At 38.0% G+C, this 72,089-nt stretch overlaps 1 protein-coding gene and 1 long non-coding RNA gene across 3 annotated transcripts; one reads left to right on the forward strand and one right to left on the reverse strand.

Annotated features, from left to right (window-relative positions):
• Positions 1-2,996: 2,996 nt before the first annotated feature.
• On the forward strand, positions 2,997-5,576 carry LOC149828898 (uncharacterized). Of its 2 annotated transcripts, none has more exons than XR_016434087.1 (3): positions 2,997-3,101; positions 3,810-4,108; positions 5,253-5,576. It is a non-coding gene; the product is annotated as an uncharacterized LOC149828898 (long non-coding RNA). The 2 variants fall into 2 exon arrangements; XR_016434086.1 differs by having other exon boundaries at positions 3,870-4,108.
• Positions 5,577-22,811: 17,235 nt separating this feature from the next.
• On the reverse strand, positions 22,812-37,019 carry LOC149828899 (uncharacterized). Its single transcript, XM_090016996.1, has 13 exons — positions 36,912-37,019; positions 35,736-35,963; positions 35,522-35,648; positions 30,242-30,369; positions 30,082-30,151; positions 29,849-29,951; positions 29,623-29,740; positions 29,282-29,363; positions 28,013-28,074; positions 27,370-27,442; positions 27,212-27,295; positions 23,950-24,030; positions 22,812-23,228 (listed from the first exon to the last, which is right to left on the reverse strand). The coding sequence occupies exons 2-13, from the start codon at positions 35,939-35,941 to the stop codon at positions 23,061-23,063; spliced, it is 1,302 nt and encodes a 433-aa protein (XP_089873122.1). The 5' UTR covers positions 35,942-35,963; positions 36,912-37,019; the 3' UTR covers positions 22,812-23,060.
• Positions 37,020-72,089: the final 35,070 nt, after the last annotated feature.

Here is a 72,089-nt window from a genome sequence, read left to right on the forward strand (position 1 = left end):
AGATTTCACCATACCCGACTTTATATCGGGTTTGAATAATAGGTGCAACACTGAACTTGATATGATACAAATTTGGTGTCAGACTCAGTTATGAGTTCACTGTTTGCTTTAGATCTAAGTCAGGTATCAAAATCTGTATCGTATCGTCTCAGGTACATTTTTCGCCAAGCATTGTGGGCCAAGTTCAGTATAAACTTTTGTCATGTATTATATTTTAATTTGGCATCTCTTAGTTTTTCACTAAAGTATGCAAACATGTTTTCCTTCCATATTCATGATAGCTCCTATGGCTACTCAAATAAGTAATCAATGCAAAACTCAATTAGAATTATAATAATTCAAAAGACTTGTTTGCTTTAGGTGTCCACTGAAAAGTTTTACCCTCGATCCAATCAGTAAGTGGTACACTACTAAAATGATGAATGAACCAACAGTAAAAAGTTGCTAGCCCATGAAAACTATGATAGAGGTGGAAGTAGGCCAATCTCTAATAGATTCGATAAGTAGGATCTACAAAAATACTCTTATTGAAACTATATATCCTAAAAAACTTTATCTACAAGGAACATACACTTGTCAAGAGCATCATAAAAATTTTCTTTTCTAAGGATGGTAAATACTGCTTGCAAATGTGATAAATGTTTCTGCTCATTCTTGCTATAGATAAGGATGTCATCGAAATAAAGTACAAGAAATTTTTCTATGTATGGCATCGGAACCTGATTCATGATGCACATAAAAACAGATGATAGGTTTGACAATCCAAATGGCATGACCAACCATTTATAGAAACCATCTCTAATCTTAAATACAGTTTTTCCATCTCTTGGCCTAATTCTGACTTGATGGTAATCACTTTGGAGATCTAACTTTGAAAATATCTGGGCTCCAACTTGCTGGTTGACAGATTATCCAACCTAAGAATAAGAAACTTATATTTAATGTAATCTTATTGATGGCTCAACTATCTATACACATATGCCAAGTTTCATTTTCTAGAGAATAATGCTGAAACGATATATGGATTCAAACTTTCTCTCACATACCCTTTCTGTCATAAATCATTAACATGGGTATGCAATTCCTCATACTCAGTGAGACTTATGCGATAGTAGAGAAGATGAGGTAGGGATGCCCCTGGTTGCAAGTCTATCTAATGTTGGAAATCATGTTGAGGAGGTAATCCTGAGGGTAACTCCTCAAAAAAGATGTCACTGAATTAATTTAGAAGAGGTTGGACCCGAGGATCTATGACACACTACTCTAGTGTAGGATCAAATGCTAAAAGGAGGTAATAAATGGTGATCCTAGCAAAAGAAAATCTCCTAGCTAGCAGAGCAGTGGGTGGTTTAGATGGACTAAGCTTGGGTGATAATGATATTGGTAGATCTTTAGAGGGAGCTAATGTGATATTCTTTCTCTCAAACAAGAACAAATATATATTAGTTCAGTGATTGTGAGTAACTGACCTATCATATTGTAACGATCTACCTAAGATGAGATGACTATCATCCATCGGTAGCCCATCACACCATACATGTTCAAAATATGTATTGCCCATAGAGAACTTGACCAAGCACTATTTATCAATCTTCACATCTATGCTCATTTTCAACCAAGACATTTGATAAGGCTTGGGGTGCTTGCGTGTTTCTAATTTGAGCTTGGTCACCGCTTGAATAGAAATCATGTTCTCGCAATACTCGAAATCGATAATAAATCTACATACTTTGCCTTTGATAGTGCAAGTGGATTGGAATATGTTGGTTTGCGGACACTGAAATCTTGCTTAGGAGCTAAACATATCTAACAGGTGATCAAAGCCTCTCCTTGATCAGCATAGAGTGTTTCTTCCTCACACTCGCCTTCGATCTCAACATCATATATGGGTTCACCCTCATACTCAACTTGGTTCCTCCACACTCAAATGCCTTATGTCCCGTACCTCCACAAATGTAGCACTTGAAGGTGTTGCTCATTCTTAAAATGAACGAAGAATCACAACTTATACTTGCATACAAGTGTGTAGACAAAAAATAGCATGCATTAACTGTAGTGAGAGAGAGAGAGAGAGTAAGAAGGAAACTATTAGTTGTACTATCTTAAAAAAATAATAAAAATGACAGGCATTAAATGCAGAGAGAGAGAGAGAGCATGGCATAAATAAAGGATAAAAGGTTAATACAAAAATGAATAATATATTAAGAAAAATGTAAATAAATATGAATTCTTAAATATATAATAAGATTTGGTAATATGTTAAAAAATAAATTTAAATATTATTTTTAGATAATCAAAATATATCAAAATTTTTGTAATCAATTTTGCCTTTTTTGTTCAAGTGAACTTTGCATAAAGGTCTAACTAAAGGTAGATACTAAGTTTGTTCTAAAAGATTTTTTTGATGTAAAATATAATTATTTGATTAATTATAATTTAATATATAGTATTTTAATCAAAATGAAAATAGAGGGTTGGCCGATTACTTACTATTAATCATGATTTTTTTATTTTACAAATTAATCACGATTTGTCGAGAAATTCAAACGGCCAGTTTGACAATTTTTTTGCCTATTAATCATGATTTGCCGATTAAAGCACTTCCCAAATAATTTCTGAGGACGAGTAGGATGAGTTCGGCTACAATACAACCCACGACTTGCTTTTCACTCTGCAATTCCCATTTCAGTGGAAACAAACAGGGATGGGGGTGGTCGGACTTTGTTTCCTCTGTAACACTCTTTGTGCTTTTTATGCACGAAGAGCATTGCCCAGATACACAAATGCCCTTTTAGATTTCATACACTGGCTCGGTGAAAGGGGTCTAAAGCAGTGGCAGAGCCAGGGGTGGGCATGGGTGGGTGGTCGCCCACCCTAGAATTAGAAACTGAGTCGGCTCGGGACTCAGCTGAGTCAACTCGACTCGGTGCCCACCGAGTCAGTAGTCGGGACCTTTCAAAAAATTAGGGATTGTTCACTGTTTCATTTGTGTTGCTGCTTCACCAATGCCCACCCCTGGCTCCACCACTGGTGCCGACGTGAAGCACTGTCGTCCGCCATCATGCCGAAACGCCGGACCGCCAGTTGAAGGCTTAAAGTAGGTCAGTATCTCTCTCTTCCCCTTCTTCTTCTTCTTCTTCTTCTTTTTCTTTCTTCAGTTCTCTTTCATGTGTTATCTTGCTATTTCATATGAACATCTTGCAAACACCCAAATATGGTAACGGGAGGGGAGGAGGAGGTCTTGGTGATGGATCCTTTGCAGTTTTTCCCAATACCCATTTCCTAAAATCTTCCTAGGGTTTGAATGGGGGAATTGAATTTTTGGAGTGTGGGTGTATTGCTCTTCCTCGTGGGTGATTTCTTGGTGTTTTGGTTTTCTAGGGTTTTGATGGGTGGTGGTGAAACGGGAAAAACAGAGGAGGCCTACGGGTGGATTCAGGTAAATTGGGGAGGAGGGGGACAGAATGGATGGAATATTATAAAAATGAGAGAGGAATGATTTTCCTTTTTTTAGAGAGAGAGAAAGAATTTAAACAGAGAGAGATAAAAGGTAGGTGTAAGTGTTTATAGAGGAGTTGAGATCAAAGGAGGGGTCAGACTCTCTCTCTTTAAACGGATTAGTGCTATAACTAAACCTAGATGAGCAAAGCTACATATTAACCAAATTGATTGCTTAATTGGTAGGATCTTGCTTTCAGCTTTATGGTTTCTGTTCTGATATTCCTCTACTTTGGAAGATGGTCCTTTTTCTTTCTGTTTTCTTTATTGCTTGATTTTTTAGTTTCACGCTTATATTCTTTAGTTTTTAGGGTAAGCATAAGAATTGGAGCATGTCTTTCTTTGAAAAGGAGGATTTGGACCACCTGCAGGTAATTCGTGGTAAGGGGATGGATATGAGAGAGAGAGAGTGGAGTCATAATAATGTGAAGAAAAATCAACTTTTTTATATCTGTGTGTGTGTCTCAATTTAGTATGACATATCCACGATGGTTGATTGTTAGCTGACACCGTCTAGTCAGGACTCGGGAATTGAGGCATGATGATGATCCACCACAATCAACAGTTTCGCGGATTTGTTGCCGTTGAGTTCGATTGGATCTCTATTAAGGTATTTTCAACCTCTAAAAAAGATGATCAGATTAGAAATATGACCTCTCTCTTTCTCTGCAGTGCTATTTTAATTGTAACAATAGTGTTTATAATGGCCATCTTAAATTAATGAGCTAAGCATGTAGGTATTATACGTGTGCTCTATGGTGTTCCCTAAATGTCATAATATTTTACCAAAAGTTTGAAATATCATGATATTTTCAAAATTTCATGATATTATCATTTTAGTAGCAATATAATCGTTTTGACCATAGTTGCCTCAACTCTATTGTATTTGAGTTGGGTTCCCACACATCTGACTACAAATCTGAGAGTTTGAGGTCTAAATTTTTTCACATTGAGATTTTAAAAACTTTGTTATTTTCAATCTAAGGTAATCAAACACCACCAGTTTCCAAATACCCTTTGACTTTCCTATTACTTTCAATATCTTTCATGTTTGTTCTTTTCTGAAAACTAACAGATTTTACTTGGACATTATTTGAAAAAGGGGATATACTGAGTTTTCTATAAGGTATAGGATGAAATTTAATTGATTCAGTAATCAATTTCACTAAGATAATTCATCAGATGTATTTTTTTGTCATGCACATGCTTCTGGTGTGGTTTAAGAACTGCTAACATGATCTGGTTTGTAGGTCTGAGATGTATGATGTGCACTTTGTGTTGTCTTGGATATATGATGTGATTTATGGTAGGACCTAATTGAGCTCCTTGTTTGAACCACTTTTCTATAGGTTTAATCATCTTTTTAATTCATCTCAAGTTACACCTTTCTACCACTAATATCCAACAGTCAAGCAAAAAATTTACAAAGTTTTGGGCATGATTTAATTTTAATTTGACAAATAAATATCTATGCTTTGTTTTCATTCAACACACATGTCACTCATATCAGGTTTTCAAAATTACTAAATGAAAATTATCATATATAGTACTCACTTTAAGAATCTTGCTAAAAATTTGATTCTTGAGGCCTTGTGAGTCATATTTCCCATAAGCCTCCATAAAATTTGGAGATCATATATGGTTTTCAAGTTTAAAATCTTTAGCAGAGTTAGCAGAGATGATGGTAGCAACTCAAAAACACATTGTATTTTCTCATGTGTATCTATTGATTAAGTTGACATTAACTTTGCCAGTTGCAACAACAAGTGTTGAAAGAGCATTTTCAGCTATGAACAATATCAAAAGTCGACTATGTAATAGAATGGGAGATGAGTGGATCAATGATGCTTTGGTTACTTACATAGAAAAGAAGACATTTGATAATTGTTTTCAAAATATGAAAAATAGAAGATGTCAATTGTAAAATTTTCATGAATTTAGTTGTTTGTATTTCTTACGTGAACAATCTTTATTTTAGTTTAAAAGTACAATTTAAGGTTTTATCTTATTATGTTCATAAATTTAGTTGTTTGTGTTTATAACAATTGTTATTTTAATTCAAAGGCTTATTTAAGTTTTATCTCTCCACGAACATTGTTCCTCTAGCAAAAAAATTTTTTGGCTCTGCCACTGATCATAATAAATGGATCGTCCTTCAAGACCATAGCATTGTCCTCGAGACCCGAAGTCTGCCCACCCAATGAAAAACTTCTGGCTCCGCCACTGACCTGGACCCGTCCCATATCGAACTCTATAGGATCAGGGTTTGATGATAAATAAGAACGTTCAATTAGAATCCGGGTTGGATTTTTAAGGGACCGATTAATATAAGGAACCAGGTACAGTTTATGAAATTTCATATTTGACCTGGGCCTGACCCAAGTTCTGACCAAGATCCACAAATTTTCAATATAAAATTGATAAAATATATTATTTTACCAATTATGGTCCCGGTCTGATTGATGTACTCTTTATGATCTGGGTATGGTTTTTCTTATAGTGGATTTGATTGGACCTGAGTCCGGTACCAGCATCTCAAATCAGGTCCAAATCGTGTTTCACCTTGGTCCTAGCCAAACCCGACCCGTTGACACCTTTAATTAGCAGTGACAGGCTCGTTCCAGAAAATGTGTTAAAAAGGTCAAGACAGAGGTGCTGAATCTGTAATGTGTCAAGTAGCAAGGGTTGTTAGGCAACCAATGACAAGTTTGGCAATACCGGGATCCATATTGCATTCAATTCATTACCCCCCCCCCCCCCCACACACACACACACACACCTTACACATTCAGAATGCAGAATTCGAAGAGAAGATCGGATCAGGGGCGGAGCTACATACGGGCTAGGATGAGCAACTACCCACCCTTAGGGATGCACATGAGCTAAGTTTGAGCCGAGTCTAGGCTGTTCAAACTTGGTCGGTTAAAAATCACTTTATCCAAGCTTGACTCAAGCTCAGAGCCAAGCTTGTAAGGCGTTGTCCAAACTCGCCTCGGTTCCGAGCTCGGGCCAATCCAAGCTTAAACAAGATTTATTAAAATTTATTTTGCAGAGAAGGGATTCAAAGAGAAGATCGGATCAGAGGCGGAGCTACATACGGGCTAGGATGAGCAACTACCCACCCTTAGGGATGCACATGAGCAAAGTTTGAGCCGAGCCTAGGCTGTTTGAACTTGGCCGGTTCAAAATCACTTTGTCCAAGCTTGACTCAAGCTCAGAGCCAAGCTTGTAAGGCATTGTCCAAACTCGCCTCGGTTCTGAGCTCGAGCCAAGCCGAGCTTAAGCAAGATTTATTAAAATTTATTTTGCAGAGAAGGGATTTGACCCCACAACCTCCTTAATGATAACCAAGGGACCTACCGTTAAGCAAAAGCATGTCTTTTTATTATTATTACTATAAAACTTCTATACATACTAAAAAGTTCTCAGTGAAAAAAACCACAAAGGGAGAGATTTGAACCTAATACGTTCTTAATAAAGGCTATAGCCCTACCCATTATAGTAACAATGCAGTTCTCAATTTTTTTTAGCAAAAGTATTATTTATATGGGGTTTGCAATGAACGACAGATCGTTCAAGCTTGGCTTGATAGCTCGTCCGAGTTTCATACACTGGTTCAAGCTCGGCTCATTTACAAAGTGAATGAGCTCGAGCCGAGCTTTAACTGAGCCAAAACCAAGCCAGCTCGGTTCGGGGTGCATCCCTACCCACCCTGATGTGGAAACCCCCAATAAGGAGGTTTATGTTAGGGTGTAGTGCCAACCCGAACCTGAATGCTATATATATATATATATATATATATATATATATATATATATATATATATATATATATATATATATATATATATATATATATATATATATATATATATATATATATATATATATATATATATATATGGAATGAAAACCCTCCCAAACCTCTCCAATGATTTTTTTATTCAAAATTATGACCTTACAAATGTGTTCAGCATGATTGATTTAATATAAATCGACACTTGGGTCATGAATTTTCAATAGAAAAATAGTATTTGGAAACTCACTAATGGAAAACCTTTCTAATCGAAGTTTTATTGGATCTTTGGCGTTTTTTATCAAAATTTCAACCATATAGATGTGATCTGTATGCTTATTTTTATAGGAATCAGTTCTTCGAGCATTTGATTCTGATGCATGGATAGGTTTTTATAAGTTTCAAAATCAACGACATACAATTTTTATAAATTTTTGAGGGTCCAAATACTATTTTTTAATCCAAAATTCATGATCCAAGTATCAATTTATAGTAAATTAATTATGATAAACACATCTGTATGGTAAAAAATTTAACAAAACAACAGAAAATTTCATTGAGAGCTTTGTGAGGGTTTTCATTCTCCATATATATATATATATATATATATATATATATATATATATATATATATATATATATATATGTGTGTGTGTGTGTGTGTATGTGTGTGTGTGTGTATGTGTGTGTGTGTGTGTGTGAAAACCTTCTAATGGAAACCCTCCCAAACCTCCCCAATAGACGTTTTATTAGATTTTTGATGTTTTTTTTCAAAACTTCAATTGTACAGATGTGATTTGTATGCTTATTTTTCTAGGAATCAGTTCTTGGAGCATTTGATTACGTTGCATGGATAGGTTTTTATAAGTTTCAAAATCACATCGATACAATTTTTATAAATTTTTGAGGCTCCAAATACCATTTTTTTATGTGTTCATTTATAGTATCATAATTTTGAAAAAAAATACCAAAAAAATTCCATTGAGGAGGTTTGGGAGGGTTTCTATTATATATAGGTGGTAGCTGTTTACTCCATTTTGTGCTTAATGCCAGTCTATTAGACTATGAAAGGATTTTTTCTTAGTCATAAAAAAATAGATGCATGGTTATTGCTTGTTTATCAAAGAGAAAAAGTATTATCTAGACTTTAGCCTCTCCATTCAGGAAAAATCGATGTCAAGAAACAAAAAGAAAACTTGAATATCAAACAAACATACTTGCGGATTAACACATCCATATAAATAGGGATATGAAGTCAGATGTAGCCTACAATTTCGACCTTTGAGGGACACTCCATGGCTATTGAACTCGTGAATCGTGCCTTTTCACCTCGAGGATACTAGCCAACCCATAGATGGAGGTGCAAAGCCCTCATGGTCATGTAGCCAGGAATTTTAGCATGATGCAGTCCATATCGAATCTGTTTGTGCCCATACATCTGACCCATGAATATATTCTTATGGTTATTATATTAGGGATCACGTTCTTGAAAATGGATACGGGTCTTTAGGTGATCAATCCATATCCATGATCATGTGAGAGATGCAGTATCATTTTGAGGACTATGACCAAGCATTTCTTAAGATGTCATATGACATTCATTCAGGGTATATTTGAGAAAATGGTCAATCCAGTAGTCCCAAGGTATTTGCTGGTGCAGACCAACCACTCATCTGCCTATGACCAGTGTGACAGAGACGAGTTCATCAAGAACTTAGCCCCAAGTTTGCTTTGTAAATCAGTTGTGGATGCCATTAACTTGCCAATAAACATGCTGATAACCAAATAACATGTTTGAACACAGTAAATCAATTGACAATTAGCAAAAAGATTTATCAAATTGCACAAATCAAAGCAAGTGGGCCAACTGAATCTGCATTTATTATTGATAGAAACTAATGAGCGATATCAATATTGAGGTCAAGTGATTTTATTTTCGCTAAAAGCACAATCAAAATTCACCAACCCAAGCCCAAGCATGGCGACTCTCTAGAGGCAAGGGGTAAGCCCACCGAGTTTTACACTGTCAGGATAGTAACCATAAGTACGGCATGTTGGACATTATGGATTATGGATCCAACCCACAATGTAACCCGGTTTGACACCCATTAGTGAGTTACGTAATGGGGTTAGTGGGTGGGAGTTACGTGAATGTGGAGAGACTACATTCACGTAACTGCCTGATTCTCCCATTATATAAGGGGTTAGGGGCTATGAAGATGATGAGACGTTCATAGCATTTATCCTGCCAAGACAGTTCCACATTCTGATATAGTGGAACAGGGTCCTGCTCACCATCGACCTAAGGGATGGGCTCATTGTGGGCGTCGACCGGCTGAGGAGAACGCCGAATTCCCTACACGCGTCCATGGCGAATTCAGGTGCGCTTCTTGCATTTTGTTTTACAGGATTCGCCAACATTGGGTTATGGGCCCACAACCACGCATTTTCGCTGCACGTGGTCGTGTAGGCCCTTTCAGCATTCACCCCGGTGTTGTCTGAATTCTGGTTTCTGCGACAGCATGTCGCCGTGGGGTGACATTCCGGCAGACTGTTGCAAACAGTGATGTTTGCGACAGAGGATGGCGATCATTGTTTTTCAGCAGTCTGTCGTCGTGGGGCAACAACCTTCACAGGTGACTGCCAGTCGCTATGGGGCGACGTTTGTTCGTCGGAGGACAGCAACTATCGTCGTGGGGCGATAAACATCCCGACGGCAGATCATATCCCTAAAAAAAAAAAAAGGTGGGTAGATTGTTGTATACCTGTCGCCGTCGGGTTGCAGGGAGGTTCTGCCAGCGCCAGGATCGCTGCTGGAGCCATTGCCTAATATCCCCTGCGTCGTTGGGTTGCAGAGTGATCGGCCTAAGCTGAGCTCGCCGGAGGTGTTGCCGGGATTGAGAATCGTCAGATGGCCGACGTTTGGGGTTTGAAAACCCCCTTTTTTTTCTGCCCAGTGTCCATCGGGCTGCCAGTGGAGTCGTCGTTGCCAGGGCTTCTGCGGGCGATTCCAGCTGGTAGCCGGTGCTGGCAATCGCATGCCGCCGTGGGGCGACATCGGTCGCCAATGGGCGGGCAACGTGGGTCGCCGGAAGATATTTGGGCATCCGAAAACGGCTACCGTCGCCATCAGGATCAGTCGGTGCCAGGGCTGTCACCGGATCAGACGATCGTCGTGGGGCGATGTGCCAGCTGGATCGATCGTCGGTCGCCAGAGACCTTGTCGGCACTGCTACTGGTGTCGTGCCCTTTCTTCCAATGCCCATTCAGCCATTAGACTACAGAGCATCAGATGTCGTCATGGGGCGGCGTCGGTTACCGATGGCCGTCGACGTAGATGCGACACCTGAGGAGGTGAGCATCGCCGACTGGACACCGGCGTCGGTCGCCGTGGAGCCGAAAAGGGCGGAAACCCTTTTGGTTTCCGTGAAAAGCCAAACCAAAACCCTCGGATTTCTATTTCATTTTAACAGGGATACCGGATCGGGTTCGACGAGGTGATCCAATGACAGACCCAATCCAAACCCATTTTGGGTGGATTGGGTCTGTTGTTTATTCTTGGATCTGACCCGGACCCATAATGGTTCCGGGTCTGATTCGGAAAGAATCAGGTTTCTCTCGAATCGAGTTAGACCCGGGTCCATTTAGGACCGGGTCTGATCCGGATCCATTACAAGTTGGGTCTGATCCGAGACCATTTAGGACCGGGTTTAACCCGGGTCCGTTTTCGACCGGGTCTAACATGGGAGCGTTTCGGACCGGGTCTAACCCAGGTTCGTTTTGAATTAGGTCTAACCCAGGTCTGTTTCAGACCTTGTCTAACCGGATCATGCTTAAATTGGGTCTGACCCGTATCAAGTATGTGTCGGGTCCAACCCGGGTCCATTGAGTATCGGGTCCATTTAGGATAGGGTTAGACCCGGGTCCAATGAGGATCAGGTGAGACCCGAGTCCAATCCGGTTAATACTGGGTCATACCTGGATCCGTTTAAACCACAGGTCTGATCCAGATCTGGTTAATACCGAATTCTGACCCGGATCCACCAGGGTCCAGGCACTATTTAGCCTGAACCGGATCAGGAACCTGATCCGGCCCCTTCCGGAACCGGTTCAGAGTCATTTTTGACCGGTTTCTTCCAGTTTTTCACCGGTTTCGAGATGCTAAGATCTTGTTCTCATGGATTTATAAAGATACATGGATTTTGGCATACAGTTATAGGGTTTTATGAACTTTTGTTCATATTTAGTATCAGTTCATAAGGTTTAGAACTGATTCGAACCCTTTGATGACCGGTTCGGGGCAGTTTCAGACCGTTTCATGGTGTTTTCAGACCGGTTTCTACTTGAGGACCCTGGGTTTTACCTATATGAGCATGCTTTTGTTATTTTTCATGCTTTATAAAGTATTTATTTTAAATAATGCATGACTTATGCATGTTAATTCATGTGTTCTGTGTTGGTTAAGTTGTGCATGATGGTGTTAAGTATGAATTGTAACTAAATTTGTGACATTTAGTTTATGTATATTAGTTAAAGCTTGAACTTATATTGTGTCATTAATATACATGCATTAAAATGTGTGCATGGGTGTGCTCCATAATACAAATAGAATTTTCGGTAAAAGATCTTGATTGACCGATTCATGTAATCACCAAAGTGATCTGAGTCATGTTAATTAAGGATTCTTTGGACCATATTAAGATTCATTATTATGATTGTGTGTGAATTTATGAAACATCGACTCTACCCAAAGGTAGGTCGTTGTGTTCTAAATCTACACAGGGTGTGATAGTAGATGTGTATTCCAGCCCATGAAGCGTATTCGTACCCAAATGTACAGTGCTGAATTGCTTCATGGTTACATGATCAGCTAGTTTCACCAACTGAAGTCAATCCCTTGAGAATTGAAGAGACAAAGCAACTATGAGTATTATCGTTTTCACCAAAGTGAAACAATAATAGCTCAACTATGCTTGTCTCAGAAAAGGTGAAAATAAAGGGTCTCACTGTTACCTTTTCAACATGAGTCTCATCTGAGCAATAATAGTAACGTCTTTCCATTTTCATTCCTTGTTTTACCAGGTTCCTTCCTTATCGATGGTTCTAGTAATATCCCCATTTTAGACTGATCAAATTTTTTTAATTGAAAAGAAATCATATTATTCACTTTGGGCTATATGGATTTAGATCTGACCCTTAGAATTGATGAACCTCCCGCTTTTACAGTGCAGAGTACAACCGATCAGAAGACTGCCTCTGAGAAGTGGGAGCGCTCGAACATAATTAGCTTGTTGCTTTTGCAATCTCGGGTGGCTAAGAATATTCGAGGTGTCATTCCTCATTGTGAGACAGTGAAGGAATTTCTAAGAGCCATTGAGGCTCAGTTCGTCACTTCTAATAAGGCAAAGGGCTAGTACGCTCATGTCCAAATTAGTGTCTATGAAATATGTTGGTGACAGTCACATCCGATAGCATATTTTGGAAATGAGGAATATTGTGACTCAACTAAATGACATGAAGTTCGCCATCTCTGACTCTTTCTTAGTACATCTGATCTTAACCTCGTTACCTACTGAGTATGAACTCTTTAAAATCTCCTACAACACACATAATGATAAGTGGTCTTTTAATGACCTATTGGCCAAGTGTGTTGAGGAAGATAAGAGATTGAAGGGTGAGAGGGTGCCAAGTGCACATATGACCTCTCATAAGAATAAACAGAGGTCGAGGCCAAAGAAAAGCTCATTCAAAAAGAAGAATCAGAAGAGAGCCACTGGGGAGAGTTCAAACTCTCAGACGAAAGCTAAATCTCAGTTAGGAGGTCCTTCTATAAAGTGTTTCTTCTGCAAAAAGAAGGGGCATAAGAAGGTGAACTGTTTGAAGTACAAGAAGTGGCTCAAAAATAAAAGTAATAAGTCATTTGTTTCTTATGAGTGCAATCTAATTCACGTTCCATTGCATAATTGGTGGATTGATTCTGGTGTCACGATGCACATTACTAACTCTTTGCAGACATTTCTGAACAAAAGGGAACCAACAGAGCATGAAAGAAGCATCTTCTTAAGAAATAAGATGTGTTCGCATGTCAAGAGCGTTGGGACCTGTAGAATTGTGTTGGAATCAGGATTCATATTGGATTTAATCGATACATTTTATGTGTCATCTTATAGTCGAAACCTAATTTCAATTTCAAAACTTGATAAGTTTGACTTTGTATTTAAATTTGAAAAATCTGAACTTATTATTATGAAAAATTCAATGAATATAGGTTCTGCATATATGTGTGATGGTTTGTATTGATTAAGAACCAAATTCCAAATTCAAAAATCTCACTCCATTGAGAACATAATGATTGACAATAAACATGGACTAAAGAATGATCAATCCTATTTGCTTTGGCATCAGAGGTTAGGACATATCTCGAAAGAGAGAGTCCAAAGACTCGTGAAAGAGGGAATCCTCAGATCCCTTAATTTTATGAATATAGAGTCATGTGTTGACTGCATAAAGGCTAAGTAGTCTAACACATATAAGAAAGATGCCAAACACAACAATGAAAAGTTAGAAATAGTGCAAACGGATGTGTGTGGCCCTTTTTTCATCGTGTTATATGGGTGAAAATTATTTTGTCACCTTTATAGACGATTACTCATGGTATATGTATCTCTACTTATTATATGAAAAATCAGAGGTCTTTTAGGTTTTAAGGACTTCAAGAAAGAAGTAGAGAAACAAACTGGTAAAGTTATTAAGATTGTCAGGTCTGATAGAGGTGACAAATATTATGGTCGTTTCACTGAGATGAAATAAAAGAAAGGTCCATTAGTACGGTTTCTAAAAGAGGAATGCATTGTACCTCAGTATACCATGCCTGGTAGTGCTTACCAGAATGATGTAGCTAAAAGGAGAAACTGTACGGTTAAAGAAATGGTTCGAGCGATGTTGAATCACTCAAAACTCCCTTTGACCTTGTAGGGTGAAGCTCTTAAGACAACAGTGCATATTCTGAATAAGGTTCCTACGAAGGTTGTTCAAAAGACTCCTTATGCGTTATAGACATATAAAAAACCTTCTTTGTCATATATGTGCATATGGAGATGTCCAACAAAAGCTAAATTGTATAACCCACATATAAAAGCTTTTGATCCTAGGACAACTAGTGGTTTCTACATTGGTTATCCAGAAAGATTGAAAGGCTTTAGGTTTTATTGTCCATCTCATACACCAAAGATAGTGGAAATAGATAAAGCAAGATTTCTTGAAAATGGTTTTGTTGGGATAGATGCGTTACAAAATATTGATTTTGAGGAAATACAGGATTCAGGTTTCACACCTGCTAAGAATAAAAACCTGATTTTCTCTATCATTGTTCCTTCGAGTAATGTAAGAGAAAGTCCAGTCAATGAATATCAATCCCAACTAGATCCGATTGCTGATGAGGATATACAACAACAACATGATATAGAAGCTCATTTTGAACCACCTGTAGCACCTGTATGGAGGTCCATCAGAATTAGAAAATCTGTTATCCATCCGGACTATGTGGTGTATTTACAAGAGTCAAATGATTTCATAGACATTGATAAAGATCCCTTCATATTTGCAGAAGCCATTGAAAGTGAAAGATCAACACATTGGATTAATGCCATAAAAGAAGAGCATGACTCTATGGCAAAGAACCAAGTGTGGGATCTAGTACCTCGACCTGATGGAGTTAGACCGGTTGGTTGTAAATGAGTTTATAAAACCAAAACAAACTCTAAAGATCATGTGGAAAGGTACAAAGCTAAGCTTGTTGCAAAAGGTTTCACACAGATAGAGGGCATTGATTATAATGAGACTTTTTCTCCTGTCTTAACTAAGAAATCATTGAGAATAATCATGGTCCTCGTAGCTCATTTTGATTTAGAGTTGCATCAGATGGATATGAAAACTGCCTTCCTGAATGAGGATCTAGATGAAGAGGTATACATGCAACAACCTCCTGGTTTTAGTATAGATGAGTCAAATAGCTTAGTTTGCAGATTGAATAAGTCAATTTATGGACTTAAACAGGCCTTTCGCCAGTGGTATAAGAAGTTCAATAAGGTAATAATGAACTTTGGATTCATTAAAAACATTGTTGATTAGTGTATTTACATTAAGACTAGTGGGAGTAAGCTCATAATTTTGGTTTAGTTTTATATGTTGACGATATTCTTCTTGCAACTAATGATTTGAGTCTATTGCATGAAACACAAGAATTTCTTTCCTCTCATTTCGATATGAAGGACATGGGTGAGGCCACTTATGTCTTTGGAATAGAGATTCGTCGTAACAGAACTAAGGGTGCCCTTGGCCTCTCTCAGAAATCCTATATCCTTAAAGTTCTTAAAAGATATGGGATAGAGAATTGTTCTCCTTGTTCGGCACCTATAGTGAAAGGGGATAAATTGAGCTTAAAGGATTGTCCTCGGGATGATATTGTGAAGGCTCAGATGAATGATGTCTCATATGCTTCAGCAGTTGGGAGTTTGCAGTACGCGCAGACCTGCACTCGACCTGATATAGCATTTATTGTGAGAATGTTTGGTAGATATCAGTCAAATCCAGACATTGCGCACTGGAAGATAGCAAAGAAGGTTATGCGCTATTTACAAGGAACGAAAGACTATATGTTGACCTACAAAAAAGTTGACCACCTAGAGGTCGTTGGATACTCTGATGCGGACTTAGAAGGGTGTATTGACAGTAGAAAATCCACTATTGGATACATTTTCCTTCTAACGGGTGGTGTTGTCTCATGGAGAAGTGAAAAGCAGTCTACCACTGATGCTCATACAATGGAAGCAGAATTTATTGCTCTATACGAGACTTCGTCACAGACCATTTGGATAAGAAACTGCATTATGGGTCTTAGTATAGTGGACTCTATTGAGAGACCACTAAAGATCTTTTGTGATAATGAAGCAGTCGTGTTCTTTTCAAATAACAACAAGAGCTCAACATCGTGTCGACACATGGAGTTAAAATATTTTGTTGTTAAAAAAAGGACTGAGAATCATCTGATATGTATTGATACAATTAGGACGAAGAAAATGACTGTGGATCCCCTTACTAAAGAGCTAGCACCGGGATTGTATTCCCAACATGTAAAGGGGATGAGTTTTTTTTTTTATTCCTTCTGATGTATGACAATACATTACGTGATCATATTTGTGTTTATATTTTGATTCTCTAAGGTTTTGTGTTATTGTTGATTTTGCATAAAGAATCTCTCATATGGGTTAGAGAGAATTGCAGAATAACAATATTAAAAAGACCAATAGAATAGGTGAGAGACCAACTTATTCATAAAGGTAATTTTCTACATACCTAAGCACTGAAGGTGAATTGTAGCGTAGTACATGGGAATATGGCATTTCATAAAGGAGTGTTCATATCCATGACTCATACAATTTATCCTTGTGATAAAGTGTGGCATGTGAACCCACATGAAGAGTTAAATTGAGATAACGGTATACACCTCCATTTAGTACACTTTTGGTGTCAATAGGTCAAGTGGGAGAATGTTGGACATTATGGGTTATGGATCCAACCCACAGTGTGACCCGGTTTGACACCCATTAGTGGCCACGTAATGGGGTTAGTGGGTGGGAGTTACGTGAATGTGGAGAGACCACATTCACGTAACTGCTTGATTCTCCCATTATATAAGGGGTTAGGGGCTATGAAGATGATGAGACGTTCATAGCATTTATCCTGCCAAAACAGTTCCACATTCTGATATAGTGGAACAGAGTCCTGCTCACAGTCGACTTAAGGCTTGGTCTCATTGTGGGCGTCGACCAGCTGAGGAGAACACCGAATTCCCTACACGCATCCATCAAGGGCCTAGCTAGGGGGGGGCAAGACTGGGTTGTAGCCCAGTCCTGCCTCCCGAAACAGTTAATTTTTTTTGTTTTTTTGTTTTAAAAGCCCAGTCCTAGCCCAGCCCTGATTCCATTTGAAATAGATTTTTATCCATTTTTGTAGCCCAGTCCAGTCCTAGCTATTTTATTCATTTTTTATCCATTTTATGTATTTTTATGAACTTCAAATTATCGCACCAGTGTTATATATTGTCGTTAGATAATTTTTAAGAACTTTCCGTTGAGGTTGAGAAAGACTGCAACAAATAGTTTGATTTGTCCATATGAAATAGATTTTTATTAATAATTGTAGCCATTTTTTATTTTATCTCAAAAAAAAAAAATTTATGTGCATGCACTTTATCTCAAAAAATATATATATATCAATTTAATTAATGAAATCAGTTAATTGCAATACATTTTTACCTTTCTACAAGCATCATACATTATTCTCCGCTGCGACCTCTTCGTCCGAGCATGCACTTTATCATGTGCATGGAGAGCAGCATCCAACTTCTGAGTAGTGTTCACATCCGACCTAACCACATGAACCTCACTTACATCCACTTTCTGAGGGTCCACATTAACCTCAGCCCCTTAGTCATGTACTTTGTCCACCCTCTCACCATTGCCAATACAAGCGGTTGCATCTCCAATTTCATTTATCTGAGCATTGAGATTAGCAACAACCTCATAACTAGCCAATGAGACACCTTCATCCTCGTTAGATGCTTTTGGGAAGCGAGACAAGATTGTGCTTACAAATTGTTTAACTTTTTTTTACATATTCTACCTCAGATACGAGCTACTTTGAAATTTATAACTCACTGCTTGAATGCAACTGTATATGATTATCGATGGTGCATTTTTTGTGAAAAACGTCAGACACCTGCATTTTTGGTAATAAATGTGGCTCCCTTTCTACCCAGTTATGCACATTAAGTCATGCTTCCAAATTACCAGGATGACCCAATTCATACTTTTTCGTTGGCTTTTGTTGTTGTGCTTGAAAATTTTTAGATGATGTGGGTGTGATCCCCTTCAACACAGTCTTTTTATTGGCTATATTGTATTAATAAATAGATTTAAAATTTTTTACAATAATAATACAAAGAATATTGAATAAGCATTGCAAAAAACAAACAACATATTTGCATTTCAAAAAGCATTTAAAAAAATGAACATTGTTTCATTCAATCAGTCATTAACAAAATGGAACAATATTTGATTTGGTTGTTAAACAAAATGGACACAGTGTTTGATTTAGCAGTTAAACAAAATGGAACAATGTTTAATTCAACCGTTAAACAAAAGGGCACACTGTGCTTATCGAAAAAACATGTCATCGATGGTTTAACAACGATGAAATGCCTCTGATGAATAGTTGCTGAAAATAATTATCGAAAATATTTGATGAAAATAGTTGCCGAAAGGGAAGTAGGTTGGGGACAAAAGACAAAAAAAAATCCTTGATTATGCGAAAATAATGAGATTAGGGACCACATTGGGTTTATATATGATTCGAGAAAATATTTCACAACAAATAAGCAATATCACATATGTGTCATGATTTCACAAATAGTTAAGTATGATATTTGCGATATAAGGTGATTCCCAAATTACGTTATGTGAGAACATGTATATGCAAATAAGATATTTGCGAATTTAGTGGGGTTTCACAAAATAGAACAATGTTATAAATTTATGTGATCTCATGTCGTATATGCGAATTAGTAAGATATTTGTGAATTTGGTGGTAAGTGCATTTTCATACATAAATTTATGCTATTTTGGTAAGTATATACGAAAAAATATGATATTTGTAAATTTAGAGTTTTACATATTTTTGCAATTTCATGAAATATATGTGAAAGAGCATGATATTTGTGATTTTGGTGGTTTCAATTTTACCAAGATTTGCAAATAAATTTATGTGAGTTTGTGAGGTTTAAATTCACATAAAAAACCTATGATTCTGGATTTAAGTGGTTGTTGGACATATTCGATGGATGGTATAATTTTATCGCAAAAATGCCTAAATTCACAATTGCAAAACGTAAAAGTGTCCTAAAAAAATACGGATGTTTATGATTTTAGATATCGAGAGAATATAAAAAATTATAGGGTTTTAGAGAATTTGATCAAATGACCCATATAGTACTGTCATTTTCCGTTAAAATGAGGTGTGGTGGAGAGTAAATATAACTGCCTACGTTGGCTTCTATTAATTTTCAAATAACGTTTAGGAGTGTATAGCTTGTGGAGTAAGCCCTACATGAAATGAGGATTCAAAACGATTAAACCCAACCAGAACTGATTGTTGTATATACCATAGATCAGGGTGGATCCAAAACTTAGACCTCTTTAAAATTAAGGACCCAAACTTGTTTGTATTCTTATCGTTTTTTATATCCTCTTTGTAATATGCATTTCAAACGACCCAAATTTGAATTTTATGTATGTATCGACTAATATGTACCCAAAGAGGTTTGCGCTGAGTGTCCGGGTATGGACATCAGGCCAGGTTTGGGCTGCATTATGCTCGATCACGGAAAATGTAGGGCCCGGCTTGGCCAGACTAGGCAAGTTTTAGCGTTGTAGGTAGGAGGAGTAAAGCTCCAATTTAGGAGAATCCAGCACGCCCCAATTGCTAGTTAGGTTTAAAGGGCCCTGCCTGACCCATTTGGAACCCAACATGATAATACCCAGGCCAAAGCTCAAACAACTAGTTGAGTCAGGCTTTTGGCGGGCTAAGCCTGGGTTGGATCTGTTGGGCCAGCCCGATTTCCACCACTATTGATTACCACAATCAGAAATGTCAACAAGTCAGATTTGGGTCAGATATCCAATTGAATCTAAGTGGATCTGGTAAAGAAAACAACATCCAATTAATAATCGGATTATACATCTACACCCTAATCTAATCACATGTAAAGTGCATAAAATATAGGGTCTGGATTTGTTAGCAACTCTTTTCATCTGTTCTAAATCACACTAGGTCAAAAGTGTAACACCCCAAAATTTTAACCCTTTTTATCAGATGTCTCCATAAAAAATCCGGCAAGGTTTTTTTTTTTGAAATATCTAGTTTCAATAAGGCCTGTAACTAAACCAAATCCAGCCCATTTCTTGTTGCGAAAATACCTTAAAGTGTTGTGGAAGTTCATAATTTGTAAAATTCTGAAAGAGTATCGCATAACGTATTGCGAAATTATAAAAAATTTGTGAAAGTCTGATATTGCGAAATTTCTTATTTGCATCGCACCATAATTGCAAAATTTCTTTTCTTATGAAATTTTGTCCTATATACCATCTTTTACCTTTAAGTAGTGTTGCGGAAGTCCATAATTTGCGAAATTTTGAGTCACATGATGTATTGTGAAATTACGAAAAAGATGATATATGAGACAAAATTTTGTAACACTTAAAGGTAAAAGACGGTATATGGGATAAAATTTTGCAAGAAAAAAAGAATTTTGCAATACCGGTGTGATGCAAATAAGAAATTTCACAATATCAAACTTTCATAAATTTTTCATAATTTCTCAATACAGCATACGATACTTTTCAGAATTTTACAAATTACAGACTTCCGCAATACTTAAAAGGATGTGCGATACTCATCACAATTTCACAATATCGGGCTTTCTCATATATTTCAAAATTTTGCAATACTTCATGTGATACTCGTTTGGAATTTCGCAAGGTACGGACTTCCGCAACACTTAAATAGATTTTTGTAATGTGCCTTACGATACTCGTCCGCAATTTCACAATTATTGAACTTTCGCAAATTTTATGATTTTCGCAGGTGATCGTGCGAAACTCATCACGAGTTTAACAATTTTTTTGAAATTTCACAGTTCTTTTTTGGAATATCGCAACCTCCGATGCAATTTTGTTGACAAGTTTCGTGGGTGTATTATTTTAGTATCATAACACACAAAAATAAAAAAATCGCATTTGCGAGGGGTAAAAGCATAAAAAAAAAATAAGAATATGAGATATTGTCCATTCAATAGATATGGTAAATTGTGGGATATTTTTGAAAATGTGTCATTTATGTCATATAGTACGGTCATTTTATGTATTTATACCTTCATTAAATGCCATCTCCACTCCCATATTCAACTCCCAAAGAGAGCCTCAGGCTTTGTTTGGAAACTGGTGTTGGAGGAATTCTTAAGTTGAGAGAAGTACAAACACTGGACTTCAAGGAAAATGGATTTCAAAGGAGCTGTAGACTTTCTATATCCTTTCCAAACTCGTTTGAAGATTCAGGTTTTCAACTCTTCCTGATTCCTCACCATGGTTTGAAGGCCATGTCAATGAGTAAAAAAGAGAATGGTAGGCAATATATCTTGTCCAGTCCTCCCCCCTTCAATGGCTTCAAAAGAAATAACAAGATCGACAACAACGAAAAAACAAAAATGAAATGAAAAAAAAAAAGAATGAGAAATGTTCTATGATGCATATCTCATCACATTATGAAAAACCACGAGGACAATTCAGCTAGTTAAACATCCATCTAGTGATTTACTCATGTCAAAAATGTTATGTTCAGAATAAACATACTAAATGGTTTACCACCTCACGAGATTCCAAATGGGTTACAAAGGACTCACTTACCACCTCACAAGATTACAAAGGACATCACTTTCTCAACTCACTTACTACCTCACATGAACCAAACTTGTACAAAGGACATCACTTGAACTCAATAAACACCCTGTCAAGACCTAATGATCATGAAAATAAAACATGAAAAAAGCAACAAAAATGTACTTTCAAGTATTTTTGCTAGATCTGAACTGTTAGGGGCAGGTCCATCGTCCTTATCTAGGCGCGACTATCCTTTTATTTTGTGCTTCCATATCTCTAGGTTGCATTGCCGGAGAGCTGTCCAAGTTTGCTTGGAGACAAAAATATAGGAGAAACAAGAACTGGTGACAACGATGAGGAGGTGGTAGTTGTCAATCTGGTTGGAAGCAAACAGTGATCACAGATGTAGTGTTGTGCACCCATAGAATTTAAAACGTATTGCATTCAACGCATACAAGAACTGTAAGCAAACTACGTTGGCCCATGCCATCCTAGAGAGAAATTTTGATGACAGAATCCTTGTCAAAAGATGGGTCACTTAACAAGCCCGCTCCCCTGCGAGGTAAACCCTAGGCGTCACCGACACCCAAGTCCTGATGGAACCCACCAGTTAAAGGCACCCACACACCCGGTGACACCCAAGTCCTGATGGAACCCACCAGTTAAAGGCACCCACACACCCAGTGAAAGTCGAACTTGAGACGAATGAGTCAGCACCTTCTCCCCAAGCTTGCTGCCACTCTGGCGGCCCGGGTGGGTGCAAGAGAGGTCTATTTACAACTCCATGTTTGACCCAACTTAGATCTAGAACTAACGGTGTTTGTGTTTATGATCTGATTGGTTTATCAGTAATACACATACCCAAGCGTGCCCACATCACTAATCATCTGATTTGGGTTCTGTCTCAAACAGGAATCTATATAATTCAAGTGGTTTATGTTCACTAAAAATATGTAAAAAACATTCGGTCAAACCAGGTCAGGTCAGATATCCAACGAAAATCAAAACCAAAACTCATCCGGCATATTGCCCGAATCGGGCTTGGCATGAATAATATTCAAATCTGGCATTATGTTGACAAAATCGATAATACAGGTTACAGCTTCATGAATTATCTTCTGGAAATCATGAGACTATTTCCAAATGCAGGAAAAAAAAAATAGAAAAATCGTTCTGATGATGCTTGGCCACCTTCCAAGGGCACTTTACATTCAAGTAGATAATGGAAACACGTGAAGCATTTTCATACCAATGTTTCAGTATATAATCTTCCATTCAAGCACACACAATCTCATCTTCCCTTAGCTTGTATGGAGGGGGCATCAATCTATGGACGTCAGCGAAAGTGTCGGTCTCACGTGCAGATGGCGGTTCAAGAATCGGTGAATCCAAAATGGAGTCTGGAATTGCTTCAAGAGTCTCCTCAAGAAACGACTTGACAGTCTGCACGGAGAGAGCATAGCAAGTTGGCAAACCGAAAGAAGCTTTTACGAACTATGCAGTCTTAGTTATTAAGGAATAGCTTGCCTTCATGCTAATGACAAAGGATATACATGAAAAAGGACTACATTACATCAAATGGCCAAAATGAAAAATGCTTCTTGCAAGAAACTAGTAACATCATTTTTTGTTCAACCCATCATTAATTGTACAAATTAATCATTCTTGATCACAAATATGAATGAAAAAGTTTGAGACCAGAATACTACATTAGCTGCTCAAAACTAATAAATGAGACTGAATTCTCGAGAATTTCTGGAAAACATGAGACTAGAGGGTACTTCCACCAGGAAGCATTAGTGAGACTAGGAAAATTTGGGGAGATACAAGTCATTTCAAGATAAAAATATTGAACCCTTTTCTACAGAACCAAAGATTCTAGGTTGTTTGAAGCTGTAGTAGAAACCCTGACAACAAATAACATTTTCGAATTCATAACAATCCCATGCCCAATTACATTTACTTCCACTGACTATAATTCAAGAATAATAGAATGTACATAGCCAGAAGCAACACATGATGAACCTGAGAAAAACATGAAAATTTGCCAATTTCCTACACAAAAAAAAAAAGATTGGACATCCAGCGTGTGACATTTTCTGGTATATTCAATCCAATGTTAGTGAAGATCACCAAGAAAAATTCAGTATTTCTCATGGCATACCTTACAATGCCGAAATGCAGTGTCTGCCTTGACTTTCCACAAGCCATTTCCTGGTTCTGAATGGAAAATATTTAGTAGTGGCTGCATTGAACAACAGTAAGAATCACAAGCTTAGGCTTAATAAAGGAGATCTGCATATGGCTTGGTGCTAGGCTGCTAGCCGCCTCATTATTGACAAAGTCCTGCCAAAAAACAGGACACTACACTGCTAAACTAGGACATAATGACAGACATACAGAACCAACTGCAACAACAAAAAATGGTGTCAGAGTATTACAAATACCTAAAACAACACAATTTTGGAAAACGGCCTGTTTAGTATGTTTTTTAGATAAAACAAATACATCTTCAACTTCAAATGTATTCACTTATTTGTTCTAAAAAATCACATATCTTGAATGAAGTGAAAACCATGTTAATGAGGTAGCAGTCGGGCCTATGTAACCGCAACATGCCATTTGGGCAGCGACACGGGTATGGTACCAGACGCAGTGCAGGCGGGTCGGGTCTAATTCAGACCCGAAACTCAAAAAAAAGAAGAATAAAACAAAAGCAAAATGCACCCCCCCCCCCCGCAAAACCCTCGTCTCTCTCTCTCTGGTCATGCTCCTGGAACCCTCATCTCTCTCTCTCTGTTATCCTCTTCCCCCTTTCTTTGGTTTGGAAAACCAGAGATGAAAATAGAGATAAGGGAGAAACGAGAGAGAGAGAGAGAGGAGGAGGAAAACAAAACTAGAGAGAAGGAAGAAGAAGAAACAAGAGAATAAAAAGAAACAAATGAGGAGGACAGAGAGAGAGAGAAGAAGAAGAAGAAGAAAAAATGGAGGAAGAAAGTGGTGGAGAGAGAGAGAGGGGGGGGCACCAGGTTTCATCTCTTCCTCTTCTTCTCTTGTCGGTGCTGGAAGGAGAGAACACACCCACCACCACCCAAACCTGCCTCTCCTGCTCCTCCTTCACTGGCAACGGCGCACCTCGGTGGGCCAAGACAACTCTCTCTCTCTCTCTCTCTCTCTCTCTCTCTCTCATGACTTTCATAATACGTGACGCACAAACCAGGTGTTATGATAAGACTAGAGTATCAGGTCTGAAAGGACTCAAGTCTTATTCAGACCTGGGCCTGACCAGATCTGGATCTAGATCTGTTTCTCTCTCTCTCTCATATTTTTTTACTTTTTTTCTTTTTCTAATGTCTTTCATAACACCTGGCACAAACTAGGTGTCATGATAAGACCTGGGTAAAGTCAGGTATGAATGGACCGAACTCTTATTCAGACATGGGCCAGACCAGATCCAGATCAGTTTCAACCGAGGTCTGAATCATACCTGTGTCAAAGCTGACCCAGATCGGATACCTGTGTCAAAGTTCAAACCCAAGTCTTATTCAGACTATATCTAGATCTGTTTCAACTAGAGTTGTCAATCGGGGAAGCAGGAAGAAGAAGCAATTTGAGAAGTGGATGCGGGAAGCAAGGCACTTCCAAAATTTTAGGAAGCAAAAAGCACGGGACGACTTAAAAGCGAACCAAAAATCGTCTCGAAAGGAGAAGAGAAGCAAACCAGAAGAGAGGGAGAAGAGAAAAAAGAGAAAAAATAAAGAAAAACAAAAATGAAAACACAAAAAAAAAATGAAAAAAAGGCAAGGAAGCGAGCTTTCCATTTTTTGGTGATTCCCAGCACCTTTCGAAAGTGCTACGTTTTGCGCTTCCGAAATGCGTTTCAGAAAAACACGCTTTCCCATGTCCTAGGGTGCTTCCAGTAACCCTAGTTTCAACCTATGTCTTAATCAGACCTATGTCAAAACTGACCCAAATCAGAACTAGACTTGTGTCAAAGTCCAAACAATATATATAGTCACATCTCCGTACCCACATTTTTTGGAATTGCCGTGTTGTACCCTTTGAATCCGTACCCAGGTTACATAGAGTCGGGCATTATTACCCTTGGCAGAAAAGTTACCACCTGCTTAAAGTAAGAAGAGGAGTGGAACAATTCACTTTGAAAAAATATAAAGGAATGTTTTAGCCGGTCACAAATCTCATTCTTAGGATATTCTCGGCAAAGGAATATCTTGGGATATTTTCAAAACATGAGTTTTTCTTGGATAATTTTGGGAAAAACAAAAAATGTATATTTTAAGAAAGAGACAGAGAGAGAGAGAGAGAGGAAAAATGTATATTTTAAGAAAGAGAGAGAGAGAGAGGAAAATGTATATTTTAAGAGAGAGAGAGAGGAAAAATGTATATTTTAAGAAAGAGAGAGAGAGAGAGGCTTTGGCACATTCCTATTTAAATGGGATTAGGCCCATATCAAAGGGAATGTCCCACTACACTACAAAATTGCTTGCCTTACATCACGTAAACTGGGCAGGCAGCATTTAATGCATGTCTTGAAGAAAAAAAAGAAGAGAAAGAATACAAGGAAAGAACCTCTCTATGTTTTGTTTTTTGTCTTTGACTTTTCATTGTGGTAGTGTATTTAGCAGGATTTAAAAAAAATCATGACAAATATGCGAGATCTATTCAAGTGATGATATAAATATAACGTGTTTATATCAGCAAAATTCATTTAAAGAAAATATCACATTTCTTTTGCAATAAATTCAATATACGATATTTGTGACTACGGTTTTAGCCAATACATTTACTTGGACATCCATCTATTTACAGAAAGAATTCTGGCATAACCTTGGTAGAAATGTATGCACCTACTTTAGATCATAGGTGCCTGTTTAAAGCAAAAGTAGGAGTGGAACACTTCACTTAAGCGGAGATACGTTATTCTTTTGACAAAATATAAGGGGTCAACGTTTTAGCCAATACATTTGCAGGGCCATCCATCTATTTAGAGAAAGAAACTGTTTAATGAGATATAAAGGGCCAATGTTTTAGCCAACACATTTGTTGGGACATCCATCTATTTAGAGGGGGGGAAAACTTGCATGCCAAACTGCTTATTTTTGGATCATTTTTATTTACCAACTAGATCATCTCTTTCCCTCCCTCAAAGGTCATGTTCTCTTGTTATTTGCATGAAAAAAGAGATGTCATCTTCGGTCTTGGGTTCAAGTCACTCCCCTCAGAACACTTCCTAAAAAGAGAACTAAGAAGATGAAAATCAAGAAAAGATGGATAAAGAACATACTTCTCCATCAAATCTTTCAGCCCATACAAGAATTGCATCCCAATGTAAGAGGAACACACAAGAACATCAACATGAGAAGTGAAGAGAAAGAGGAACATGGACTAGTATCAACTCAACTGACCTTAATGACATGCCGAAGACTTGGTTTATTGGGTCCATATTTCCCAATAACAGAATCACCATATTCCTGAAACTTTTCAATAATCTGAAGGAAAAACCAATAGTTAGGGCACATGAATACAAAAAAAAAGTGACGCTATATAATATATCCTAGCTAACCTGGCGGCGTGAGATACTGCTAGCCGGCATCCCATATACTACACTGTCAACATGGCCCAGGGTGGACCATGGGCTGTCATGATCAAACCACATGTTAGAACAAGCAGGAATTTCTCCAATGAAAAAAGTAGTAGTCCATTCAGTGATGCAAAAGTTATGAAACACAAGAGCACCAAACAAAACCTTGCTCACCAGGAAAAAAAAGGATAACAAATCCAATTCTCAGTACTCCAGCATGAAAAGTTAAAATGATAGTAGTACAAAGCTTGCAGCAAAGCAAAAGTGCTTTTGCAAATTACTCACATATATGGGATTAAATGAGATATCTGGATCGTGGTCACACATAACCAAGGGGGTTCAAATCCCATGGGGTTATTCCCCAGCTTGCCTATTAAAAAATTACTCCTACATCTTTTACAAATTAGAACATTATATTAATGTGTACGGAACATTAATCTTTTCTACCATTACTTTTCCAGCTGTTGCATTGAAGAAATCTCTAAATTTCAGTACGCATAGTTGAAAATTTCAATCCTAGCTGCATCCACAATAGGCATTTAGTTTCGACTAAATGAGACTGAATTCACTCAGCACCAATGACAGTGGGAATGCAGTGTATCAAGAAAGCAAAAAAGGTTCATACTTATTATATGCAGCACGGCCAACCATTACTCCATGAGCTCCTAGTCTTCTTGCAGCATCTACCTGTGAATCAACTCATAGAACCACCAATGACAACTAAACTAACAATCTTTTTCACCATGAACATATTATCTATACATACTGAACAATAAAGGTCAGAACAAATGTTAAGACACTCAAAATCTTCTACAGTATCTGAAATTTATTTAGGAAACAACAATCTTTGAAATTTTACAGAGAGCACCAGTGATATGAAGCGACCCAAAAGAACATCAAATATAAATTGTGCATTTAATATTCTTTGAATTCCTCATAAACCAACCTGGACTACAATCTAGCATTGCTATTTATTGACAGGGCAACTAAGGTATCCACATACTTGCCATAACACATTTGAACAGTTCTCAAATTTTACAATAGTTCTTAACAAAATACAGTGACAGCAGATCCTCACAAGATTGCTAGGTTTTAGAGATCCTTAACTTCAATCAACTTTTGATGCCTTATTAAGTAAAGAGTGACAAAGTAATGATTGTGATCTGGACGCACTGGGCGGCAAGATTTCCCTGTTAGAGTCAAAGGTATTCTGTCCACTTTTTCTCAAGTAATGTTTTATTCTGCAATACCCCTGATTGATGGAACATGTTTTAGCACAGGGAAGAGGTGTTTTGTGAAGTCTGAAAACTGTTTTGAGTTTTGTGAAATGCAATGCCAAAGGAGCAAAGATGAACTGACCAATTTCTCTTAAATTTGGTAGTTACAGGTTACAGGAGAATCAATTAAGAGAATTTGAATAAACAAACAGAACTGCACTAAGACAGATGCAGTAAGGAAGTGCAGCACGAATGGTGACTACTAAGACTCATAGACTCCACATCCATGAGATTGAAAATAAATCATGGTAGATTTTCTTAAGAACCTAGGACACCATGGGCCCTTTAGTTACGCAGCAGGGGGTGTGAAGAGAGTGAAACCATTTTCATAGGAAACACAGGGTTTCCTAAGAAAATGGTAGGTCCCGTGAAACTGAGCCTTTTTCATGATTCGGGGTGGAAATAAACAGACCCTGAAGGTATCCCATAAGAAAATCTTGTGCATAAATATCTCATTCCTTCACCAGATGCCATAAAATAAGGTCACACTTGTTGATTCAAAATATAAGGTCAATGATTTACAAACTATATCATTTTTCTAGCATATTTAAAAATGCACACTTACCTTCAAGTAGACTCATTCACAAAAAGTAACAAACTGAAATTAGCACACTGACCTCATCTATGCATGTAATTCCTCCATTTATTGTGAACTGTAAATCAGGGAAGTCACGTAGTAGACCAAAGTAGTACTCATATCTGACAATGCAGAAGGCTTATCAATAGACCTCTACACAATGACATTTCAATGAAAAACTCAAATATATAACCAAGTGCAACACCAAATGTGTACTCAGGAAGCGTCCCTAGTGAAGAACATGAATATTACAATTATAAAAAATCCCAATAAGATTAAAGTTATCTGCATCCAAGGAGAATACATGTAGAAATTTCTCTGTTCTGGTATCTATTTAATTCAAACAATAAACATAGTGCTTTAAAGGGATGAAGTCCATACTTCAGAGGAGGAACCCTCCTATTTTCTGCAGGACTGAGACCTTTGAGCAGCGCTTTCCGTGCATGTATAATGAAATGTCTTGTTGGCGAATGGGAAGAAATGGTATAAATAAATTCACCTATTACATGATGAAATATAATTACAGATCCTCATAAAATGAACACTATTGTTTTCCTTTCATCCAAATCAAACTGAAGAGCAAGAGGATTGGATAGAAAGCTCTCACAGAGTTGGTCATAGGTATCACGGTCATCAACACCAATTCGACATTTCACACTGACAGGAACATTGGAATTAGAAGCAATGGCCGCCATAGCCTCCCCAACAAACTTCCCTTGTAGGCAGCAGTGCATATGAGTAAGGCTATATCATAAAGATAAAATGAATTACCAATAATAAATAGCAAGAAAGTTATTCAGATTAACATTAATGAGCTTCTCCTAGCATTGATAATCAGACCTTGGGCCTCAACATAAGCTGCGCACCAAAGCATCCATGGCCTGCTACCTTTCCACTTGGGCATCCACAGCTGGCATACATCAGTCCAACAATATCATATTAAAAATAAAATAAACTAAATCACTGGAGACAGGCAAAAAGGAAATAGCTAAAAACCGACTTGAGATTGATCTCATCATAATTGTAAGCACTTGCAAGTTCAGTAGCTTTTGCGAGGTTCAGCAGATTACTACCACCAATTTGAAGGACAATGGGATGCTGTTCAGGAGGAAAGGCCAAAAATCTGTCCTGAGCAATTCAGGAAAATTGTTAAGGATCCAAGATCCAATAATGAATTGAAAGTATCAGGAAAAAAAGTACAGGAAGAAGTGTAAGTAAATTATAACAGAAAGATAATAAAAAGTAAAATCCCAAAAATATGTGAAGAAAATGGTTGATGTGGGTTGGCAGAGGCTCCTCTCTTTAGCATCTGATTTCTAGGTCAGGTGCTCACTCAAGAACTGGCCTCTATGAGCGTTCAATAAAGTAAACGGACTTGATCTGCTGGATCCAGTTCAAACTCAAAGGCGGTTTTGTTGGGTTTTTGAGCATTCACTAGACAGATTTGATCTGCTGGATCCAGTTCAAACTCAAAGGGTTTGGCACAGAGTTGCCAGTCGAGGAAGCGGGAGTGGGAAGCGATACGGGAAATGGAAGCGGGAAACATGGGACAACTTAGAAGCAAACCAGGATTCGTGACCTAGGAAGCAAGGGGGAAGCAAAAAAAGAGAAAAAAAATAAAAATAAAAATACAAAAAAAATGAAAAAAGGGAGGAAGCGAGCTTCCCCTAAATGGGAAGTGTGCTTCCCATGGGAAGCTCGCTTCTCGTAAAATGGGAAGCACACTTCCCAATTTTTTTTTGCGCTTCCAAAACGCGCTTCGGGGAAGCACACTTCCCCAAAGCCTATGGTGCTTCCGATAACTCTGGTTATTACTCCAGTTGAGTTTAGTGAGAGTTACGGACAGTTACATAGTGCCATGATTAGGGCTGGACAATGGGTGGGCCAGGCCAGCCCGGCCCGTTTAGTGGACAGGATTGACCAAAGCCGTTGAGGCCTGGTCAAGCACGACCTGTTGACCAACTGGGTCGGACCTAGACCTGGTTCGGGTTGGACCCAGGTCTAATACAAAGCCCATGGCCCACTCGTTAGACCCATGGGCCTAATTTAGACCATGGTCGGGCTGGGTTGCAAGCCCTCGTATATTCACATATCTCATTTTTTTCTTGAATTCATAGGTTCTTTTAACTAAAATTAAAAAAATGCAAAAGAATCGATGAGTTCCAAGATGAATATATATATATATATATATATATATATATATATATATATATATATATATATATATATATATATATATATATATATATATATATATATATATATATATATATATATATATATATATATATATATATATATATATATATATATATATATATATATAAAGCTGGTGGGTTAGCCTGACCCGATCCATGATTTTGTCAGGTCGGGTAGGGCCTTCTTCCAAAAACTAGGCCCAAGCCCGACCTGTCCAGGCCGGGCCATGGGGCTGTCTGGCCTGTTGTCCAGCCCTAGTCATGATCAGCCCTAGCCCGTCCATCAGGGTGGGTGATTGTCTAGTATTTCATAATAGACCATTCTCTCATTTTATAGTCATAAACTGAGGATTTAACTTTTTGAGATTCTAAAAGCATTATTTATATAAACTTAGTTAACTTTAAATGAAATGATACACAAATATAAAGTGGTAAGTTTGATTTCTTTATTTCTAAGATCTAAAAAAATTATTGATTCACTTCCTAAATGCTTCCTAGTGGCTTCAAGCTTTCTACTTTACATGGCCCTCAGAAATCCTTTCATCCTGCATTTATTTTCTATATATTTCTAGGTTGCACTTCCTTCTCTAGAAACCATGGAAGCAACCAACCATCCAATTACATTGTGAACTCAAAGCCAGCAATTCATAGTTGATCACAAGGTTTACAAAATGCTAGAATCAAATTTCACGTGGAAAGCCTATGGTTAAGGACCATGTTTAGACCATTCTCTCAATGTCTGAACGATGTAGAAAGAGCAGTTCCAGCCACAATTTGAAGGTAAATGTAGTAGGTAAATAGTTGATTTGTTATACTGCTTTGAATGAGTAGAAGTATAAAAGAAGAAACATGACCTACAGATAAGGATTGAACCATGTTTAGGACATTCTTCAGTGTCTAAATGATATAAAAAGAGCAGTTCCAGCCACAATTTGAAGGTACATGTAGTAGGTAAATAGTTGATTTCTGTTATACTGCTTCGAATGAGTAGCAGTATAAAAGAAGAAACATGTCCATAAATAACACATACTTATGCTTCCCAAAGATAACCTATACTTATTCAAGAAACTGGGGATATTATCAATATCCAACACATTCATAAGTCAAGAAATGATGATAAATACATGAAGAAAACTTACAACAACAACTACGCCTTCATCCCAAAACAATTGGGGTCGGCGATATGAACCAAAAAAGAAAATCATTCTGGGTCTTCCACATGAATCCTTCTCCTCCAATCATTTTTATCCAATGCCATGTCCTCGGTGAGGTTCAAAGCATTCATATCCTTTCCTATCATCTCCATCCAAGTCTTCCTAGGCCTACCCCGACCTCTTTTAACTAATATATTTTCCCATTTCTCCATCCTTCTAACTGGAGCATCATTAGGCCTTCGCCGAATATGTCCAAACCACCGTAAACGATTCTCTCTCATCTTATTTTCAATGGGTGCAACGCCTACCTTCTTACGTATCTCCTCGTTCCGAATCTTATCTTTTATTGTATTTCCACACATCCATCTAAGCATACGCATCTCAGCTACACTCATTTTTTGAATATGATGTCTCTTGGCAGCCCAACATTCCGTACCATATAGTAAAGCGGGCCTAATTGTCATCCTATAAAACTTTCCTTTCAACCACAATAGCATTCTACGATCGCACAACACTTCAGTTGCACTTTTCCATTTCATCCACCCAACCTTTATCCTATGATTTACATCTCCATCAATTTCTCCATACTTTTGAATGATAGATCCCAAATATTTGAAACAATCATCCACCGGTATTTCTTGCTCACCAAGCTTCACTACACTCCCATCACTACTTCGTTGCTTACTAAACCGATATTCCATATATTTTGTTTTACTCTTACTCAACTCAAAACCTCTTGCTTCCAATGTTTGTCTCCATAATTCTAACATAGCATTAACCCCAGCTCTAGACTCATCAATCAAAACAATATCATCAGCAAACAACATACACCACGACACATTTTCTTGAATTGATCTCGTAAGCTCATCCATCACTATAGCAAATAGGAAATGGCTTAAAGCAGATCTTTGATGTAACCCAACCGTTATAGGAAAATTGGTTGTCACCCCTCCACAAGTGCGGACATTGGTTACTACTCCTTCGTACATATCTTTAATTATACTAATGTACTTGAGAGAAACACCTTTCTTCATCATTGTTCACCAGAGAAAGTCCCTAGGTACTCTATCGTATGCCTTCTCGAAATCAATAAAAACCATATGCAAATCTTTGTTCCCCTCTCTATATCTCTCAATAAGTTGTCTAAGAAGATGTATAGCTTCCATAGTTGATCTTTCAGGCATAAAACCAAATTGATTCTCCGATATCATGACAACCTTCCTCAACCTAGACTCAATCACCCTCTCCCAAAGTTTCATAGCATGACTCATGAGTTTTATACCACGATAGTTTGTGCAATCTTGTATATCACCCTTATTCTTATATAGAGACACCAAAGTACTCTTCCTCCACTCATTAGGCATCTTATTTGTCCGCCAAATCTTGTTAAAAAGATTTGTCAACCATTCTAAACCTTTTTCTCCCAAGCATTTCCAAGCCTCGATAGGTATACCATCTGGGCCAACTGCCCTTCTTGATTTCATTTTCTTCAAAGCCTCTGCAATTTTTTTCTTTTGAATCTTGTGCATGAAGTCACGATTCATCTCATGAAAAGGAATGGAGAAGTCTCCAAGATCCTGAGCATGACTTTCATTAAATAGCTTATCAAAATAATTTTTCCATCTCTCCTTAATCTCCTCATTTTTTACTAAAACCCTTTCGTTTCATCTTTGATACATCTAACCATACCCAGATCCCTCGATTTCCTATCTCTCATTTTTGCAAGCCTATAAATATCCTTCTCGCCTTCTTTGGTATCCAACTTGTTATAAACCTCCTTATAAACCTTATCCCTCGTGTTTCGAACTACTTTTTTAGCTTCCTTCTTTGCTATCATATACTTCTCCAAATTTTCATTATCACGACTCTTACTTAGATTTCTATAACACTCTCTTTTAACCTTAATAGCTAATTTGACATCCTCGTTCCACCATGATATATCCTTACCTAGCGGTGCACCGCCTTTAGACTCACCCAATACCTCCTTAACCACCTTTCTCATGTCACCCGCTATCTTATTCCACATTGATTCTGAATCCTCCTCGAGACACCAATCAACTTCCTTAACTACCTGCTCTACAAACATTCCTTGTTTAGCTCCTTTCAGTGCCTACCACTTAAATTCTAGGATCTATCCTATGTCTATCCTTTTTGCGGCATTGTCTAATTCTAAGATCTAAAATTAAGACTCTATGTTGTGTAGCTATACTTTCTCCCGGTATAACCTTAAAATCGATGCAACAACCCCTATCTCTCTTTCTGAGTAGGAAAAAATCTATCTGACATGTCCATTAAGGTCACCGCCGATGAAAAGCTTTTCTCCATAAGATATCCCTTGTACTACTTCATCTAAATCTTCCCAAAATTGACGCTTAATGGAATCATCTAAACCTACTTGAGGTGCATAAACACTAATAATGTTAATAATATTCGTCCCTAATACTAATTTAATAAGTAAAATCCTATCACCCTTCCTACAAACCTCAACTACATTATCTATAAACTCACGACTCATAACAATCCCTACTCCATTCCTATTCCTATTTATTCCTGTATACCAAATCTTATATCCCCAAGGTTCTATCACTTTTGCTTTCTCACCTACCCATTTGGTCTCTTGTAGACATAAAATATCAATCTTTCTCCTACACATAACATCTACTAACTCTACCAACTTACCAGTTAAAGACCCTATGTTCCAAGTGGCTAACCTAATTTTATGGTCTTGGACTAACTTCTTTACCCCCACCCGTCCAACAAAGTGAGGGAACCCTTGCCTATTTGACACCATACATGGGCGCCGGTGTGACGCGTCGCTCAGTAGGGAACGGCCTAACGAAATTCCTACAAGGTTAGGTAATGGAAATATATGGCATATATATAAAAGAGAAGAGCGTATTTATAGGCATAGAAAGCAAGAGTTCCTACAAGGTTTTCCTTTTGATGGACAATCGTCTCTGCAACAACCATTTCCGTGTAGAGCCATGAATGTTTTGATATAAGTCGTGCAAGGGTCCTGTAATGATTATCAGTCCAATCCATCATTGGGGCAACACTGCAAAACAAAATCCAAAAGGTTTATTAGTTAGTGAAGCCTATAATGATCTGCCAAAGTGTATTTTATAATGACAAGGGTTCTCACCTGAACCAATGAGGAAAATATTGCCGGCAATTATCAGTTCCATCCATTGGAGAATTAATGGCATGGGAACAAAATCTCATATGCCGAGACACTGGCTTATATAAAGTTCTGTAAGGTTGTACATATTGATTCCTAAGGTTGTTGCAATGGAATGGAGAGAATGAATTAAGGACACTGTGCACCCCACACTTCATCATCACTGCCATCAAGCATTATGAATTCACAAACCTGGACACATTTAAATTAATTAAATGACTATGCAGTCTATGCTTATAAAGGAGTGTGATGCAGCAAACTCCTTTAATGTTAACTTGCATTCCATAAACAACACAACATAAATGGCAAAAATTCATCAATAAATGATTATCCTTGTCTTCTAATCTTTAAGAAAAGCAACAAGAATCTTTGATGAGAACCATGGAGTGTCTGAAATACAGATGTTGGAGTTGTAAATTGGAGTTCAAAAGAAAAATATCGAAAAACAAAGCAATTTTGGCATTTTATTTGGAGGATAAAATTACAAGGAACCATTTTCGGAGTAATTTGTGACACCACCTAACACTTCCATTTGATTCAATGTGGTTGATTCTTACTAGGACACTACTAGACTCGCGGAGTACGTTAGATACAGTTCTAATGCCGCAGACTTGGAAACCAATAACAGTGAAGGGACAGTAGAGAAAGAGAACCAGATCAAAGGAAACACTCTCCTATCTTCAATGCGAAACAAACACAAAGCACATTCAGGATGAACAAGAGAGGCATGATTATCCCTTGCAATGAAATGAAAAGTAAACCATAAAGATAAACCAGACAAGTAGAGGCAGAAACCATCATTGCAAACGGATTCAGTGAAACAAGCCAATATCAGGAACAAAACTTACATGATTTTTTACTTCCCCAACAAAATTTCTACATACCAGTATGAAATTATCCTAAAAAAACCCACTCCAACTGCATCATTCATCATCAAAATTCAACCACCAACACCACCAATCAAAACTAAACGATATATGAATACCCATCAATCTAAAGTCACCCAAAAGCAGTTTCTACAAGAAGGAACATCAAATTGCAAGCATGAATAAGTAGAAAAATCAAATGAATACCACAAAACCAAGGAAAAATTACATGAAAAACCAAACAAGAAGAATAAGCAGAAAAACTAATCATTACCCATTGTCGCAGACATCATCAATGACCACGAAATCGAAAGAAACGGAAAGAAATCGATCGAGGAAATTGGCGCTGCTGTCTGGCCATCATGCGGGGAGTTGAACCAAGAGCGGCAGAAAAGCTAAGAGGGAAAACGGGCCACCGTTTCAGATTAGAGACCCGTCGTCTGGCCTTGCATCGAGTACCAAACTACCCCCGTCTTTTTTCGAAAACTACCAATTCGTCACACTTTGGTCTGACCGAGCCGAGCCCAGTTGAGTGCGTCTGACTTAGATCTTGGCTCGGTTCATTTTGCGTAACAACTAACAAGTGAACATTGTTTGGCAGTCAAAAGGAAGTCTTAACCTTAGAAGCCTAGGTTTTGGCTCGGCTAAATCGCATGTGTTTCACGAGCTCGATGGATGCTTGGTTTTGAATCGAAGTGGGTCAGTCAACTGTCTTTCGACTCGACAAGAGTTGGTCAGGTCGTTGTGGGCTTGCTGAAGTTGTACAAAGATTGAGTTGGGTCAAGACGTTTGACTCTGATCAGATTGGCGCCATTCTAGTGTGGTTATATTCACTTGGTGGCTTGTCAAGTCAATGGCTACTTAAAACTTTTGTCTTAGTATTTTTCACATTAATCATGGGCGTGTCATGTGTCATGTTTCCGTATCGTGTCGAGTCAGATGAACATCTGGTAAAAAATATCGTGCCATATCAAGATGGTGCTCATATGTTTTCGGGTTTTATGAAACTGTTCACCGTGTAAGCAATGTCATAAAAAGTGCCAATAATTTGATCTTATTGCGTTAAAGCCTGAAAATTTCGTTTTATTGCATTTTCAATATAAAATGATTTTAATACAGTTTTTTTTTTATGTATGTAAGTATTTTTGTGTTGCTATTATATTTTATAAGATTTTTTTGGTTTTGAAATCGCGAGACTTTCCTTGCTGAGAATCAGATTCAGATATACTGAATCCAGACCCGGTTAGCTTTTACGTGTAACCGAGTATGCCTTTTGCATGTAGTGGTGTCAACGGGTCTGTTTTACCGGACTAAACCTTATAGGGTCTGGGTACGGTGACAAATAAGAAGATCTCCTATTAATACATGGACCTGGGTATAGGTCCGACCCGAGTTCCGATTAAGACCCACAAATTTTCAATGTAACAATGACACACAATATTTAGTTTACCGGTATGGTCTGGGTCTTTTTCATGTAGTTTTTATTGGGTCCCGTGTATGGTTTCTCTTATAGTAGACCCATGTTTGGACCCGATACCATACCCGAAAATCTAATCCAAGTATGTTTTCACCTGGGTCCGAACCAAACCTGACCCGTTGACACCCCTATTTGCATGCAATCAGATTTGAATTCAGATGTAAAGCTCTAAACGAAATTTGAATCCAATTATTAATCAGATGTCAACTACATTACATCCTTATAAAAAACTAATGGAATAAGTAGGATAAGTGGGATTTAATTAAAAATCCTCATTTCCCCTCTCTATCTCTAACTCGATGAAAAAGCTTAAGTCGCTATATTCATGTTCTGTCGATCAAGACCGCAACTATGGTAAAGTTGCTAGGGTCGAACGAGATGGCTTCATGATAAGGTGGCACTTAGGGCTAGACAACGGGCCGGGTGATCCGCTGGTGGCCCGTGGTCCGGCCGAAGATGATCAGTGTTGTGAGAGGCGTACGCCTCAGTACCTGAAGCGTACGCCTCAGAGGCGAGGCGCACGCTCAAGGTACTGAGGCGTTGCTGTGATGCGCAAATTGCCCCTCATCACAGTTCCCCGGTTACAAATTCCCCGGTGGCGAACTTCGCCATTGGCTGCTCAGTCTTCTCCGACCACCGGACGCGCCCCCCCTAGCTTTCGTACCAGCTGGGCGCGTGGTCCTTCTCCTACTGCCTCCCCTCCCACCGCTTCACTTCCAGTCCAGTTGTGAGAGGCGAAGTGCAGGCTCAACGCCTCGCTTGGCCTCATTGCATTTAACAACCTTGAAGATGATCAGGCTAGGAGCTAGTTTTCAGAAGAGGGCTTAAACCCGACTCAACAAAAAGCGGGTCGGATCAGGCCAGCCCGTGGGATATATATATATATATATATATATATATATATATATATATATATATATATATATATATATATAGAGAGAGAGAGAGAGAGAGAGAGAGAGAGAGAGAGAGAGAGAATTGAACATATTAGGCTCAATTTTATCGTTCTGCCAAATTTTGCCCAATAGTTTGAAGGATTTTATGATAGATCTGAACCGTTAGATGTGTTTAGCATGCTCGATTTAGTAGGAATAGATTCTTGGATCATATTTTTTTGACGAATAGATGTATTTTTTATGAGCCAAAAAAAAATTGATGTTTTATAGCCATTGATTTTGGATCACCGGAAAACATGTATACAAGTCAGATTACGGCGATTCAAAAGCCGGTTCCCACTAAACAAAACCTATAGATCACATCTAAGTTGTTAGATGTGCAAAAAAATACAAGAAAACTATAATTTTGAAATAGTAGAATGAGAAAGTGGGCCGAATCAGTGCATTAATGATTATATATATATATATATATATATATATATATATATAAATATATATATATATATATATATATATAATACAGAGAAACTAAAATATGTAATCAAGCAAAATATGTAAAATAGTATGAACTAGGTTTTCATTGGGTTTTTTGCAAATCTAACCCTGCAGGTGCATTCAACATGTTCCATTTACTTGAAATCAACTATTAGATTATCATAATTGAATCAACAAATGTGATTTTGTATGCTATAATGTTTACAAAAAATCTGAGTTCTTGATTTTCAAACCTTAAAAGATTCTTTTTATACATCATAATTAGAAAACTAAGCATTTAAATAGCATTCATATGATGAAATTTTAGAAAAAAACAAAAAAACATATGATATATTTTGTTGGTTTATATATATATATATATATATATATATATATATATGTATATAGGAATGATAAAGTTACTAGGGTTGAATGGGATGACTCATAACCAAGAGTCACGGGGTTATCTTCTAGGTAGGGATGTAAATGGGCTGGAGTTAGGTCGACCCTTGGAATTACAGAGTAGGATTTGGATTCAGATTGGATCAGTTAAAACTAAATCTAGATTTAAATTCGACATTTACACATATTGGAATTTGTATTTTAGTCGGATCAAGATCTTAGTCAAATTTAAACTTGAACTCAGATGAAAAACTCAATATTGAATCAAGATCCGATTATTAATAGGATCTGACTTTGTCTAAATAATCCAGGGCAATATGTTTGGATTCGGGCTAGATGTCACATCTGACCTATTGACATCTTGGCCAAAAGAAAGAGTTGGTTTTGAGAAATGGGATAACAAATGGATAGTTTTAGGTTTTCTTTATAAGTGATAGATGATTTCAAAAAATAATAAAAAACAAAACAAAATTAAATGCCTCGTGGTTACATTCATGAATTTCATGGTTAATAGGAAAATAAAAATAAAGATCTATTTGACGACAAATTAAAACTGTTTTTTTGCCTTCTCATAAAGTTATAATTTAATGAAATCAGATCTAAGGAGCCTTGAACCGTCCATCTTTAAGATGAGTGGTATCAATAACCCTCCCGGCTAACAAACAAGTCATTTGCTCGATATTTATCATCGACAATATGTGATTTATGGCAGCCAATAACAAAAAATGATGATAAATGCCACAATGTGTTGGGATATTGCAAATTTGAATATTGGATGGTTGAATAATTGTTGTAAAAAGAGGAAGCAAAAAAAAAAATTCTTTTTTTTTAAAGCAATCTGGGGTTAGGTAGACTCCTACCAATTATATAATTATACCCTTGGGTTTTGAACCTGCACCTTCCCAACACAAGGTTGCACTAACTGCTCCTACAAGACAAGCAGATCTAACTCCTCCCACTTGGATACAAACATGGTTCCCCTTTCACTTTTTAGATAAGCAGCATCTATGGCTGAGACATGGATGGTCACAATTTATTTAATATTTTAAATTTTTGTATAGATTTCATCTTGAGGATGGGTGGTGCTGAGGGAGCCTTGGACAGTTTCGACCTGATCTGCCCTTATCGTTAAAGGGGTGTTTGACTCACTATACAAATGCTACTTGGACACACCAGGTGGTATTTGTCCAGGACCTGTGAGTTGCACCCTTTGTTCCCTCTAGCCTGCCCATTTTAAATACAAAAATGCGGGAATCAACTGATCCTCGTCGGACCAATCCGTGTATCAAACACGGGATGGCACCAGGGCGGGGATCGGTCAGTACATGCTCGGCTGCTTCCCATGACTAAAACATGTCCTAAGTCCCTCTTTTTGGGGAAATAGCTGGTCATCAAGCACACCTTAAATAGAGGGTAATGTTAGCTAACCTTGGAAACCCCTAGTGAAAACCTGTAATATTTTTTTAATTTTTTTAATGTTTTTGCACATCTGGCCCTTCGGGCATACCTATATGTTGGGCTTAGTAGAAAAGAACCTTTGGATCATTTGTTTGCACGTGTATATGGGATTTTTCAGTGGTTGAAAAATCAACGGCCTACAATATACTAGATTTTCAACTATAAAAAATATATATTTTTATATAAAAAAAATATAGTCCAAGAATCAATTTTGACCATGCTACATGCATCCAAGGGGTTAAATTTGCTCAAAACAACCTTCCCCTGTGAGTTTCAGCTAGGGGTTCCTTACCCACGAGTAGGGGTGGCAAAACCTGACACGACCCGCCAACCCGACTCTTAGGCGGGTTCGGGTTGGGCTTACACTACAACAAAGCAGTAGATTAGCGACGACCACATTCCGTCGTTAATCCGTCGCTAACATGGTTAGCGACGGATTAGCGACAACGAGGCGACAATATGCTTACGTCGCGAATATTTCGACGCTAACTGGCGACGGAATTATTCTGTCGCCAGGTCCGTCGCTAATTGCGACGGAATAACGAGCGCTATATTCCGTCGCCAATCCGCCGGTACTAAACGGCGACCACGACTTGGCGACGGATTTACTTCCGTCGCTATGCCGTCACTAGATTAATATGAATAGCGACGGATGGTTCCGTCGCTAATCCGTCGCAAACACGAAAAAAAATAAAAATAAAATTATTTGAAAATTAAATACCGAGAACTGTACAATTTCTATTTCCTGTACAATTTATATTTCCTGTAAATAAAAAACAAACCACACAAAAAAATTCATATAACAAGAATCTACAACAATTAATCGTTCCACCTTAAAATTAAGAAGTTTAATTATTTACAATTCAACAATTACAATTAGGAAAAATAAAAAAAATAGAACTTCTTCAACACAGTCCTCTAATCATCGCCAAGATTTTGTGCGTCTTCTTGTTCATTGTCTTTATCTGTCCCTTCAGCTCCACTACCCTGATTATCGCTAGCAGCCTACACAAGAAAAGAACAGTCAGTATTGATAAACAAAATATAATGAAATAAATTACACACTATATGTGATTCTATCATGTGCTCATGTGTGATCTAAGGCAATAAAAAAACTCTATATGTGATTCTATCATGCTCATATGTGCTCTAAGGCAGACAAAAAGTTATATATATATATATATATATATGTGTGATTCTATCATGCTCATATGTGTGCTAAGGCAGTCAAAAAATTGAATATGTGATTATAGCATGTTCATATGTGTTCTAAGGCATCTAAAAAAACTCTATATGTGATTCTACCATGCTCAGATGTGCTTTAAGGCAGGCAAAAAACTATATATGTGATTCGATCATGCTCGTATGTGTGCTAAGGCAGTAAAAAAATTGAATATGTGAATATAGCATGCTCATATGTGCTCTAAGGCAGGCAAAGCCAAAAATTTTATATGTGATTCTATCATAAATGATATATAACATGTTCATATGTGTTCTAAGGCAGTAAAAAAACTCTATATGTTATTATAGCATGCTCATATGTGTGCTAAGGCAGTCAAAAAACTGAATATGTGATTATAATATGCTCACATGTGTTCTTAGGCAGTCAAAAAACTGAATATGTGATTATAGCATGCTCATATGTGTTCTAATGCAGTCAAAAAAACTTTATATGTGATTCTATCATGCTCATATGTGCTCTAAGGCAGACAAAAAGTTATATATATATATATATATATATATATATATATATATATATATATATATATATATATGTGATTCTATCATGCTCATATGTGTGCTAAGGCAGTCAAAAAATTGAATATGTGATTATAGCATGTTCATATGTGTTCTAAGGCATCTAAAAAAACTCTATATGTGATTCTACCATGCTCAGATGTGCTTTAAGGCAGACAAAAAGCTATATATGTGATTCGATCATGCTCGTATGTGTGCTAAGGCAGTCAAAAAATTGAATATGTGAATATAGCATGCTCATATGTGCTCTAAGGCAGGCAAAGCAAAAAATTTTATATGTGATTCTATCATAAATGATATATAGCATGTTCATATGTGTTCTAAGGCAGTAAAAAAACTCTATATGTTATTATAGCATGCTCATATGTGCTCTAATGCAATAAAAAAACTCTATATGTTATTATAGCATGCTCATATGTGCTCTAAGGCAGTCAAAAAACTGAATATGTGATTATACCTGAGAGAGACCTAGAATCGAAGATCCCCTATCCTAAACAGCGGCCTTGATCTCATTTCGGAGAAAGGGGGCGACGGTGTATTGAAAATAGTTATTCAGTGATTCATTAATGATCTGACGTACATCATCACCGAAAAGAATAGTCGGCTGCTTGGAGCTTATGTCGGTGCAAGAAGTCGGTGAGCCGTAACTGGAAGAACCAATAACTGGTGAAGTGTTCATATTACTCCCAAACCCGAACACGCGACCTTTTTTGGGTTCACCTGCTGCAGTCACCCATGCTGTAGGATCAAATGATGGATGCTGAGTAGCGTCATGGCCATATCGCTCTACCATCTGTTGCTCATATGCCTCCTACAAAATAATGTTTAAAGTATTCATTAATAATTAATGATAACATTATGATAACTTGCATATATATTGCAATGATTATTAATAGAATTAATACATACCGTTGTCGTTCTCGCCTTCTCTGATACGAAGACTCCCGTGGTCTTCCGTTTATGTGTTTCTACAAACACATCCTTATATGATACACTGCCTCCTTTTTCTGCTTCCTGCGAAGTTAAATGACAAAAGATTTAGTACACAAGTTTGCAACAATACTTATAAAATTACTATTATATATTGATGAGTTACCATTTTCTTTAGGTGACTCCCAAATGTCTTAGATCCACCTGTGTGTAGATGGGCTTCGGGCATCTTCGATCGATTTTGTGCAGCCTTCGCAGAGCGATTTCTAAATGCATCTCCCGCCCACTTATCGCACATTTCATCCCAGTAATCTCTCCTGATAGTAATAGGACCATGACCCTTCCACAGTAATGGATCATCTACTACGCCAGATGCTTTTTTTGCTGCAGTCTTCATAGTGTGCAGCATGTCTGCAAATTGATTGGCAGCCACCTTCTGCCACACCTTCCTTGCATCATTTTCTTCCACCGTAGTTGCGAAGCGATTCGAAGCCTACAAATATTTTCAGAAAGTTAGTAGACATTGCTTAAATAAATTAAATATGAAACACATTAACTATGAGGAACAACTGTATACCATGAATGAGGACCACAATCTGTCTAACACCTCCTTTGGGTACTCTTTCCATTGAGCAACTGGTCCTGGTAGATGTTGAAGAAGTGAATTCCTAATCTCCCGTACTATTTCTTGTGGCTCAAACCTCGTGCTGCACATGAATTGTTACACAGTAAATATCAATATAAAATATTTAAAATATATGCAATAATTGAAAACAAAATACTTACGGTCGATTATCGATATACACTATTCGAATGAGTCTTCTTGTGCCAGCCTGAGAAGACCCTGTTTCCTGTGTTGGCTGTTGACTTGTGTGATCAACTGGTGTAGGTGGGTCGTGTACAGGCGCAACATCATCTGTAAAAAAATACATTAGAAATTCTCAGAATGTGCATTTGAACTAATCAAGCATCTAATTAGTTATATGATATACCTATCACAGGAGCCCGTGAAGATGAAGGCTGAGCCTGACTACTACTGGATGAGCGACCACTATAACCTCCACGAACCATATTGTAACAAATAACATATGTCATACAATACATTCAAATAATTCACATCAAGTATTACAATGCATTCAAGTCATTCACATCAAGCATTGCAATGCATTCAAATAATTCAAATCATTGACATCAAGTATTGCACTAATTCAAATCATTCATTAATTGCATAAATTATAATACATTCAGATAATTGAAATCATTCACATCAAGTATTACAATGCATTCGAATCATTCGTATTAAGTATTAATATACATTCAAATAAAATTTTTAATCATTCACACCAAGTATTGCAATACAACTCACATCAAGTATTACAATGCATTTAAATAGAGGTTTGTAGTATAAGATTTTGCTCACTAGCTTGAGAATTCTTCCTCGTCACTAGTTTGACTTTCTTCTTCTTCTTCTTCTTCTTCTTCATTGTTTGCCCATCCACTTGGTACATCATTTGGATCACATTCCTCTATGAATGTTTCATCGGCCAATGAAGATATGACATGCATATCATGCGCAACATCGTGACCATAAGCGAAGTCATAGACATCATCTGATTGATAGTAATCACTGTCTTCAGCTAACTCATCTTCCTGTAACTGATCATACTCGGGGTATAGTTTGGATTTCACCTTGCAAACTGCCCACCATTCATTTCTATCTGACTTTTTTATACTCGGATATGAAGTATAATAAACTTGTTGAGCTTGCGAGGCTAATACGAATGATTCATATGTTCCAAACCTGGATTTATGATTCACCTCCACAATGCCTGAAGCTTTGTCGAGTCTTGTTGCAGTTGGATCAAACCAATGACACTTGAATATCGTAACCCTGTTATTCATGCCTAAGTAAGTCAACTCCATTATTTCCTCTATAACACCGTAGTAATCATGTTCATTTTCACCGTAGCTGCTACCCTTGACACACACGCCACTATTTATCGTTGATTTGTTTATACCATAGTCTTTTGTATAGAATCGATAACTATTTACGATATACCCATTGTAGCATTGCACAACTTTGGTCGGACCATTTTCTAAATCACATATTCCTTGATCTTTAACATCACCATGGCGAACCTACGCACAGACATAAACAATTATTGTGATCACGATCAATTAAGTAACTTAGTGTTGTTTATAAGTACAAAATTTATGTTAGCTTCTTTACCAACTGTTTTAACCACTCCACAAACTTAGTTTCACTTTCTTTTTGTACTTCTGCATCAGTGAGATGTGAAACTTCGCTTTGCAACTCCAGATCAAATCGTCTGCAAACCACAAATACTTATATTACCGAGTCATGTATCCACATATAGAACATAAAAGGATTTATAATTGAGTTGCATATACATATACTTACTCGATGTATGGGTCGATCGCTGAGCAATTAAAAAGAATATAGATGTGTGCTGCATCTTGCTCTCGATCTGTCAATAGCCTTGATCGGCAACTACCAAATGCATGCCCAAGTGGTTGAAATATCGACAGCTTGTCAGCTACAGTTACTTGTTCTCCATCATCGTTACGGGGCGGGCATGTGTAACGTGTTGGAATATGAGGTTCGAAGTACATAGATGAGAAATTTGAAATCTCTTCTAAAGTGTACGCCTCACAAATAGAGCCTTCTACTCTTGCTTTATTACGAACCTTTTTTTTAGGTCGAACATGCATCTGACAAGAATATACATTTCAAATTTTAAATATCTGTCATTAAAGAGACAAATATAAAAAAATATATACCTTTCAAATGGGTACATCCATCGATATTGCACAGGGCCACCAACCCTTAGTTCATATGGCAGATGTATGATCAAATGTTTCATAACATCGAAAAATGCTGGCAGAAATATCTTTCTAACAGACAAACAGTGGTGATGACAGAGTCCTCGAGATTCTTTACATCTGATACAACGACCTCCGATGCGCACAATGTTCTGAAAAATCCGCTCAACTCAGACAATACCCCCCATATAGATTTGTCTAACATATCATGGAATGCTAGGGGTATCAATCGTTGCATAAAGATATGACAATCATGGCTCTTCAACCCATATAACTGTCCATCGTCAATCTTCACAGCCCGAGCAATGTTAGAGACATATCCATCTGGAAATCTCAGTTGTCTCAACCATTGACATACATGTTTTATTTGATCAGGTCCGAGCACGTACTTCGCCTTTGGTTTCAGTACTTTTCCATTATACTCTTTGAGTTCCAATTCTGGTCTTTTACATATTAATTTTAAATCCATACGGGCCTTCGGATTATCCTTCGTTTTTCCTTTAATATTCATTACTGTATTGAACACATTATCAAACACATTTTTCTCTACATGTATCACATCCAAATTATGTCGTATCAATAGGGTCGGCCAATACGGTAGTTCCCAAAAAATAGATTTTTTCGGCCAATTGTGATCCTTCCCAAATCCACGGAAGGGTGTAGGACTGCGGGCATCTGTTAATACATCTGGAAAATATCGCAATCTTCTTAGAATCTCTATGCCGGACAATCTTGAGGATGGACCTTCCGTTTCAGTTGTGCCTGCTTTAAATGCATTCTTTTGACGTCGGAACGGATGATCGCTGGGTAGAAATCGACGATGGCAATCAAACCAACAAGGCTTCCTTCCATGCCTCAATCTAAAAGCTTTGGAATCCTCCATGCAGTACGAACAAGCCAACCTCCCATGTGTGCTCCAACTAGATAACATACCATATGCAGGGAAGTCACTGATTGTCCATAGAACAACGGCCTTCATGTTGAAATTTTGTTTTTTGTGGGCATCATACGTGGTAACACCGTATCCCACAGTACTTTTAATTCATCAATCAATGGCCTTAGATATACATCAAGATTTTGGCCAGGTGAGGTCGGACCAGGGATCAACAGAGACAAGAAAAGATTTGGACGTTTCATACACAAGCTTGGTGAAAGGTTGTATGGAGTTACAAATACTGGCCAGCATGAGTATGAAGTTGATCTACCCCCAAATGGATTAAATTCATCTGTACATAGACCGAGTCTAACATTTCGCACTTCCATTGCAAAGTTCTGATGAGTACGATCAAAGTGCTTCCAAGCTTCAGCGTCAACAGGATGCGTGATCTTGTTTTCATTGTGTCAAACTTTATTTGCATGCCATCTCATGTGTTTAGCTGTCCTTGAAGACATATACAATCGCTGCAATCTAGGAGTGATAGGAAAGTAGCAGAGCGACTTGTATGAAACTTCCTTTGATCTCGTGCTACCATTGCCTCTTGTCTTTGGCTTGAACCGAGGATGCTCACATGACAGACATGATATGTCGTTTTCCTGCTCCTTGAAATACAACATGCAGTGATTTGGACAAACATCAATCTTTTTGTAACCCATATCTAGAGCGTTGACCATAACTTTCGCACGATAGAAATTTTGTGGCAATTTCTCATCTTTAGGCAACATACTCTTCACAATCATGCACAAACGGTCAAAACATGATTGACTCAAATTATACTCGGACTTCAAATTCATTAGTTGAAGAACTGTAGACAAGATAGTGTGACTCTCACAACCGTTCCAAAGTGGCTCATCAGCATCTCTAAGTAAATCATAAAATCTACTAGCTGCATCGTTTGGTGATTCTTCATCTACGGCAGTTCTTACATCACTAGAACTCATAGCAGAACCCAGTTCTGTTCCTGCGGCATCAAATATCAAATTCGTATATGGATTATCGTGCACCACATTCACCCGTGCATCAAAATTGTTTCTAAATTCTTCTCCATGAAACGTCCAGTTCTGATAATCACTCACAAAACCCTTCCTGTATAGGTGATGTCTAACGCCATGAGGTTCTACAAATCGATTATTCTTACAAATCTTGCAGGGACACCTAATCCGACCTGTGAGATCTACCGTACTGACACTTGCCGTTGCAAATTCAATAAAACTGTCAACACCATCCATATATTCATGCGATAACTCATTGTCCACTATCCTACGGTACATCCATTCACGGTTTGTAGTCATTCTGTCGTATGATGTTACGAATAGTATCCTAACCAGTTAAAAGAGAACCATCAGAATGCTATGATGAAGAAAATATCAAATTTATCATGCAATATATGATGTCATACAATCACAAGAATTATGATGCATGCATTGATAACTTAATATTTTCATGTGCAAACTATTCATGACACGATACATTCATTTGAAGCATGCTTTCAGTATACAATTTCACATGGAAGACATAATCAAATTGAAAGTAACTACATGTAAGCATGGATACAATCACATCAAACATTGCAATACATCGAAATAATTCATATCAAACAAATGTCAAACATGTACCTGCAGCAAACACACTTTAATATCCCACTAACTACTACCATGCATAGCATGGACTCCGTACTCCAAAAATAAGAACACTTCCATATTCATACATTAAAATCATGCTCAGCATGATCTCCGAACTCCAACAAAGCAGTCCTAGATATCAACAACTAAGTGAGTGTGTGAACAATAAAGTGTTACATTCAATAAATTAAATAACATGTGATGTGCTTGCATCACTTACTCACCACGGGTATTTACCCGATTTGCATTATTTTTGTCACTTACTTACCACGGGTGGCGGGGCACAAGCGAGTTTCGTTGAGAAATCTGCAAAAAACACTGTGTTAAAATGAATATTGAAGCTAATTAGGGAAACACAAACACTTATGCAATGCAAAAAACAACTAAACTGTTGATGATATATCTAATGATGAAATGCGATGAAATAAAGTGTGCAAGTAATGTACTGCAATGAATATTGAAGCTAATTAGGGAAACACAAACACTTATGCAAAGGAAGCAAAAAGACTAAACAAAGAAAAATAGAACAAAGAAAAAATAGGAAATGGATCATAAATTGTTTATCTCTGCTCAACGGACGATCTATAGAAGATCATTCTTATACAAGAGGTGACAAAACAAAATTTTCATAAACCAGTACAGAGAAATACTAAACAACCACTTGCCTAACAGATTATAAAAAAGAGAGACACACTAAGAAACCATTTGCAAAATATACAATAAACTAAACCACAACCAATTAAAAATGGGATAATGATATACTCTCTTTAGGATTTCTCTGTTCCCATTTTCTCAATCAAAATCTTTTATAGAGAATAACAAAGGAGTTAGTCATAATCCAATTATAACTTGACTTAACACACATACACATTAATTCATTTAATTAATGGATTACAAAGATTTCATTATTGTTAGGTTGGTTTTTAACTCTGAATCTTGTTTTTTCAAACTAGTTTGGATGTAAACACATTTGAAAATTATGTAACAAATTTTGCTTCGTTTGTATTTTAGTGAGAATTTTTTGGCAATTGTATAACTTCCGTTTTAATAAGAGAATTCTTGAAATTGATTGAAAGCCCAGACCACATGATCTTTACCATTTCAACTAGTTGATCGATATGAAAATCTTCAAGCATCTTCCTAATAAAAGCATAGCATAATGTGAACAAATATTTAGAAATCACGACTAATATTTGTACTAAAAGACTTCTTGTTCATGATAAAACCAAGAAGTCTTTGTAATCCAATAAAACATAATTATTCACTGAAAATAATCAGCTAGTTACAAAGCCCCATCACCATGCCCAAATCATAAATCTTCAAGCCAAATAAAAAAATTGGAACCCTAAAAAACAGAAAAACCCCCAAAAGCATGTTCTTCATAGATAAATGTTTACTCCATGTTAAGAATTTAAGTTATATAACAAAGAAAAATAAAACAATGAAAAACCCTGTTAAAACGTAGGGGCTAGCCGACTAGCTTAGTTTCAAACTTTCTAAGATGGAAAATCTAAAACTACCTCAATCTCCCCTTTTACACACAGAGAGAGACACTGCTGCTGTTACCGCCTGAGTGCTTTTGCCAGTCGGAGAGCTGTCGCTGTCGCCTGAGTGCTTTCACTGGTCGGACTCGGAGAGTTGGAGCGGAAGTGCTGGCGGTGAAAAGGGAGGGTTCCAAAGGGATGGGGGCCAAGGAGTGAGGCTGACGTGAGACTAGCTTGAGGGCGGTGGCGGGAGGCTGACGGGGAGCGGCAGCTGGCGAGCGATGAACGGGGAGCGGCGACTGGCGAGCGGCGGCGGCCGGGCGGTGGCGAGAGCCGACGGGCGGCGGGAGGGAGAGGGCGGCGGGAGGGAGCAAGACAGCGAAACAGGAAAAAGAGAAAGATGGATGGGATTAGGGATTTACGCGACATTTAGCGACGGAATAATTCCGTCGCTAAGCCGTCGTAAATCAAAATACCAAAAAAGCGACGGAATGTATTCTGTCGCTACGCCGTCGCTAATTAGCGACGGATTAGCGACGACAGAGTTCCCTCTCTAAATCCATCGCTAAAATGGTGTTCTTGTAATAAGAATTAGCGACAAAAAATTGCAGTCGCTAATCCGTCGCTAAGTAGCGACAGATTAGCGATAAAAGTTGTTTCCTTGCTAATCCGTCGTGAATTAGCCACAGATTGTATCTCTCGCTAATCTGTCGCTAATTAGCGACGGAAAAAATCCGTCGTAAATTTCCGTCGCTAATTAACAATTTTCTTGTAGTGTTAAGCCAACCCGTTTTAATAAACGGGTCGACCCGCCTAACCCGTTTATTAAACGGGTCGGGTTTGGGTTGGGCCGGTATGCCAACCCGCCAACCCAGCTGACCCGTTTAATAAACGGGTTAGGCGGGCGGGTCAACCACCACAACAAAGCAGTGGATTAGCGATGGCCACATTCCGTCGCTAATCCGTCGCTAACCGGCTTAGTGATGGATTAGCGACGACGAGGCGACAATATGCTTACGTCGCAAATTTTTCGACGCTAACTAGTGACGGAATAAATCCGTCGCTAATTGCGACAGAATAACGAGCGATGTATTCCGTCGCCAATCCGCCGGTACTAAACGACGACCTCAGCTTGACGACAGATTTACGTCCGTTGCTAAGCCGTCACTAGATTTATATGCATAGCGACTGATGGTTCCGTCGCTAATCCGTCGCAAACATGAAAAAAATAAAAAAATTTATTTAAAAATTAAATACTGAGAACGATACAATTTATATTTCCTGTACAATTTATATTTCCTGTAAATAAAAAACAAACTACACAAAAAATTCCATATAAAAGGAATCTACAACAATTAATCGTTCCACCTTAAAATTAACAAGTTTAATTATTTACAATTCAATAATTACATTTAAGAAACAAAAAAAATAGAACTTCTTCAACACAGTTCTCTAATCATCGCCAAGATTTTGTGTGTCTTCTTCTTCATTGCCTTTATCTGTTCCTTCAGCTCCGCTATGCTGATTATCGCTAGCAGCCTACACAAGAAAAGAACAGTCAGTATTGATAAACAAAATATAATGAAATAAATTACACACTATATGTGATTCTATCATGTGCTCATATGTGTTCTAAGGCAATAAAAAAACTTTATATGTGATTCTATCATGCTCATATGTGCTCTAAGGCAGGCAAAAAACTCTATATATGATTCTATCATGAATTATATGTGTTTTAAGGCATTAAATTTTTTTTATATGTGATTATATCATGCTCAGATGAGTTCCAAGGCAGCTAGAAAAACTCTATATGTGATTCTACCATGCTTATATGTGCTTTAAGGCAGGCAAAAAACTATATATGTGATTCGATCATGTTCGTATGTGCAGTCAAAAAATTGAATATGTGATTATAGCATGCTCATATGTGTTCTAAGGCAGACAAAAAAACTCTATATGTGGTTCTATCATGCTCATATGTGCTCTAAGGCAGACAAAGAAAAAAACTTTATATGTGATTCTATCATGAATGATATATGTTCTAAGGCAGTAAAAAAACTCTATATGTGATTTTGGCATGCTCATATGTGTTTTAAGGTAGTCAAAAAAACTTTATATGTGATTCTATCATGCTCATACGTGCTCTAAGGCAGGCAAAAAACTTTATATGTGATTATAGCATGCTTATATGTGCTCTAAGACAGGCAAAAAACTGCATATGTGATTTTATCATGCTCATATATGCTCTAAGGCAGGCAAAAAGTTATATATGTGATTCGATTATGCTCATATGTGTTCTAAGGCAGACAAAAAACTAAATATGTGATTATACCTAAGAGAGACCTGCAATCGAAGATCCCCTGTTCAGCACAAGATTGTTGATCTCATCTCGAAGAAAGGGGGCGATGGTGTCATGGAAGTAGTCATTCATTGTATCCTTAATGATCTGGCATACATCATCACCAGAAAGAATAGGTTGCTGCTTGGAGCTTATGTCAGCGAAAGAAGTCTGTGAGTTGTAACTGGAAGAAGCAATAACTGGTGAAGTGTTCAGATTACTCCCAAACCCGAACACGTGACCTTTTTTGGGTACACCTGCTGCAGTCACCCATGCTGCAGGATAAATGATGGATGCTAAGTAGCGTCATCGCCATATCGCTCTACCATATGTTGCTCATATGCCTCCTATAAAATAATGTTTAAAGTATGCATTAATAATTAATGATAACATTCTGATAACTTGCATATTGCAATGATTATTAATAGAATAAATACATATCGTTGTCGTTCTTGCCTTCTCTGATACGAAGACTCCCGTGGTCTTCCGTTTATGTGTTTCAACAAACGCATCCTTATATGGTACAATGCCTCCTTTTTCTGCTTCCTGCGAAGTTAAAAGACAAAAGATTTAGTTCACAAGTTTGCAATAATACTTATAAAATTAATATTATATATTGATGAGTTACCATTTTCTTCAGGTGGCTCCTAAATGTCTTAGATCCACCTGTGTGTAGATGGGCTTCAGGCATTTTCGCTCGATTTTGTGCAGCCTTCGCAGAGCGATTTCGAAATACATGTCTCGCCCACTTATCGCACATTTCATCTTAATAATCTATCCTGATAGTAATAGGGTCATGACCCTTCCACTGTAGTGAATCATCTATTACGCCAAATGCTTTTTTTGCTGCAGTCTTCATATTGTGCAGTATGTGTGCAAATCGATTGGCAACCACTTTCTGCCACACCTTCCTTGCATCATTTTCTTCCATCGTAGTTGCGAAGCGATTCGAAGCCTACAAATATTTTCAGAAAGTTAGTAGACATTACTTAAAAAAATTAAATATGAAACACATTAACTATGAGGAACAACTGTATACCGTGAATGAGGACCACAATTTGTCTAACACCTCTTTGAGTACTCTTTTCATTGAGCAACCGGTCCTGGTAGATGTTGAAGAAGTGAATTTCTAATCTTTCGTACTACTTCTTGTGGCTCAAACCTCGTGTTGTACATGAATTAGTACACAGTAAATATCAATATAAAATATTTATAAGATATGCAATAATTGAAAATAAAATACTTACGGTCGATTATCGATATACACTATTCGAATGAGCCTTCTTGTGCCAGACTGAGAAGACCCTGCTTTCTGTGTTGGTTCATGACTTGTGTGATCAACTGGTGTAGGTAGGTCATGTACACGCGAAATATCATATGTAAAAAAATACATTAGAAATTCTCAGAATGCACATTTGAACTAATCAAGCATTCAATTAGTTAAATGATATACCTATCACAGGAGCCCGTGAAGATGAAGGCTAGGCCTGGTTACTACTGGATGAGCGACCATTGTAACCTCCATAAACCGTATTCTAACAAATAACATATGTCATACAATACATTCAAATAATTCACATCAAGTATTACAATACATTCAAGTCATTTGCATCAAGTATTACAATAATTCAAATCATTCGCATCAAGTATTGCAATACATTCAAATGATTCGCAACAAGTATTAAAATACATTCAAATCATTCATATCAGGTACTGCAATACATTCAAGTCATTCACATCAAGCATTGCAATGCATTCAAATCATTCGCATCAAGTATTACAATGCATTCAAATAATTCATATCATTCACATCAAGTATTGCAATAATTCAAATCATTTGTTGCATAAATTACAATATATTCAAATAATTCAAATCATTCACATCAAGTATTGCAATGCATTCGAATCATTCGTATCAAGTATTACAATACATTCAAATCATTCACATCAAGTATTACAATACATTCAAATAAAATTTTTAACCATTCACATCAAGTATTGCAATACAACTCATTCATTCGCATCAAATATTACAATACATTCAAATAATTCAAATCATTCACATCAAGTATTGCAATGCATTCGAATCATTCATATCAAGTATTATAATACATTCAAATAATTCAAATCATTTACATCAAGTATTGCAATACAACTCATTCATTCACATCAAGTATTACAATACATTCAAATAATTCAAATCATTCACATCAAGTATTATAATGCATTCGAATAATTCGTATTAAGTATTACAATACATTCAAATAAAATTTTTAATCATTCACATCAAGTATTGCAATACAACTCATTCATTCGCATCAATAATTCAAATCATTCACATCAAGTATTGCAATGCATTTAAATAGAGGTTTGTATTACAAGATTTTGCTCACTAGCTTGAGAATTCTTCCTCGTCACTTGTTTGACTTTCTTCTTCTTCTTCTTCTTCTTCTTCTTCTTCTTCCTCTTCTTTTTCTTCTTCTTCTTCTTCGTTGTTTGCTCATCCACTTGGTACATCATTTGGATCACATTTCTCTATGAATGTTTCATCGACCAATAGAGATATGATATGCATATCATGCGCAACATCGTGACCATAAGCGAAGTCATAGACATCATCTGATTGATAGTAATCGTTGTCTTCAGCTAACTCATCTTCCTGTAACTGATTATACTCAGGGTATAGTTTGGACTTCACCTTGCAAACTGCCCACCGTTCAATTCTATCTGACTTTTTTATACTCGAATATGAAGTATAATAAACTTGTTGAGCTTGCGAGGCTAATACGAATGGTTCATATATTCTAAACTTGGATTTATGATTCACCTCCACAATGCCTGAAGCTTTGTCGAGTCTTGTTGCAGTTAGATCAAACCAATGACACTTGAATAAAGTTACCCTGTTATTTATGCCTAAGTAAGTCAACTCCATTATTTTCTCTATAACACCGTAGTAATCATGTTCATTTTCACCATAGCTGCTACCCATGACACACGTCGCTATTCATCGTTGATTTGTTTATACCATAATCTTTTGTATGGAATCGATAACCATTTACGATGTACCCATTGTAGCATTGCACAACTTTGGTCGGACCATTTTCTAAATCACATATTCCTTGATCTTTAACATCACCATGGCGGACCTATGCACAGACATAAACAATGATTGTGATCACGATCAATTAAGTAATTTAGTGTTGTTTATAAGTACAAAATTTATGTTAGCTTCTTTACCAGCTGTTTCAACCACTCCACAAACTTAGTTTCACGTTCTTTTTGTACTTCTGCATCAGTGAGATTTCACTAGAGGGGTGGGGTGGGGGTGAATAGTGAAATATGATAAAGATCGATAAAATAAAAATTAAAGGCAATAAGGCACAACACAGAAAACACATGATTTATACTGGTTCGGTCGAGTTACTGACCTACATCCAGTCTCCAAGTAAAACACTTGAGCCTTTTACAATAACATCCGTGTTACGGGATAAATAGTACAACACCCTCTTTCCCAGAGGTTTACTTCTCTCAACAGAGAAGGGAAACACTCTCTTTGCCAGAGGTCTACTTCTCTCAACAGCGAAGGGAAACACCCTCTTTCACAGAGGTCTACTTCTCTCAACAGAGAAGGGATACAATAGAAAACAGAAAGTTATAATACTTTCCTATAAAACCTTCAAAATGATATAAATGCTCGAATGAAGATTCTCAAAATGTTCTTTTCTTTTCACACACAGTTGATTCTTTTATCAAAGAGTTTTTCTTGACTTTTTCTCTTTTTTTTTCTAAGCTCTCTTTTTCAAATATTGAATAGGAGTTTTTCTCTTTGTAAGCTCACATGTCTTGTTGAAATACTATTTTGTTTTTATATATATAGATTTAATAAAATAGTCGTTGCCTTTTTGAAATGATTGTCCTTTTGGGATATGAGGTGTCAGGTCATTTCAAAAACAACTTTGTATGAAATGATAAGTGTACTATATTGCTTTTTCAAAAAGTCTTCTTTCCATAAGTGTAGCATTTGGGGTACACTATTTGTTGTTGTATTTTAAATAAGATATAATTTGTAATGGGTCTTTTCTCATAATAAATGATTTGTAGTACATTGAACGTTGGAGTGTAATCCATCATGTAATTTTGTCTTTACTCAATTTAATTATTTGTAGTATATTAATATTTTTCTTACAAATCATCACTTTTTTAGTTAAATGCATGTAAGTACAATAAATGCTTTGTTAAGTACTTTATTTATAAATGGTCATTTCTCAAATGCTTTTTGAGATGGCATTTAATGTTTACAGAAAAAATGATGGCTTTAAGTATAAGTCGATATTCTTGAGTATAGATTTTATAAAATAAATAAATAAATAGTCATTTCTCAAATGCTTTTTGAGGTGACATTTAATGTTTACAAAAATAATGATGACTTTAGGCATAAGTCGACATTCTTGAGGTGTATTTAAATAAATAAAAGGTCTTTTCAAAACTTAATTGTCTTGTTTAAAAAATAAGTAATTTTGTATATAAAATAATATTTGTTTTCTCAATTTGTCAATTCAAGATAGACGATTGTATATTATGAGTACATTCATTTTGTCTTTTTCTTTCATATTTGAAATCATTAGCTTTTATATCATTTCAAGTTTTCTTTTTCATAAATGCATGTAAGAAAGTACAATGATTTGTTTTAAAAAGATGATTTTGAAATATCGTATCCTTTTTATAAAAGCTTTTTGTAAATAGATGGCTTGTATGATATTTAAAGCATGTAATATGAAATATGCAATATGCATGCTTCTGAAGGTTCTGTTACATATGACTCTAAAGAAGAAAAAAAGTCTTCATCTTGAAGTAGCTGATCTTCTTGGATAGTCTTTATGAATGTATGACCCATCAAGCTTTTTCTTCAGAGAGTATGATTGCATCAACTAGTTGTACTTGATCAGGTTGTCTCCATTCTTCTTATGGGAAATAACCTTGCATCAAATACTCGTTAAATGCATGACAAATCATATTCAGTCATAATATAACATTTTCATGAAGGCATATCATCATATCATATTAAAGCATGTATGACAGCATATCATATTATGTATCATCAAAACATAGTTTCTCAACATAACCCAGTGTTGGAGTAAAAAAACCTGAATGTAAAAACAAAAATACATATCGGTAGCTACTATGGTGGAAATGACCGAAGAGAGTGTTAACGTAGGTGCTCAGCGTTCTCCTCAGCCTATCAACACCCATGATAAGCTCAGACCGTCAAGTCGATGGTGAGCATGACCCTCAACCCAAATGAGAGAAAGAGAGCACCTTGGTTGCATTCATCAAGCAACTATGACACAATTTATAGTGGGAGGAGAATGGGGAGTTACATGCATGGCATTCATGTAACTGAACCCTTCACATTCATGTAACCCCCCTCCCCACTAATACCCTTTATCAAGGGTGCTTTGTGTCAACTCAGGTCCGATTCAAAATATCCAACATTTTCCTCACCAAGATTTTCCCCAAAATGAGATTTATAAAGTCAATGAATATTTTCATGTGCTAGCATTTTTTTCTTTTTTTTTTCGCTTCTGGAGGCCATAACATCACTTGTTATGAATAACTATAACCAAAACGGAGCAAACTATGACATAAAGAGAAGAGAAGACATAAGATTTATGTGGTTTGGCACTAAGTCTAGTACTGCCGAGGACAAAGGAGAAGCAAAAATCTACTAGCAAGTTGTGAGAAAATACATGACGAGATGTACAACTCTCAAATCTCTAATCCTCAATAAACTAAAAAACTTTCATCCCCAACTCTCAAAAAAAACATCTATATACATGATTCACGGCATAAAACCCTAAATGATTAAAAAAGAAAAATTATAAAACTAGACAAGTCTGTACCATGGGGTCTCCCCCTTACACCCCCAACAAAGGTTTGTTATAACACCCCGATCTGGAACCTTAGGAGTTCGAGTTTGGTTGATATTACTTCCCAGAGGGAAAGAGTACAAAGTTTACACAGAGAAAAACGTGGCTAAAAAAAACTTTTCTTTTTATTCTCATAATCAACTTTTTTTCTTACACTGTTCATCATTCATAACAAAAGGAAGCAAATTACATCTTATTCAATGACAAGAAAATGAAAGATACCAAATACTCTGCCGAAAATGGATAAGTTGCACACGTCCTGATAGTGTTACTGCCTAGAACCTACAATTGTAATTAACAAAATGGGGGTGAGTCTACAACCCATTAAAGAATAGTTATAAGTAAACAAATAATTGACTTACAACTGTAGTGGGCTCTAAGCCCCTAGTCTTAGTTTAGTTTTCGACACACCACACATGTTTGTATATTTTAATTACCCCCATTATCAATCTCGAATACTCACTCTCACACAACTATCACTAGGTTGGCTATACCGGTCATATTTGTCTATGGGCGTAGCAACCCCGTAGAACACTCTAATTCTACATATTGGCCAGACAATGAACCATACACTCTCAGTAGTCCTCGGACCACTAGGCACTACAGTGAACCACCACGGGGACACCACTGATAGCTAGCTGGGAGGTCAAGCTCTCAATCTCGGTATGGTTCATGCTAAATTCTAACCATGATGGTTATCAACCATCCATGGTCCTCTAGAGTCTCAAACCAGTGTGAGTGTAACCCTAAGTCATAACTAAATTCACACATTGAACCACATTCACAAATTCATAATGCACTCGTTCTCTCACGAGTGATGTTGTGACTGATCACAAAAATCTCATGATGACCTTAGGACTCACACCTCTCTTACTTAGCATGCAATGATGTAGTGTCTCTACATCGTTAAATCACCGGCGACCCACTCTCTGTGGTGGCTGCACTCTAGCCGCGAACCAGCTAGCCCTTGCCACAGGTCGTCACTTCCGGGATTTAAGGGGTCATGCATGCTGAACTCAAAATATCCATTCATACATTATGAATGAACTAACTGGGACTTAAATCTAAACATGGTCTTATCACAATGCATGATGTTAACGATTATATAAACATACAATCATAAATAAATTTCTTTCTATCATGCATGACATATCACAATTAACATGCATATCATAGCGAACATGTATATAACTTAACTCATAATGTCAAGCATGAAATTTATGCATGTCATGGTCTCACTCAAAACTATCATGCTAATCACATAATATCTATAGCACTACGATAACAAGCAACGTGAAAAATGTTTATTCACATCTAAAGTTACTTATAGCATCCCTTACCTTAACGATGAATCTTGTGCTTTCTCTGAAATCACGCCTCACGAATTCTATCAGTGCGATCTGGTCATAATATAATATATTCACATTAATATACAACACTTATTACCAAAAATACCCTTTCCCGAATTTACTCAAGAAACCTCAATTTCTATATCATTGTTTTTACTAAAAAAAATGGACTAGTAGATTTCTCTTTACAACACGAGTCCAACGCACCAAACCTCACTCGATTCTGAGTTTGTAGTGCAAAGTTATGTCCATTTTACTGAAATGGATCTCGAGTATCCAAATGGATATCTTGGTACATTTCAGATTTCGGTACCATAAGAGACTTTCGTTCGATCTGATCCATATCCATTTTTGATATGAATCTAAGACTGATTCAAACCATTCTAGAACATTCAGTCTGGATCCATAATAAGTCTAGACCAAACTAGATCCAAATCGAGAACTCGGATCCAATTAGATCGAACCGGTTCGACCTGACTCGCGTTTACCCAACCCGATTCAGCTCAGACCCGAGTCTAACTTAACCGGTTCTACTTAAACCAGTTCCACTAAACCAGTTTGGTCTGAACCGGTTCGACCCAAACTAGTTCACCGAACCCATTCATTTATTTTTTCTTTCAACCTGTCTCGGTTCGGTCTGGGTGCGACTCGGACCGACCCGATTCGGTCTGGGTGCGACCCAGACCGAATCGACCCCTTTTTTTTAATAAAGGCTCGGTCTGGGCGTGACCCAGACCGTCGGGTTCGGTCTGGGTCGCGCCCAGACCGACCCAGTTCAGTCGGGGTTGACCCCGGACCGACCCGGTCCCCTTAAAAAAGAGCGAAAAGGGCTGAGCCCCTTCCGATACCCAGGTGCAGAGGGGTCGGCCCCTGCCGACCCTCTCCTCTACACCCATCCAGGCATGGGCCGGCCATCAGTGTCGGCTGGTCGCCGGAGCCGGTCGACCCCATGCCTCCCTCTCTGACAATATTTTTTTCCGTTTTCCTGCAACTCGTCGGCAACGATGGCTGCCGGCCTCCCTTTTGCTCAGACAAAAAAGAAGAACGAAGAAGAAGATGAGGAGAGTAAAGGCTTACCTCACCGTCGTTGCTGTCATCGCCGGTAAGTGCCCCTCTCTCTCTCTTGATCTCTCTTGATGCAGGGTGCAGAAGGAGGGCCTGCGTGAGGGTTTTTATAACCCTCACGCAGGGTGAGGGGTTGAGGATAAACCTCGCCCCCCTCTCGCTGATTTTAGGGGTGAGGTTTATCCTCACCCCTCTCGAACTTTCAAACAATTTTCCCAATTGAAAAACTGTTTCTTTCTTTTTTTTTATGATTATCCCCTTCGACGACTTCACTAGAGGGGTTTTTATAATTCTACCCCTCTTAAAAGAAGATTTGTCCCAAATCTTACCTGGAAATAATTATAAAAATTGTTCATGAATATCAGATTCACGCTCCCAAGTAGCCTCCTTATTGTTGTGATGACTCAATCTAACCAATACTAGGGATAACTCTTTGTTTCTTAGCTTTTATACTTTCGTATCCAAAATCTCTATGGGCTTTTCTCTCATACTTAAGTCATCTTCTATATCCAATACAGTCTCGACTGTATCTAATATGTGGGAGAGATCTGACACATACTTTCGCAACATGAAAACATGGAACACGTTGTGAATTCGAGATAAGGAAGGTGGTAAGGCTAAATGATATGTTGTCTGACCAACTCTCGCGAGTATCTCAAAGGGTCCAATATATATGGGATTCAACTTTCCTCTTCGACTAAAATGCATTACTTCCTTAAACGGAGATATCTTCAAAAATACGTGGTCACCTTGCTCAAATTCCAACTCACGATGTCTTTGGTCTGCATAACTCTTCTGTCGACTTTGCGCTGTGAGAAAATGTTCTCGAATGAATCTTACTTGGTCTGTCATCCGTTGAACCATCTCGAGCCCTAACAATCTCCTTTCTTCGACCTCATCCCAACACAAGGGAGTTCGACATCGTTGACTATACAATGCCTCAAATGGAGCCATGCTTATACTTGCTTGAAAGCTGTTGTTGTAGGCAAACTCCATTAATGGTAGAATATCATTCCACAAGTCACTATATTCCAAACTACATGCCCGAAGCATGTCTTCTAAGGTCTGAATGGTTCGCTCTGATTGCCCATTTGACTGGGGGTGAAAAGCTGTACTCATTTTTAATTATGTATCCATTGCTTCTTGAAAACTTTGCCAAAGTCGTAATGTGAACTCTGAGTCTTTATCTGAAACAATTGCATCAGGTACTCCATGGAGTCTCACAATCTCTCTGATAAACAATTGAGCTAATTGGTCACAAGATTGGGTTGTCTTATAGGCCAAAAAGTGAGCTGACTTAGTTAGCCTGTCGACAATCACTCATACTGAATCCATCCCATTTTTCATCTTTGGAAGCCCTGAAACGAAGTCCATCGTGATATCCGTCCATTTTCACTCAGGTATGGGAAGTGATTGCAAAAGGCCACCTGGTCGTTGGTGCTCAATTTTTACCTACTGACATACTAAACACTTGCTAACAAGCTCAACTATGTCTCTCTTCATTCCATTCCACCAAAATGTATCTTTCAGATCTCGATACATTTTAGTGCTGCCAGAATGGATGGCATATCTAGAATGGTGTGCATCTTCCAACAATTGATTTCTAAGTTGATCGCCCTTATGAATGCACACTCTTTGAAAAAATCTAAGAAGTTCTTGATCATCAACTTTGAATTCTGACTCCTCATTTTTCGAAATCTTCTTTCTTATTTGAGCCAATTCTGGGTTTAAGGGTTGTTTTTCCTTAATTAGCTCCCACAATTCTGATCTCATGTTGGTTTGCGCAAATAGAAATTGATCTGGTAGGCATTGAGCTTCTGCCTTCTGATAAGCCATCGAGGAAAATAACTCCCAATCTGCGAGTCTGGCTAGTGCTCCTGTCTTTCGGCTAAGGGCATCAACGACTACATTTGCTTTACCCGGATGATACTTTTGCTCAAAATCATAGTCTTTTAAAAATTTCAACTATCTTCTCTGTCTCAAATTCAAATCTCTCTGCAAAAATAAATACTTAAGGCTTTGATGGTCAGTGAAGACCTCAAATTACTCACCATAGAGATAGTGCCTCCAAATCTTAAGTGCGAATACCATTGCTGCTAGCTCCAAATCATGTGTCAGATAGTTGACTTCATGAGTTTTAAGTTGACGAGATGCATAAGCTATCACTTTTATGTGTTGCATCAGAACACAACCCAATCCTTTGTGGGAGGCATCGTTATAAATAGTGAACCCTCCGGATCCAGAAGGTAAGACCAACACTGGGGTAGTGGTCAAACGCTTTTTTATCTCCTGAAAACTCTGCTCATATTTATCGTTTCATTCAAACTTTACGTCCTTCTTTGTGAGTTTTGTCATGGGAGCCACCAACAAAGAAAATCCTTCTACGAATCGCCGATAGTACCCAGCTAATCCCAAGAAGCTGTGAATCTCAGTAGGATTTTTGGGTCTAGACCAATTGGTGACTACTTCAATCTTTGTAGGCTCTACTATAATCCCATCTTTGAAAATAATGTGTCCAAGGAAGGACACTTGTTCCAACCAAAAAGTACACTTAGAGAATTTGGCATAAAGTTGATGTTCTCTAAGTGTCTGTAGAACTATCCTCAGATGCTCTTCATGTTGCTCCCTCATGGGAGAGTATATGAAAATGTCGTCGACAAATACCACCATGAACTTATTCAAATAGGGTCTGAAGACCCTATTCATCATATCCATGAAGGCAACTGTTGCGTTAGTCAGACCGAAAGGCATGACCAAGAATTCATAATGGGCATATCTTGATCTGAATGCTGTCTTAGCCACATCTTCTTTCTTGATCCTCAGCTAATGATAACCCGATCTCAAATCCAACTTTGAGAAGCATGCCACTCCTTTCACTTGATTGAACAAATCATCAATTCTCGACAACATGTATTTATTCTTGATAGTCACTGCATTCAGTTGTCGATAGTCTATACATATACACAATGATCTGTCTTTCTTTTTAACGAATAGGATCAGAGCACCCCAAGGAGATACTGACAGCCAAATAAAACATTTCTCTAATAATTCTTGCAGTTGCTCCTTGAGCTCCTTAAGTTCTACAGGTCCCATTCGATAGGGAGCCTTCAAAATGAGCATTGTTCCCGGAACTAGATCGATTTGAAATTCAATCTCACGATCAGGAGGGAGACCTGGTAGATCTTCTAGAAAAATATCATCATATTCACGAACTATGTCTATATCTCATATTGTGAGGTCTTCTTTCTCTTCAGTTTTCATGTAAGCCAAGAATCCCATGCATCCCTTTTTAATATATATATATATATATATATATATATATATATATATATATATATATATATATATATATATATATATATTGGCCTTTAGACAAGATATGATAGCCGACTTGGATAGTTTCCTAACACCCTGATATGTGAAAATGGAAGTATAGGGTATTTAAAAGCTGACACACTTTCTTTTACAATCGATAGTGGCATGATGGTCCGACAACCAATCCATGCCCAGAACAACATCTATATCTTTGAAGTCGAGTTGCAACAAGTTCACAACTCACAATTTTCGATTTTTACTACGCAGTTAGAATACACAGTATCCACAATGACGGTTGCTCCTATAGGTGTCTCTATTAAGTATAAAATACTCAATAGAGAAGGTGGCACTGGCAACTGCTTTTCAAACGTTGAAGTAGTAAAACTATGTGTAGCTATAGAGTCAAACAATCCATGTGCTACATTGACTTTGATACTACTTTGTAACACCCCGATCTGGAACCTTAGGAGTTTGAGTTCAGTTGATATTATTTCCCAGAGGAAAAGAGTACAAAGTTTACACAGAGAAAAACGTGGCTAAAAAAAACTTTTTATTTTATTCTTATAATCAACTTTTTTTCTTACACTGTTCATCATTCATAACAAAAGGAAGCAAATTACATCTTATTCAATGACAAGAAAATGAAAGATACCAAATACTCTGCCAAAAAAGGATAAGCTGCACACATCCTGATAGTGCTGATGCCTGAAACCTACAGTTATAATTAACAAAATGGGGGTAAGTCTACAACCTAGTAAAGAATAGTTATAAGTAAACAAACAATTAACTTACCACTATAGTGGGTTGTAAGCGCCTAGTCTTAGTTTAGTTTTCGACACACTACACATGTTTGTATATTTTAATTACCCCCATTATCAATCTCGAATACTCTCTCTCACACAACTATCACTAAGTTGGCTATACCGATCATAGTCATCTATGGGCGTAGCAACCCCGTAGAACACTCCAATTCTACATATTGACTAGACAATGAACCATACACTCTCAGTAGTCCTCGGACCACTAGGCACTGCAGTGAACCACCATGGGGACCCCACTGGTAGCTAGCTGGGAGGTCAAGCTCTTGATCTCGGTATGGTTCATGCTAAATTCTAACCATGATGGTTATCAACCATCCACTGTCCTCTAGAGTCTCAAACAAGTGTGAGTGTAACCCTAAGTCATAACTAAGTTCACACATTGAACCACATTCACAAATTCGTAATGCACTCGTTCTCTCACGAGTGATGTTGTGACTGATCACAAAAATCTCATGATGACCTTAGGACTCACACCTCTCTTACTTAGCATGCAATGATGTAGTGTCTCTACATCGTTAAATCACCGGCGACCCACTCTCCGTGGTGGCTGCACTCGGGCCGCGAACCAGGTAGCCCTTGCCACAGGTCGCCACTTCCAAGATTTAAGGGGTCATGCATGCTGAACTCAAAATATCCATTCATACATTATGAATGAACTAACTGAGACTCAAATCTAAACATGGTCTTATCACAATGCATGATGTTAACGATTATATAAACACACAATCATAAATAAATTTCTTTCTATCATGCATGACATATCACAATTAACATGTATATCACAGCGAACATGTATATAACTTAACTCATAATATCAAGCATGGAATTTATGCATGTCATGGTCTCACTTAAAACTATCATGCTAATCACATAACATCTATAGCACTACGATAACAAGCAACGTGAAAAATGTTTATTCACATCTAAAGTTACTTATAACATCCCTTACCTTAATAGTGAATCTTATGCTTTCTCTGAAATCATGCCTCACGAATTCTATCAGTGTGATCTAGTCATAATACAATATATTCACATTAATATGCAACACTTCTTACCAAAATACCCTTTCCCAAATTTACTCAAGAAACTTCAATTTTTGTATAACTGTTTTTACTGAAATAAATAAATTAGTAGATTCCTCTCTACAACACGAGTCCAACACATCAAACATCACTCGATTCCGAGTTCGGAGTGCAAATTTATGTCCATTTTACTGAAATGGATCTCGAGTATCCAAATGGATATCTTGGTACATTTTGGATTTCGGTACCATACAAGACTTTTGTTTGATCCGATCCATATCCATTTCTGATATGGATCCAGGACTGATTCAAACCGATCTAGACCATTCAGTCTGGATCCAGAACAGGTCCCGACCAAACTGGATCCAAATCGAGAACCCAGATCCAGTTACATCGAATCGGTTTGACCTGACTCGGGTTTACCCAACCCAGTTCAGCTCAGACCCGAGTCTACCTGAACCGGTTCTACTTAAACCAGTCGAACTAAACCAGTTTAGTCTGAACTAGTTTGACCCGAACCGGTTCACCCAACCCATTCATTTTTTTTCTTTCAACCTGTCTCGGTTCGGTCTGGGTGCGACCCGGACCGACCTGATTCGGTCTGGGTCGCACTCAGGCCAAACCAACCCTTTTTTTTTGAATAAAGGCTTGGTGTGGGCATGACACATACCGTCGGGTTCGGTTTGGGTCGCACCCAGACCGACCCGGTTCGGTCCGGGTTGACCCCAGACCCACCCGGTCCCCTTAAAAAAGAGCAGAAAGGGCTGAGCCCCTTCCGATACCCAGGTGCAGAGGGGTCGACCACTGCCGACCCTCTCCTCTGCACCCATCCGGGCACGGGCCGACCGTCGGGGCCGGCCATTTGCGTCGGCTGGTCACCGGAGCCGGTTGACCCCCACGCCCCCCTCTCTCTCTCTGACTCTCTCTCCCTGTCTGACATCATTTTTTTTTTCGTTTTCCTGCAACTTGCCCGCAACAATGTCTGCCGGCCTACTTTTTGCTTGGACATAAAAAAAGAACGAAGAAGAAGATAAGGAGGGTGGAGGCTTACCTCGCCGCCGTCGCCGGTAAGTGCCTCTCTCTCTCTCTTAATCTTTCTCGATGCAGGGTGCGGAAGGAGGGCCTGCGTGAGGGTTTTCATAACCTTCACGCAGGGTGAGGAATTGAGGATAAACCTCGCCCCCCTCCCGCTGATTTCGGGAGTGAGGTTTATCCTCACCTCTCTCAAACTTTCGAATGGTTTTCCCAATTGGAAAACCATTTTTTTTTATGATTATCTCCTCCCGCAACTTCACCTGAGGGGGTTTTACATTTGTGGTGACCTCCAGTCTCGAGCTTAACATGCTACCACCACAAATCTCATTGAAAATTAGAGACACCAAAATATTTTTGGATTGTGTCATTAATCAAAGTTGTATCACTCATGAAGAAATCGACAAAATCTGCACTGAAAATCTGCATGATTGAATCTTGATCATTATGAAAAAAAGCATTGCATCTGCAATGCAACCCCACCTAAAGGAGCTTTCATGACTTTGCATCAATGGCCTTCGGGCACGTTTAGATGCTTTAAAGACAGTCAATTTTCTACTACAAAATTTTCTCCTCCTAGCAATAATGCTAAAAAGTCCGGTTGAGAAATAAGCAATTTTATTATTGGCATGTTCCCACTTTCTTTTATACTTTAAGGATCCTAAACCCCGGTTTAGGTGGTGGGGTTTGCAAAAATGACGCTTTGCTGTATGGCCCACACCCACGAGGTTAAAACCCCTTAACTGCCCCTCTCGCCCATTAGAGAACCTGCTGCTGCAGCCCAAAGGGCTGGTAAACGAGCCCAACGAACCAAACAGGGCATGTTCGGGCTTGGCTCGTTTACTAGTGGATTGAGCTCGAGGCTCGGTTCGTGTTTGTATTTAGCTGTTGGTGGATTATCTATACGAACACGAACCTGGTTGATGGTCACAGTTTTGCTTTGACTGGCAACATCCATGATGGATTCCATTTGCAGAGAACATGTTTTTGGTGCTGCTTTTGGCAGGAAGGTAATGGTCTTTGCTTGGGCATGAAGAGCTCTCCAGTTGATGAGATCATGGATGATGCAGTTGCTCCTACTTGCAGAAAAAAAGACGACATATATATTCCCCTATGCTGATGTGCCATCAAGTCCCTGTATGGTTCAGAAGTGAGGCCACATTTGGGTGTGAAATCTTGTTTTGTAAAAATCAGGCCTTTAAAGCCTTCAAAACAAACATGAATACTACCTATTTGGTTCTGTTCTTAGCTTTGGATTCACTCTATAAATGACTTTATGCATTCAATCCAATGAATTTCTCATTGATTGAACTGAACACGTAGGCCATGATTGTAGGTCCGATCCCGTTAGGTACTGGGTCGAAACCTGGCCCGTTATATACACGTGGGCTGGGCTCGAGCCTGGCCCGCGGGCTGCCGTGTCTGCCCGATGGGCTTGAGTTATTTATTAAATTTTTTAATAATATAAAAATTAAGTATTATGCAGTAACTTGAATAACTTGATTAATTGTATGAGAACTTGCAATGTGTTAATTATTACTGTTTATCCAATTAGTTGCACTAATTGAAAATTAGTTGCATAGGAATTTGTTATTCTCTCATTAACCCTTAATTTCAGTCGAGCATTTATGCATTTTAAAATTGGGCCAGGCCGGGCTAGACCCAGCCCACTTTAGGTTCGTTGGGACAATGGGCCGAGATCTTCAAACTCGAGCCCGTTAAGAACCGAGTCAAAACTCGGCCATTTAGTAAATGAGCCGGGCCATTGACCAGGCCGGCCCGATGCGCACCCCTAGTAACAACTGGTCACCAAAGAAAAAATAGAGCAACAAAAAAAAGTATTTATACATCCCAGTCAAGAACCACCCCCTCCCACCCCCACCTCCCTCCCCCCTCCTCCTCAGCCAAAAATAAAAGTTTTCATCATAATTAAATTCCCCAAGTGGTAGCCAATCCAAGCCACCTACTTCTGTTGCTTCATCTGTAGAACCATCCGAAAATACGTTTCATAGACAGCTTTATCTGTGAAATATTTTAGCAATATTATAAAAGGAATAACAAATAGCTAGTAAGTAAAGGGCCTTTTTGGTACAAAATCAAAGAGCCTGTTTGAGTATGCTCATAAGAATCAATAAGAACAACTACCAACAAAATTAAGAAACAAGAAAAATGCTTGGTCCTAGACACAAAGATGTAATCTCAAGATGGAAATCAGACACTTAAATGAATTAATCTTATTTTTACTGAAACAGATATACATGATCAAAAGAACAAATGAGAGGGAGATGTAAGTATACTAAATTGGGGAAAAAAGATGCATTAAAAAAAAAGCTGGAGCAACAGAAGCTCTCGATGTTGCATCAGTTGGGGTGTATAGGACTTATTACAACAACAACAAAAAAAGAATAATCTCAAAATCTGCGTAGTAAAAACATAAGAAAGTAGTAAATAATAGCTATGCAGAAGGACATCCACAAAGATATCTTTATCTGTAACCTAAAATACCAAAAAAACACTATTATATTCTATTTTTTTATAGATGTGCTGGTCATTGCACTGAGTTAAGTTTCAACCAACGTGAAAAGATCAGGTGCAATACTGATTGCACAAATATTTGTGCATTAAGCACCTGATTACGGGGACAAGGTCTGTCAGTTGTGGGGCTCAAGGCCTGATGGAGGGCAATCAGGTGCTTAATGCACAAATTTTGTGCCATGTGATTGCACCCGATCTGAACTCCCAGTGAACAGAGGAGAAGCTACATCCACAAGGTTGCATAGAGCTGGTAGTGGTAGCGGTGGAGAAGCAACTCCGGTTGTGGTGATGGTTGACTTAGAAAGAGGTCCAGCAGACCAAGGAGCAGCAACACCAAAAGGCGAATTTGAGCCGATGGTGGCAGCGGTGATGGGGCAATGCCAATGGTGGTAATGGTTGCGTTCAGTGGAGGTTCGACAGATAGAGGAGCAACAACACCCACAGAGGCATAGGCACATCCGGTGGTGGTAGCGGCCACGGAGGGACGATGCGGGTGGTATTGCAACGCAAAGAAGGAAGGCAGAAGAGAGAGAGAGGTGGGCCAGCAACGGTGGTTGCCAGAGATGGGAGAGGGGCGACGGTGGTGGCCGGAGATGGGAGGCCACGATGGTGGTGGGAGGGAAGGAGAGGGACAAGGAAAGAGAGGAGAGCGTCAAAACGAGGAGGAAGGGTAAAGAGGGTAGACAAGGGGATTAAATAGGGTTATTGATGGCCGTTGGATCTAAATAAGATCCAACGGACAGCATGAGTGACATCCCTTTGAATAGCTAACGTGTGCCCAGCTACTAACCTCCCCCCTCTCTCTCTCTATATATATATATATACTGCAAGAAAAACATGAATTAGCGACGGACGCTATCCATCGTTAATGCATCGCTAAACAACTTAGCGATGGATTAACGACGGATAGCGTTCGTTGCATATTTCTCGTCGCTAATTAGTGACAGAAATGATTTATCGTTACTTTCGTCGCTAATTTGCAATAGATTAACGATATACATGATCTGTCGTGAGTCCATCGTTATTTTAAATTAGCGACGGATAATATTTGTCGCGAGTTCGTCATTATTTTAACTTAGTGACGGATAATATCCGTCGCTAAATTTTTAAAAAAAAATTTGCTCCCTGTCGGGCGGTATTCTGGCAGCAATAGTCCGAATTTATACCGCACCACACATGTGTTGCACCCGAGGGGCCCGCCACTGCGGAGTCTTTTGCACAGAACCGATGCGCTCTCCAGCGCCCTCTTAACCTGGTTCCCTGCTTTCTAGCCCGGCCCGCTATTGCGGGGTCTTCTGCACAACGCAGGAGAGTGCAGCTCCGAACCGGTGCACTCTCATGCGCGCTCTCTGGCGCCCTCTCGACCTGGTTCCCCGCTTGTCCCACCCGACCCTCCACAGTGGCTGCACCTCCGAACCGGCGCACTCTCCGACGCCCTCCCGACCTGGTTCCCTCGCTTGTTCATCGACCTAAAACCAGAACCCCCAACAGAATCGTTAGGCCGTGAATGGAAAGTCACGCTCGAAAAAGAAAACCACTTACTGGACCGGAGAGGTCGGGTCGGCCTGGTCCTCCAACGTCGACAGACGACTTCGACTCCTCTTCTTCCTCATGTTCCTCCGTCACGAGGTCTTCCTCGTTCGAAAAGTTAAGGCCCTCCACGAAGTAGTCAGTTTAAATTTTGCATAGGGGAGAGAAAAATTTTTGCGTCTTAGATGGGTCGATTTAAATCGAAAAGTAGCAACGGATTAACGGCGAAATTTTTT

Source organism: Nuphar pumila, chromosome 9 (assembly GCF_984573655.1).
Source record: "Nuphar pumila chromosome 9, dmNupPumi1.hap1.1, whole genome shotgun sequence".
NCBI lineage: Eukaryota > Viridiplantae > Streptophyta > Magnoliopsida > Nymphaeales > Nymphaeaceae > Nuphar > Nuphar pumila.

Bases quoted from the DNA above. Each gene is read 5' to 3' on its own strand.
- LOC149828899 (XM_090016996.1), bottom strand. From the start codon at position 35,941: ATGGCAGTGATGATGAAGTGTGGGGTGCACAGTGTCCTTAATTCATTC. The intron at 30,370-35,521 runs GTAGGAACTCTT...TGAATTGCTCAG, and splicing joins TCCATCAAAAGGAAAACCTT to GACAGATTTTTGGCCTTTCC. The intron at 29,952-30,081 runs GTCTGATTATCA...CTACAAGGGAAG, and splicing joins AGCTTATGTTGAGGCCCAAG to TTTGTTGGGGAGGCTATGGC.